Source organism: Aquila chrysaetos, unplaced genomic scaffold, assembly GCF_900496995.4.
Source record: "Aquila chrysaetos chrysaetos unplaced genomic scaffold, bAquChr1.4, whole genome shotgun sequence".
In the NCBI taxonomy this organism is placed as follows: Eukaryota; Metazoa; Chordata; class Aves; order Accipitriformes; family Accipitridae; genus Aquila; species Aquila chrysaetos.
Window position 1 is genome coordinate 9375 of NW_024470388.1, and position 67960 is coordinate 77334.

At 56.9% G+C, this 67960-nt stretch overlaps 5 protein-coding genes, 1 long non-coding RNA gene and 1 pseudogene across 6 annotated transcripts; 4 read left to right on the top strand and 3 right to left on the bottom strand.

Moving 5' to 3' along the window:
- Positions 1-10602: 10602 nt before the first annotated feature.
- On the bottom strand, positions 10603-13130 carry LOC115338116 (RNA-binding protein Nova-1-like). The gene is made up of 2 exons (XM_030006572.2): positions 13036-13130; positions 10603-11754 (listed from the first exon to the last, which is right to left on the bottom strand). The coding sequence occupies exon 2, from the start codon at positions 11751-11753 to the stop codon at positions 10848-10850; it is 906 nt and encodes a 301-aa protein (XP_029862432.1). The 5' UTR covers position 11754; positions 13036-13130; the 3' UTR covers positions 10603-10847.
- Positions 13131-13564: 434 nt separating this feature from the next.
- On the top strand, positions 13565-15749 carry LOC115338115 (interferon regulatory factor 2-binding protein 1-like). Its single transcript, XM_030006571.2, has 2 exons — positions 13565-13671; positions 13927-15749. The coding sequence occupies exon 2, from the start codon at positions 14023-14025 to the stop codon at positions 15202-15204; it is 1182 nt and encodes a 393-aa protein (XP_029862431.1). The 5' UTR covers positions 13565-13671; positions 13927-14022; the 3' UTR covers positions 15205-15749.
- A 587-nt stretch (positions 15750-16336) lies between these two features.
- Positions 16337-28851, top strand: LOC115338105 (annotated as a pseudogene).
- Positions 28852-30559: 1708 nt separating this feature from the next.
- Positions 30560-34435, top strand: LOC115338114 (dystrophia myotonica WD repeat-containing protein-like). The gene is made up of 4 exons (XM_030006570.2): positions 30560-31040; positions 31545-31727; positions 32461-33621; positions 34099-34435. Exons 1-4 carry the CDS (start codon positions 30675-30677, stop codon positions 34144-34146), a joined length of 1758 nt encoding a protein of 585 aa, XP_029862430.1. The 5' UTR covers positions 30560-30674; the 3' UTR covers positions 34147-34435.
- An 821-nt stretch (positions 34436-35256) lies between these two features.
- On the bottom strand, positions 35257-37385 carry LOC121233115 (basic proline-rich protein-like). Its single transcript, XM_041121870.1, has 8 exons — positions 37306-37385; positions 37144-37252; positions 36924-36997; positions 36852-36881; positions 36405-36506; positions 35859-35896; positions 35716-35775; positions 35257-35270 (listed from the first exon to the last, which is right to left on the bottom strand). The coding sequence occupies exons 1-8, from the start codon at positions 37383-37385 to the stop codon at positions 35257-35259; spliced, it is 507 nt and encodes a 168-aa protein (XP_040977804.1).
- Positions 37349-42274, bottom strand: DMPK (DM1 protein kinase). The gene is made up of 10 exons (XM_041121874.1): positions 42061-42274; positions 41173-41264; positions 41020-41103; positions 40584-40679; positions 40129-40277; positions 39579-39672; positions 39023-39223; positions 38545-38844; positions 37863-37949; positions 37349-37668 (listed from the first exon to the last, which is right to left on the bottom strand). Exons 1-10 carry the CDS (start codon positions 42251-42253, stop codon positions 37651-37653), a joined length of 1314 nt encoding a protein of 437 aa, XP_040977808.1. The 5' UTR covers positions 42254-42274; the 3' UTR covers positions 37349-37650.
- A 10087-nt stretch (positions 42275-52361) lies between these two features.
- LOC115338121 lies at positions 52362-54078 on the top strand. The gene is made up of 2 exons (XR_003922335.1): positions 52362-52400; positions 53998-54078. It is a non-coding gene; the product is annotated as an uncharacterized LOC115338121 (long non-coding RNA).
- The last annotated feature ends 13882 nt before the right edge of the window (positions 54079-67960 follow it).

The following is a 67960-nucleotide window of genomic DNA, read 5'->3' on the forward strand; positions in this document are numbered from 1 at the left end:
CGTCTGTGAACCAAGTTTCCCCGTTTTCCATGGGGCTGTCTTTCAGGTCTGGGCGACTGGCGTATGTTGCTTCGATGGTTTCCAAACAGTCATGATGTACCGGTTCTCCTGTGTTCCCGCTGAGAAAAGAAGCTGGGTTGACAATGTTAGTGACTACAATCTCCACATCATCCTGCTCTACCAATATAGCTTGATATCTCAGGAATCTTTGTGGAGAGAGCCAATGTCCACCCTTTGCTTCCAGTACTGCTGATACTGCGTGAGACACCAAAACAGTCATTTTTTGGCCCAGAGTAAACTTTCGGGCTTCCTGTATGTTCAGTATCACGGCTGCAACCGCCCGCAGGCATCCAGGCCAACCTTTTGCAGTCGTGTCTAACTGCTTAGAGAGGTAGGCAACTGCCCGTCGATATGGACCCAGGTTTTGTGCTAACATTCCCAGGGCAATGCCCTGCTTCTCGTGGAGTAAAGAAGAAACGGCTTACTCACATCTGGGAGTCCTAAGGCCGGGGCCGACACCAAAGCCTTTTTCAGTAGCTCAAAGGCTCGTTCGGTCTCCTTGCTCCACTCAAGGTGTTTCTGCTCAGTGGCTGTCAGCGCATACAGTGGTTTAACAAGCAGTCCATAATTATAGATCCACAATCGGCACCACCCCGTCATTCCCAGAAAAGTCCGTAACTCTTTCACTGTCTGAGGTCTCCGAGTTTGGCATATTGCCTCTTACGGGCCTGTCCCAAAGTTCTTTGTCCCGCACTAATTTCATAGCCCAAATAATTCACTTTGCGTTGCATTACCTGTGCCTTTTTCTTGGATACCCGGTACCCCTGGAGTCCCAGGAAATTCAACAGACTCACCGTCCACGTCATACAATCTTTCTCTGTTTGTGTGGCGATCAGGATATCATCCACATACTGCAACAGCTTTCCCTCCTCAGACGGGGCTTCCCAGGATTCTAAGTCTTTCGCAAGCTGATTGCCAAAAATGGTAGGACTATTCTTAAATCCTTGTGGCAACACCGTCCCAAGCGAGCTGGGTCTTTCGACCACTCTTGGGGTTTTCCCATTCAAATGCAATAATTTTTGGCTGGCTTCATGGAGAGGGAGGCAAAAGAAAGCATCCTTCAAATCTAAAACAGTAAACCAAGTCAATTCAGGTGTTAATATACGGTCAACAGGGTATATGGGTTCGCCACTACCGGGTAAAGATCTTCAGTTATCTTATTCACCGCCCGTAAGTCTTGGGCCACCCGATATGACCCATCGGGCTTCCGAACAGGTAATATAGGGGTACTGATTCAGACTCACACTCTTTAATAATCCCAACTGCAAAAATTTTTCTATCACCAGCCGGATTCCCTTCTCTGTCTTCCTTCTTTAGGGGATATTGTTTAATTCTTACCGGCTTTCGGCCCTTCCTTGATCCTAACTTCAACAGGTGGAGCACTTTTCGCTCTTCCAGGTGTATTGGTAGCCCATACCCCTGGGTACACTTGGTTTAAGACGTCCTCGTTAATGCTTCCTTCTAGGGGGAGACTGGTTAAGGTTAGGCTCAATATTTGAATATATTGCTGATCTTTTACCTCCAGAGTAATTCTCCCTTTTCGAATACAATTTTTTGCTCCCAATTGTTCCAACAAGTCCCTTCCCAAAAGTGCCTTTGGGGAGTTGGGCATATATAAAAATTTATGAATGCCCCACTGTTTTTCCTAATTTATATTCTAAAGGTTTACAAAAATATGCCTTTTCACTTTGGCCAGTCGCTCCTTTCACCATGACATAATTATCTCCCAGGGGCATCAAAGCTTGGTTCAGAACCGAGTATGTTGCCCCCGTATCTACCAAAAATTCTACCTCTTGTTGTGTTTTCCCTAGCTTAATTATAACCAGTGGATCCGCTAGGGTAGATTCCCCAGGTTCCCATCAATCTCCCTTCACATGGGCTACCGTTCTTCCTGTTTGAGCCCTCTGATCCTCCTCCTTGTTCTTTGGGCATTCCTTTTGCCAATGACCGAATTTCTTACACAAAGCACATTGATCCTTGCCCAGTCGGGGCAAGTCTCGTCTAGGCCCCTTCCTTCTCTGTCTCCTGGATAACAGCCATTAATTTCCTTTGCCCTTGCCTATATCCTTCCTCTCTGTTACTAAATACTCTCCATGCTTCATCCAACAATATTTCTAAATTCCTACCCTCTGTAGGGCGTAATTTCTGAAGTTTGCGCCTTATATCCCCTGTAGATTGACCCAAAAACAGGGAGACTAATTGTTGTACTCCTACCTCTGACCCAGGATCCAGCGGTGTGCTGCGGCGCATTACATCCCTCAGTCGATGCAGGAATTCAGATGGAGACTCGGAAGGACTCTGACTGCATATAAAGCTGACCAATTTATAGTTTTGGGGATTGCCCTCTCCATTCCTTTTGTAATCCACTCCTGATACCCCTGCAATCTTTCCATATGTGCAGATCTATTAACATCCCACTTTGGGTCTTGGAGAGGGAAATATTCCTTAATGTCCCCTCCTGTGATCTTATAATGATCTTCAGCTAGGTTCTCTGCTGTTTTTAAAATCACCTGTTTCTCTGTCTCGGTCATATATTCCAATAATAGCTGTATATCCTTCCAATCAGGGTTATGCTGTTTTACAATAAATTGGAAATGCTTAGTTACACTTACCAGATCACTCCTATAATCTTTTGCAACCTTTTTCCATTCCCCTAGGTCAGCAGTAGAAAAGGGTACTTTGATTAACATCGTCCCACCATCCGGCCCTCACCGCCTCTCGGAGAGGTGCTTGTAAAGCTGTTGAGGTAGTTTTCTTTCCTAGTACGGGAAGATACAGGGCTGTTCGGGGGGGTCGGAGTTCTATCCGAGTCTGCATCCTGTTCCTGTGGTCGAGGGGGAGGCTTAAACAAATCAGTTAGATCTTGTTCTGGTGCCTGATGGATTTTTATTTGTCTTTGTACATCTTGTCCAATACTACAATGCCGAACAGCACCGCCTCAGTTTACCTCTAGGCTCCTTGTTGTTTTCTCGCTCAAATGCGAGCACCATGGGGTCCTGTGGGGGGACCATTCCACGGTCCCTTTGCCACTCCGGATGGTTTCGGAGGGTGAAAAACATGTGTGCATACGAAACCTCATCCCATTTTCCTTCTCTCCTTAAAAACAGCATTAGTTGTAATAGAGTATTATAATCTATTGACCCATTAAGTGGCCACTTAGCATCACCTTCTAACTTATACAACGGCCACCACTGATTGCAGTATTTAATAAGGTTCTTTTTACTTTCCGTACCTCCGGTCCCAACAATATCTTTCCAAGTGGGCAATTACACAACCCAGAGGACTCTCCTCAATACTCCTCCTTGATTGTTTCCCATTTTAATACTCCTCCTAATGATTCTTAAGTTTGATTTTGGCTTCTCCTTTTAATAAGCTTCCATGCAAATCATTTCTTACACTTCTTTATAGTCTTCCCCCAGTTTTCTTCCCACACGTCCCAAATTTCTGGAATTAAATTTTCCTTCCACACCAACCTCACTATTTCGGATTCTTAGTGAGTTCTTTCCCAATCATAAAAGTGTGGAATTTGGGGAAAACACTCAAAGCAGTCTGGTTTCCGTCTGCTAGATGTCAGTACCACCTCCTCCCACAAGATTTACACTTCAACAAAACCCAAGCTGGATGCTAATTATTTATAGTCCAGTTGCAAGCCACATACAAGCAGGGAATCACCCCTATTAATACGTAAAGACATTCACACATTAACAAACATACATACACCTATAAATTTCAACATATCATTTCCACACACCCACACAAAATCTTTAACATAAACTTCCAAACATTCACATCATACAATCATCGCTCCAGTTGACAACCTTTCAGCAGCTGCAAAAATGTACCAAGCGCAATTGCGAGGGGGTGCGCTTACCCTTCTCCTGCCTCTTATATACCAGTCATGGACAGGTCCGTCCTGGCTCCCGATACCGGGATGCAGCGGTCACCCCGGATTTGCTCGATCTACCCCCAAGATGGCTGGCGGCCGCTCTATCGGTCAGCAAATCCTCCCTTGTTACCATACAGGGTACCCTCCTCCCATACGGGGACTACGCTGCACGCCAGACGTCTCTGCGCGATTTACCAGCTGCCCCGGCCTGTACGATTTACAGGCTCCCTCTGTGACACGTACCGTTCGGATCCGCGGCTTCAGGAGGTCGTTGTCCGCTCCCGCGGTGAGCGGCTGGCAGCGGAGGCTCCTCCGAGGAAAGTGCTCGGGGCGCGCCGAGGGGCGTCCGCTCCGCAGTCGGTCCCGCAGCCGAGCAGAGTCTCCTGGCTGGCTCGCCAAACTGACGTGCGGAAACAGACTCCACAATCGGTGAGATTGTAAAGTAGGTATGTTCATTCAGCGCTGGGCAGCACGGGGGGGTAGTCCCACCAAAGTCGTGCGCGCCCGACTCGGCGGTTCGCTTCAAGTTTATACAGTCAAGTGTTACATATTCACAATATGCCTATACATATGCATGACCTATCCCCGCTTCATATTAAAATTAGCTCCGAGAGGTCACTTCCATGGTTCTCGGGACCAGCTCTTCTTATCAAGGACTGTCTCTCTGCCTCAGCTAATTTCAACAATGTAAGCGCTAAACATCATCTTTCATCCCCCTTTATTATGTCTACTGAGATTCTTTTGACTCCCCTTGTCTCAGACTGGACCCACACTGGACCCAGGACCGGTGAAATCTTTCTCTCTTCCTTTCTCTCTCTCTGTCTTCTTCTCTCTTTCCTTTTCCACAGTCCCTACACCTCATCCCTTTAAGACATAAAACCATTGACCAAGTCTGGGACTGAGTGGATCCAGCCACCCCTGGGCCCTTCTCTGAGGAGGAGTCTGGAAAGCAAGGGGGTCTGCTCGGAACCTCGTGACTCAACGGGAGGGATCTCCTTATTCCCTGAATTGATGTGTATGGTTACCCTGGGTTACACGGTTTACAGAAGTAGTCCTATGCCAATTCCTGTTGTGAGAAACCCTGCCACCTACTACCATGCCTCCCTGGTTCTGTTTGCTTCTATCATGAATAAAATCTTTAACCGATCGTTTGGTGTCGTTTCACCTTAATTTAGCCCGAGGGAATTTCAAATTAAACACGACTCCCCGGTCTGTCCAGTCTGGGTCGTGACAGGGTCTTCTCAGTCTGTGTGTCGTCCCCCCCAGAGACTCACAAGCGGCGTCGAACTCCCCCCTCCACTGGTCGGCAGTGAGGTGAGCCTCCACCTCCACCGCCGAACGGGCGAGGGTCAGCTGGACGGTGTGCCCACCGTGTCAGAAGGCGCAGTCGGCCTGAAGGTACCACGGCTCCCCCATGGTGCTGGGGGGGGATCTGCAGGGTGGAGGGCACCCTTGGGAGCCAGGAGGGCACCCCCAGAAGATGGGAGGGGGTACCCCTGGGAAAGGGGACCCAGGTTCAAGGGGCTTGGGGGGGGATGTGGATTTTAGTGTGGTGGGTGCATGGGGGGAGCGGAATTGCTGGGGGCAGGGGAGCGCAGATTTTGGGGGGATGCTGATGGGGGGGCAGGAGGGGAGGCAACCGGAGGGGACCCCAGGGCATTTGGGGAGCAGGACTTTGGGGGGGGAGGGGCTGTGGGGGCACCTTGAAGGGGTGGAGGGAGCACAGAGGGACACGGGGGGAGCCCAGGGCTGGGGGGGGGACTGCTGGGGGCCGGAGGGCCCCCCCAGCCGGTCACCGGGCGAGGGAGGGACCGGGCCCCGGGGACAGCCCGAGGGACCCAGCCCCAGCCCCAGCCCCAGCCCCAGCCCCAGTCCCGGTCCCGGTCCCTCACCGCCCGCCGCGCTCCTTCGTCGCCTCAGCTGCAGCCCCATCCCCCCAGCAGCCCTGCTACAGCCCCATTGGCAGGCCACGCCTCGCTCCACCGTCTCATTGGCTTCCGCCGCCGCTGCCTGTCACCTTACGTCCCGCCTCCCTGCAGGCGGCCGTTAACCGCTCCGCGCACCCCTTTGCTGCCCTTCAGCCTCCCGCTGCTATTGGCTGTCAGGCGGAGCCCGCCTCCCACCTCCGCTATGCCATTGGTTGCTGCGGCTGTCAGTCATTCCCTCGGGAAGGGGAGGTGCGACCCGTGCCTGTGGCGCCCCCTGCTGGGAAGGAGTGGCGAGTTCGACGCCGGCGCCGGGGAGGCCCCGCCCCCTTTCATTGATCGCGGCGTGGCCCCGCCCCTTCCCATTGATAACTGCGACGCCCCGCTCCATTCATGCCCGCGGCGAGCACGGAAGGGGGGGACGGAAGCAAACATGGAACAGGAGGGAACCCCTGGGGCTGGGGGAGGGGCATGAGGAGGGGGCGGGGGAGGACACGACCGGGGGGGCGGGGCACAGACAAGGTGGGGGGCAACTGAACCTCGAATCAGTTTTATTAACGGGGGGGGGAAGAACCCCATGGCCCCCCCCCCCCAAGCACCCCAATTTGTAAAATATCCCCCTAAAATGGGGGGGGGGAGGGGCAGCCCCAAGGCCCTGAATTCCCCTGGAATGGGGGGGGTTCGGCTCCCCAAAACATGGGGTGGGGGCAAATATAACGCCCCCCCCCGCGCACCCCCAAACTGCCCTGGGGGCTCCCAGCAGCCCTTCTCGGGAGGCACTGTGTCCATGGGGCTGTCCGTGGGTGTTGCAAGGAGCCACCCGGAGACATGAGCCGAGTAACAACTGGACACCGATACAGCTAAGGTTGTTCTCCCTTTATTGCCCAAATAGCGTGCTTATATACTTTATTAAGCTGAGCATCAGCTGTCCACGCGCCATAAGCTAAAACACCACTGGTTAATGTCTTTCTATCACGCTCCCGGCTCATCCTTCTGTTGGCTGCTCAAGCCTCTTCATGGGGCGTCCCGCGGTTGCTTATCTCATTCTTCGGCATCCAGGAGTTGCTTGTCAGGCCCTTCTTATCTTCCTTTTCCCAGTGTACAAGGACACAACGTCCTTGTCCATTTCAGCACTTTGTATGTTTATGCTTCGTTCTCGCTTAGCCAAGAAATCCCCAACACGTGGGTCCATCCATGGGGCTGTGGGTCTGTCTGTGGGGCTGTGGGTCCATCTGTGGGTCTGTCTGTGGGGCTCAGTGCAGCAGGCGCCTGCTGGCAGCGTTGCAGTCGGTGACAGCCTGGGGACCATGGTCCTTGCTGATGGCACCGTGAGCACCCACGGTGGCACCATGGGGACCATCGATGGCACCCTGGGGACCGTGGGCACTGTCAATGGCACTGTGAGCACCTGTGCTGGCACCATGGGGACAGCCAATGGCACCGTGGGGACTGTTGATTGTGCTGTGAGCATCCTTGGTGGCACTGTGGTGGCTGCTGATGGCACGGTGGGGACCGTGGTCCTCGCTGATGGCACTGTGGGCATCCTTGGTGGCACCGTGGGGGCTGTTGATGACACCATGAGCATCCTTGGTGGCACCTGGGGGACCGTTGATGGCACCCTGGGGACCACTGATGATGCTGTGAGCATCCTTGGTGGCACTGTGGGGACCATCGATGACACCGTGGGGACCCTTGGTGGCACTGTGAGGACATGGGGCTTCTCCGGTGGCCCCGTGCCCATCTTCGGTGGCACCCTGGGGACCGTCAATGGCACCCTTGGGTGGTGCTGTGGCCACCCCTGGTGTCCCCATGGCCGTAGCTGGTGTCCCCACTGATGTCCCCATGGGTGTCCCCCCCAATATGGCTAGTGTTGGGGGAGGGGTGACCCCGATGTGGGGCAGTGCTGGGGGGGCAGGGAGCCTTTGGGTGTCTATAGGGGCTATCGCGATAGAGAGGGAGGTATTGCGATAGAGGGGGGGGGATGTCCTGGAGAACGGACTGGGGGGGTGGGATATTGCAATACAAGGAGAGGCTATCGTGGAGGCGGGAGGGCTGGGGGGGATCGCAATAGCTGGCACAACATGGAAGAAGACGCCGAGGCGCGTGGCGGGGGGGGGGAATCCCGGAAGTGAAGGGTTTATCATGAGGAACATGTATATCACAATAGAGCTGGGGGGAGGGGGCAATAAATAGGGAGGGGGGGGGGGGGGCGGAGCACCCCAGGGGTCCCCACGGGGTGATGGGGGGAATTACCCAATGGGGAGTCGTCCCCCCCCTTTGGTGCCCCCCCAAATTGGAGTGGGACAACGACCCTCCCCCTCCAAAAGACCCTGATTTGGGGGAACCCTAAAACCAGCCCTAACTGGCGGGGGGGGCACCCCAAAGAGGGGAGATGGGTTCCCCCCACCCCCCAAATCTTGGGGTCCCCCCTAACCAGAGCCTGAAGCTGCCAGGAATGGGGGGGGGCCCTCCTGCCCCCCCCAAATGGACCTGCCCGTCCCCCCACCACCCCCCAGGGTGGAGCTGCCCCCCCCCATTTTGGGGTGCTCCCCCAATGCACCCTGACTATTGCTTCAGTGGACCCCAATCCCCCCCCTTGGGGGGCACCCAAATATGGGGGGGGGGTCTTGGGGTGGGGGGGGACCCCATATGGGGGGGGCGTTGACCCCCCCCGGGGGGGTTTCCTATTAAACCCCCCCAGATTGGGCAAATATGTACAGAAAGGGGGGAGGGGTGGGGCAGGGGCTCCCCAATGTCCCCAATACCCATCCAGTGCCCCCCAGCACTCCATGTCATGGGGTGCTGCCCCGCCCCCCAAGGGTGTGTCACTGTCCTGGTTTCAGCTGGGATAGAGTTAACTGTCTTCCTAGTAGCTGGTACAGGGCTATGTTTTGAGTTCAGTATGAGAAGAATGTTGATAACACTGATGTTTGCAGTTGTTGCTAAGTAGCGTTTAGACTAAAGTCAAGGATTTTTCAGCTTCTCATGCCCAGCCAGCGAGAAGGCTGGAGGGGCACAAGAAGTTGGCACGGGACACAGCCAGGGCACCTGACCCAAACTGGCCAACGGGGTATTCCATACCATGGGACGTCCCATCTAGTGTAGGAACTGGGAAGTGGGGGCGGGGAATCGCTGCTGGGGGACTTGCTGGGTGTCAGTCGGTGGGTGGTGAGCAATTACACTGCGCATCATTTGTACATTCCAATCCTTTCATTATTGCTGTTGTCATTTTATTAGTGTTATCATTATCATTATTCGTTTCTTCTTTTCTGTTCTATTAAACCGTTCTTATCTCAACCCACGAGTTTTACTTCTTTTCCCCGATTTTCTCCCCCATCCCGCTGGGTGGGGGGGGAGTGAGTGAGCGGCTGCGTGGTGCTTAGTTGCTGCCTGGGGTTAAACCACAACAGTCACCCCCCCCAGGGTCCATCAGATACCTGGGCGATGCCACCCCTGGGGTGATGCTGTGGGGCCACCCAAGGGTGCTGGGGCGATGCCACCGTTCCTGGGGGGGGACATCCTGGGTGACAGGGCCACCCCAGGTCATGGATGCCCATGGGTTCCTGTATTGGCTTTGTGTGGCAAGGTTTTGGTAGCGGGGGGGGTTACAGGGGTGGCTTCTGCGAGAAGCTGCTGGAAGCTTCCCCTGTGTCCGACAGAGCCAATACCAGCCGGCTCTAAGACGGACCCCGCCGCCGGCCAAGGCTGAGCCCATCAGCGATAGTGGTAGCGCCTCTGTGATAACATTTTTAAGGAAAAAAAAAAAAAGTTGCTGGGACACACACAGAAACGGCAGCCGGAGAGCGGAGTGAGAACATGTAAGAAAGAGAAACAGCCCTGCAGACCGCCAGGTCAGTGCAGAAGGAGGGGGAGGAGATGCTCCAGGCGCCGGAGCAGAGATTCCCCTGCAGCCCGTGGGGAAGACCACGGTGAGGCAGGCTGTCCCCCTGCAGCCCGGGGAGGTCCACGGGGGAGCAGATCTCCACCTGCAGCCCGGGGAGGACCCCACGCCGGAGCAGGGGGATGCCCGAAGGAGGCTGTGACCCCGTGGGAAGCCCGCGCCGGAGCAGGCTCCTGGCAGGACCTGCGGATCTGTGGAGAGAGGAGCCCACGTTGGAGCAGGTTTTCTGGCAGGACTTGTGACCCCGTGGGGGACCCACGCTGGAGCAGTGTGCTCCTGAAGGACTGCAGCCCGGGGAAGGGACCCACGCTGGAGCAGTTCGTGAAGAACTGCAGCCCGTGGGAAGGACCCACGTTGGAGAAGTTCGTGGAGGACTGTCTCCCGTGGGAGGGACCCCACGCTGGAGCAGGGAAGAGTGTGATGAGTCCTCCCCCTGAGGAGGATGAAGCGGCAGAAAACAACGTGTGATGAACTGACCGTAAACCCCATTCCCCGTCCCCCTGTGCCGCTGGGGGGGTTGGTAGAGAATCTGGGAGTGAAGTTGTGCCCGGGAAGAAGGGAGGGGTGGAGGGAAGGTGTTCTGAGATTTGGTTTTATTTCTCATTACCCTGCTCTGGTTGATTTGTAATAAAGTGAGTTAATTTTCCCCAAGTTGAGTCTGTTTTGCCCGTGACAGTAAGTGGTGAGTGATATCTCTCCTGTCCTTATCTCGACCCACAAGCTCTTTGTTATATTTTCTCTCCCCTGTCCAGCTGAGGAGGGGGAGTGATAGAACGGCTTTGGTGGGCACCTGGCAACCAGCCAGGGTCAACCCATCACAGTTCCACCCAAAGACACCCCCAGGAGATGCCACCACGCCTGTGAGACACCCTGGGTGCCAAAGCCATGGCTGTTGGCCACCCAAAGGACCTTTGGAGATGCCACCATGCCCATAGGACATGCCAGGTGACACCTCAATGCCACCCTGGGGCCCATCAGTCACACTTGGTGCCAAAGTCATGGCTGTTGGCCACCCAAGGGACCTTTGGAGATGCCACCATGGTCATGGGCCACCCCAGCCACTGGGTGACCAGCCCTAGCCCACTTTGGGCATGTTGGTGGTCCTCATGCCCTGCTCGTAGGTGACGCATTGGCTGATGAGATACTGGGCGGCTTGGGTGGCAGCCGGGGGACCCATGATTGTGACACTGTGGTTGCGGGTGCCGGGGATGGAGTCACCCTTCTTGGAGATCTGGATCCAGGCACCCATCAGTTCCTGGTACTCCACCAAGGTCTTCCCCCCCTTGCCCAGGATGGCGCCCACCAAGTTCTCCGGCACCGCAAGCTCCACCAGCTTCTTGGTGCCCTCAATCAGCTTCTCAGGTGCCAAAAACGAGCCAGTGGCAGTGGCCGCTGGGGCCAAGTAACCGTTGGTGGAGGGCAACGAACCCAAGGCAAAGGTGGTTACCACCAGGCCAGCAACCGCATCATTCACGTAGGAAGCCAAGAGGTTGGCGGCTGCCACTGGGTTCACACTGGCCGCCACCGCCGCTGAACCCAAGCCCAGCCCCACCACCGGGTTGTAACCGTAACTGGCCAAGGTGTTCAAGGCGGTGCCGATAGCCAACAGGTCACTGCTTGTAAAACCGGGAGCGGCGGTGAAGGCACCCAAAGTGCCAGGAGCACCCAAGACGGTGGCACTTGGGTGCAAGGTGTCCGTGGAGCTGGCGTAGGGCGAACCGGTGGGATTGGAGTTGGCCACCAGCCCAGTGACGTTGGTGTAGCTGATGTTGAGGCAACCGTTGTTCTGCGGATCCTCCTGGATCTTGCGGACGATGATGTGGACAGTGGTGTGGAGCTGGGTGGCTTCGCCATTGACTGTCACCACCCGCTCCTGGAGGTTGAGACCCTCCGGCTTCTGGCTGAGCTGCACCCAAGCCCCCGGCTTCTCCATGACGGCCTTCGCCATCGCCCCCCCTTTGCCAATGATGAGCCTCGCCATGCTGTTGGGCACGATCAGCTTGGCCGGGGGGGGGGGGGTTAAGTGGGGGAGTGGGGACTAGGGGGGGCTGGGGGACATGGGGGGCTGAGGGCTATGGAGATGGGACCCCGGTGTCATATGGGGCTGGGGGCTATGGGGCCATGGGGGGCTGGGGGCTATGCGATGAGGATTATGGGGCCATAGGGGGCTGGGGGGGGGTATGGGGATGAGGGCTATGGGGGGCTGGGGCTATAGGGCGATGGGGGGCTATTGGGCCATAGGCGGCTGGAGGCTATGGGGACAGAGGCCATGGGCCATGGGGCTGGGGGCTATGGGGGGCTGGGGAGGGGAACGGGGGGTCCCCGGCGGGACGCGGCCGCGCTGGTTCAGCACCACGGACAGCGGCGGGGGAGCCAGAGCGGGGGCGGGGCGACTAGCGGGGGGGGGAGCCGCGGAGGGGCGGGGCACCCCGCTGGCCCCGCCCCCGCTGGCTCCGCCCCCGCTGCCCCCGCCCCCAGTGCTGACTGCAGTGCCATGGCAATGGCTCCATCACCTGGGTACCACCTCCGTTGCCATGGCAACGACCCCAGCAACGAGGGCGGGGCCCATCCCACGAGGGCGGGGCCATCCTCGCCCCCTATACCTCCAGCCCTTCCAGCCCCTATAGCCCCCATACCCGCCCCCCCATAGCCCCCCAGCCCCTTAGCCCTGATACCCAACCCCCCATAGCCCCCCTGTAGCCCCTATAGCTCCTATTCCCCCAGTTCTCCCAGCCCCTATAGCCCCCCTATAGCCCCTATACCCTCAGCCCTCCCAGCCCATATAGCCGCCGTACCCGCCCCTCCCATAGCCCCCCCAGCCCTTATAGCCCCCATGTCCCCCCATAGTCCCCCTATAGTGCCCCTATAGCCCCCATACCCCCCATAGCCCCCTATAGCCTCCCTGTAGACCCCCCGGGGTACCAGTCCCTGCCCCTGCGCAGCCGCACACCGGCCCCCCCCTCTCCCACTGGAGCCGCAGGCGGGTGCTGCCCCCCCCCCGGCCCAGCAGAGCCCGCCCCCCCCCGGGCACCAGCACCTTCAGGCAGCACCCACCCACCTCTGGGGCACCCCTCAGCCCCCCAGCCCCCAACCCCCCCCCCCAGCACCCCCAAACCCTTCACCCCCACCAGGGGGACGCCAGCCCCCCCCCTCCCAGGCCCCAGGTGGCCGGGGGATCCCCAGGACCCCGGATACTCCCCCCCCATCCCCGGGACCGGCCCCGGAGCCCCCGGGATGGGGGGGATGGTCCTGGGGGTCCTCACCGCCGGTGTGGGAGCCCTTGGTGCTGGAGGTCTCCGGGGGGGTCCCGCTTACGGGAGTCGGAGGGGGGTCCATGGGGCACCGGCAGCGGCGGGGCGGGGACGGAGAAGGGGCGGAGCCAGAGAGGGATGGGACCGCCCCTGCCCGACAGCGCGGGAGGGCGTGGCCTAAGGAGGGGGAGCGCTCCGCTTCGCTGGGCTTCGGGAGGGGGGCGGGGCTTTGCCCAGGGAGGAGTCTGGTGGGCGGGGTCTGTGTCAAAGGGGCGGGGCCGGAGGGGATCCAGGATGGGGCGGGGGGAGATCTGGGCGGGGCGAGGATCCAGGATCCCTCGCGCGGGCGCTGCCGCTCACGTGGGCTCTGCCCCTGCTACACGCGGCCGGCGGCCACGCCCACGGCTGGCGGCCACGCCCCTACACGTTCCCGCGGCCACGCCCTCCTCCCCCGCCCCGCGCTGTCAGCCCTGCGTGCATGCGTACCTTCTCCCCCCATCCCGTCCACCGGCGCAGGCTCCCTCCCCGCCCCTTGCGCAGGCGCAATGGCCGCCCGTCGTCCTGCGCAGGCGCAGTGGCCGCTCCTCTTCCCGGTCCCTCCCGCCTTCCCGCCGCGCTCTGGTGGCCCCTTTAAGGCGCGCGCAGCCGGTATGTAATGGGGGGTGGATACGATCCTGGGGGGGTGGGCTGTGAGAGGTCTTTGCTGGGGGGGGGATTCTGAGGGGACCTTCTGGAGGGACCCTGTGAGGGGGCTGTGGTGAGGGGGGGGGAGACTCTGAGGTGACCTTCTGGGGGGGGTGAGCTGAGGGGGGACCCTGTGAGGGGACTCTGGGGTGTCTTTGCTGGGGGGGGGACTCTGAGAGGGGACCCACCGAGGGGCCCCTCTGAGGGGTCTCTGCACAGAGGGCCCCACCCAGAGGTCCCCCCCGAGGAGCACGTACTGAGAGAGACCCCCGCGGGAGGGGCCTGTGCCGAGGAAGGGGTCCCGGTGGCCCTGCCATGTCGTGGCAGCGGCAGCGGTGTTACCTGTGCGACCTGCCCAAAATGCCCTGGGCCGTGGTGTGGGACTTCAGCGAGGCTGTTTGCCGTGGCTGCGTCAACTTTGAAGGCACCAACCGTATCGAACCACTGTTGGAAGCCGCCCGTCGCCTCAGGCACAGCCATGCTGAAAGCCAGCACCGCGATGCCCTGCCAATACCACACTTGCCCGAGGGGCTAAACCACTCCGAGGAAACGACAGCCAAGTGCCATGGGCCATCGTTGCCGGTGCCATGCCGCCCACGCGGTGTTGAGTGTTTGGTGGAGTTGAGCGAAGCCATGCGCAGTCACGCCGAGGACTGGCTGGGAAAGCCGCCGGCAGTGCGGGAACGCTTGGCCACCCTCGCCAGCTGCACTCCCTTCAACGTCCGCTTCCGTAAAGACCACGCGTTGGTGGGACGAGTCTTCGCCTTCGATGCCACGCCCCGGCCTGGCTTTGAGTTTGAGTTGAAGCTCTTTGCCGAATACCCCTGCGGTTCCGGAAGCATCTACGCCAGCATGCTGGGCCTGGCAAAGCAGATGTTCCAGGATTGCCTCCAGGTGCCCGGCAAAGCCATTTCCTCCGGCTACAAGTACCTGGAATACGAGAAGCGGCAGGGCAGCGGCGATTGGCGTCTGCTGGGCGAACTCTTCACCGAAGCAGTCCGCTTCTTCCGCCACCCGCCAGCACCCGAAGCCTTGCCGCAGCAGCACCCACTGCCCCCGATGCTTCCGCCACGTCACCATCGCAAAGCTTCACCGGAACTGGATGAACCGCCACCACACCGGCAGCACCTGCCGGGTGAAACTTCACCTGATGAACCACCCAGCGTTCGTCACCTGGTGGAGGATTCAACATCACTGATGTTGTGTTGTGGTTTGTGCCGGCAACGGTTGGAGGACACCCATTTCGTGCAGTGCCCCTCGGTGCTGGCGCATCGGTTCTGTTTCCCCTGCGCCCGTCGTGCCATCCGGGCACGGGGTGCTGGCGGGGAGGTGCACTGTCCCAGTGGGGGCCAATGTCCGCTGGCCGGATCCGGCCTCCCCTGGGCCTTCATGCAGGGCGAGATTGCCGCCATTTTGGCTGGGGACATCTGTATCAAGAGGGAGAGGGACCCCCCAAAGGGACCCAGGACACCCCCAAGGGACCCCCACCTCCCCTGAGGGACCCCAATCCTGCTGAGGGACCTGGGACCCCCCTGAGGGGCCCCCAACCCTGCTGAGGGACCCCTGCCCCCCCGAGGGGCCCCTGCTTCCCCCCCAAGGGACCCCCCAACTCTGTTGAGGGACCCCCAACCCCACCAAGGGACCTGGGACCCCCCCAGGGGACCCCTGCCCACCTCCCCCCGAGGGACCCCCGACCCTGCTGAGGGACCTGGAACCCCCCCAAGGTACACTTAACCCCCCCGAGGGACCCCTGATCCTGCTGAAGGACCCAGGACCCCCCCCCAAGTGGACCCCCAACCCTGTTGAGGGTCCCCCACCCCCCCCGAGTGCCCCCCAACCCTGCTGAGGGACCCAGGACCCCCCCGCAGAGGGCCCACACACACACACCGTGCCTCAGTTTCCCCCAGGTGTTGTTTTGGGAGGCCCTACCATAACCCCCCACCCCCGGGTAGGGGGGTGACAAGTGCCTGTCCCCTGGGGGGTGGGGGGGGTCCCCAAAGCTCTGTTGGGTTTTTTTTGGGTTAATAAAGCAATGTTTGTTTTGGGGGGGGTTTGGTTAAGCCGACTTGGCTGTTTTTTTGGGGGGGGGGATGGGGCGGGGCAAGTGGGGAACTGGGGGAGGGCCCCCCGTCCTCGCTCCCCACGTGCGCAGAGACACCCCCCCCACCTCCCGCGCGCGTGTCACCCGGACACGCCCCATCCCGCGCAGCGCCCCTCCCCCCGCGAGGAGGTGGAGCCTGGGGAAGGGGGCGTGGCCGAGGGATGCTCCGCCCCTCCGCCTACAGCTCCCGGCGGGAACCCTCCCCACGGTAACGTCACAGCCGGGGCGGGGCTGCGCGGGCGCAGGAGCACGCGCGTGGCGGTGAGGGGCCTGGGCGGGGTTCTATAGGGGCCTGGGTCGTGTGTAGGGGACGGGCGGGGTTCAGGGGCTCTATAGGGGGTAGAGGCCCCTATAGAGGAGTCTGGGGGGCGGGGGGGAGAAGGGGGCTCTATAGGGCCCTGGGGAGTGTGTGGGGGCGGGGTGCTCCGGGAGGGAGGGGGACGTGGGGTGTGAGGGGAATTGGGGGCGGGGCGGGGGGGGGGGGGCAGGGGGTTATAGGCGCCTATAGGGGTGGGGGGAGGTGTGGGAGGGGGCTCTATAAGGGCCTGGGCGGTGTGTCAGTACTATGGGGTGTATATGGGCACGGGGTGTGAAAATGAGGCACTATAGGGGGGTGGGGGCACTATAGGGGTGGGGGCTATAGGGCCCTGGGCAGCGTGTGGGGGTGGGAAGGGTTGTAGGCCTCAGGGTTGTGGGGGAAATGGGGCTCTATAGGAGGTGGGAGGATGTATGGAGGGAGGGCTTTCTATAGGGTCCTGTGCTGGGGTGGGGGGAGCTCTGTAGGGACTGGGACTGCGTGGGAATGGGGTTCTATAGGGTGTGTGTGATAGCAGGTGCTGCATAGGGGCCTGGGTTAGCACTGACTTGGGGGGGCATATGGGACATGCCAGGGGGCTGTACAGGGCACTATAGGGGCAGCTGGAGTATCCTAGGGGCCATATAGGGGGTCCCAGGGGCTGTATGGTGCATCTCTGGGCCATATAGAGCATCCTCAGGCTATATAGGGTATCCAATTGGCTGCATGGGGTGTCTCTGGGCTGTATAGAGCATCCTTGGGCCATATAGGGTACCCTAGGGGCTATCTCTGGGCCCTATAGAGCACTGGGGGCCGTGGGGGGGGGGGCATTTGGGACAACCCAGGGGCCATATGGGGCACCTGGGGGCTGTATAGCGCCTGGCAGGGCCGTATAGGGTGTGATGTGGTTGTACCCCCCAGGACGGGGCCATGGCAGGGCTGGGGGGGGCTGAGGGCCCCAGCCCCTGCATGAGTGTGGCCTCCCAGTTCTTCAGCAAGGAAGAGTGCGGCAGTGATGGTGTGAACACTTCCGAGCGGGTGGGGCCTGGATCTGCTGGGGGGGAGCTGGGATTGGGGAAGGGGGGAGATCCAGGATCCACTGGGGGGGGGGGCTGGGATTGGGGAAGGGGGGGGAGATCCAGGATCCACTGGGGGGTGTCCCTGGGATCGGGGAAGATCCAGGATCTGCTGGGGGGGTCCCTGGGACTGGGGGGGGGCAGCAGGATCCCCGGGATCCTGTGGGGTGGAGGAGCAAGATCCCTGGGATCTGGGGTGGGGTGGGGGCGGAGGACAAGGTCCTGGGGATCCCGGGGATGGCGGGGGGGACAGGGTGTCTGGGATCTAGGGAAGCATGGGTGAATCCCTGGGGGGTGGAGGATTCCCCCTGCCAGGGATCTGGTTGTTGTCACCTCCAAGGGGATGCTGTGGCTTTGGCCAAGGGGGGGGCAGATCCAGTGGTGGCTCTATGGGGGGGGGGCACGACACCCCCTCCCTGGTGTCATCCCCCCCCCCCCCCCCCCCCCCGGGACTGAGTTGGGCTCTGCAGGTGGTGGATCTCCTCAACCAGGAAGCTTTGATCACCAACGATTCCAAGATCAACATCCTCAAGCAGGTGAGCTGGCAGCTGCATCCTGCACCCACTGGGGGCGGGGTGCCCCCCCCCCCCCCGCCATGTCCCCACATCCCCACCGTGTCCCTCTGTCCCCAGGTGCAGGAGCTGATCCATCAACAAGGACCTGACGCTGCTGGACAGCTTCTTGGATGTGAGCGGGGATGGATCTGGTGCAGGGTGGGGGGGGCTGGGACAGATCCAGAGGGGTGCGGGATGGATCCAGCCCGGTGCTGAGGCCCCCCCCCCAGGAGATCATCACCTTCCAGGCTGACAAGTCCATCAAGGTGCGGAAGTTTGTGGTGGGCTTCATCGAGGAGGCCTGGTAAGGGGGGGCTAAGCACCCACTTTTTGGGGGGGGGTGCTGAGCACCTGCTCTCAGGCCCTGGGGACAGATGTGCCCCATCCTGGCTTTTGGGGATGCAGGCAGGAGGAGATATGGGTGCTGATCACCCACCTTCTCCTGGGGTGCCATCTTGTGGGTGGGGGAGCACCCATTTGTGTCGTGTCATCATCCCCCCCCCCCCCCCCCCCAGAAAACGGGACATCGAGCTGCTGCTGAAGCTCATCGCCAACCTCAACATGCTGCTCAAGGATGAGAACATCAACGTGGTGAAGGCGGCCATCCTCACCATGACCCAACCCTACAAGGTGGCTTTGCAGGTGAGAGACCCCTTGGGTGCTGGGAAGTGGCACCCATGGGTGCTGGGGGATCAACCAGTGAGATTTAACCCCTCCCTGCCCGCAGTGGATGGTGAAATCGAAGGTGATCAGCGAGTTACAGGAAGCTTGCTGGGAGATGACGGCAGCTATGGCCAGCGACATCATCCTTCTCCTCGACTCAGATAACGACAGCATCCGCACCCACGCCATCGAGTTCGTGGAGGGACTCATCATCACCCTGTCACCCCACATGGCCGACTCTGATGTCCCCAAACGTCACGAGAATGACATCAGCCTCGAGCGCATCCCCAAAGACCACCCTTATATCAAATACAGTGAGGCTGGCTGGCACGGGGTGGTGGGGTCCCTTCCAAGAGGTGGAGGGGGACGGGGACGACATGGGGACGGTGACACCCAGCTGAGTGTCCCCTCTCCATCCCCGCAGATGTGCTGTGGGAGGAAGGTAAAGCCGCCCTGGAGCAGCTCCTCAAGTTCATGGTGCACCCGGCAATCTCCAGCATCAACCTGACGGCCGCGCTGGGTTCCCTGGCCACTATTGCCCGCCAGCGGCCCATGTTCATGGCCGAGGTCATCCAAGCCTACGAGACCCTTCAAGGTAAATGTCACCTCACCAGGTGTCACCGTCACCTGTGGGAATGGAGAGTTTTCAGGTGCTGTCCAGTCCCCATAGCGCTCACAGGATGTGGAGTGGGGGGGGGGGGGGTGTCTGGGCTTGTCCTGCTCCTCTGGGGGGTTCTGGATCTTTAGGGTCCCCATGGCCACCTCCCATGGGGCTGGGGACCCCAATGTCCTTGGTCCTGGTTCCCAAGCACCCACTTTCCATCCCGACCGAGGACCCAGGCTCACCCGCACCCTCTTGCAGGCAGCGGACCCTGATGCCACCCAAACCATGGTGTCCCACGTCCCCACGGACCTGGGTGTCCCCGACGCCACCCAAACCACAGTGTCCCACGTCCCCGCGGACCTGGGTGTCCTGTGTCCTCAGGTGTCCCTGACGCCACCCAAATCAGTGTCCCATGTCCCTGCAGACCTGGGTGTCCCGTGTCCCTGACACCACCCAAACCACGGTGTCCCCAGGTGTCCCTAACACAGTGTTCCCCCCCCCCCCCCCCCAACTTTGCAGCCAACCTGCACCCTACCCTGGCCAAGTCGCAGGTGAGCAGTGTCTGTAAGAACCTGAAGCTGCACCTCCTCAGCGTCCTGCGGCGCCCATCCTCGGGGGACTTCCAGCCCCAGATCACCACCCTCCTCGTCGACCTGGGCACCCAACAGGCCGAGATCGCCTGCAGCATGCCCAGCCCCTGCGACGCCTGCAAACGACCCCACGACGAGCCCGACACCACCCTCAAGAAGATGAAGATCGGTGAGAGCCAGGCTGTCGTTGTTGTCCCCTCCCTGGTGGCACTGCGCACCCTCAGAGGCCCTTCCACCACCCTCTGGGGCATTAAATGCCCCTCAGGGTCCTTCCAGTCCTTCCTGGGGTCCTCCCAGTCCTCTCCTGGTCACACTGGGGGTGAGTGGTGGCACAGCACACCCTCAGGGTCCTCCCAGTGCCCTCCTGGGGACATTGGGGATGGGTGGTGGCATTAAATGCCCCTCAGTGTCTTCCCAGTGCCCCTCAGGGTTCTCCCAGTCCCTTCCTGGTCACACTGGGGGTGGGTGGTGACATTAAATGCCCCTAAGGTCCTCCCAGTGCCCCTCAGGGTCCTCCCAGTGCTCTCCTGGGGACCATCGGTGGCACAACAGCCCCCCCTTCCCCGAATCCTCCCACTCCCTCTCTGGGATCCCCACTTCCCAGTGGTGACCGATCAACTCCCCCCATCCTGGCAGAACCCCCCCGGGCAAGGATGATGAGGACAAATACCTGGAGCCGACGACAGTGACGGCACCCAAAGCGACCGGCCAGACCAACGTCCCCTCGGACATGGACATCACCGCCGAGTTCCTGCAGCTGCTTCTCACCCCAGAAAACGTCACCAACCTGGTCAGGGAACGCGACGACAATGGAGAAGGGGGGGGAATTTGGTGCTTTGAGGTGTGGGGGGGGCTCTAACCGAGTGTCCCCCCCATTTTTTACAGGTGCTGATCAGCATGGCGTACCTCCCTAAGGCCATGCCCGCGTCCTTCCAGGCCACCTACACCCCTGTGGAGTCAGCTGGCACCGAGGCGCAGATCAAACACCTCTCCTGGCTTATGGCCACCCAGATGACGGCGGCGGGACTTGGCCCTGGTGAGTGGGGACCGGCGGGTGGGTGCGCATGTCCCCTTTTGGTTTTTTCCTCCCATGGCACAGCAACTTTTTGGGGTGCTTGCCCACCCGCCCTTCCTCTTTTGTCATGGATGAGCGGAACACGCCTCACTCAAAAGGGAGATTTATTGAAGTACAGTAAGAATTTGAGGGAGTTGGGTGGAATTTAACGACGTTTAACAGAGGTTTGGCACAGTTTGATGGAGAGGTTTGCCTTATTAATTACTGTACGGAAGAAACACGATGGAAAACTTAAGAGTCGGGTCAGAATTAAGTAGTTGGCTGCTAGTCAGTAGTATATGAAAGAGAGATTTATTGAGGTACAGTAAGAATTTGAGAGAATTGGGTGGAATTTAATGACGTTTAACGATGGTTTGGCAAGGCTTGTTACGTTTGATGGCGAGGTTCGCCTTATTAATTACCACATGGAAGAAACACACAACGGAAAACTGAGTTAAGAGTCGAGTTAGAATTTAGTAGTTGGCTGCTAGTTAGTAGTATAGACAAGATAATCTTTGGTTTAGCTCTGGTATCTTGTTTTTTATTTTGGTTATCTTGCATTTTTGGGTTTCAAAACCACCTTTTGAAATATTTTTTGACACCTTTGACATGCGAGCCGGGGTGTTTCCAGCTCGCAAGTTCACCCCGAGGCCAGGAAGTTGTTCCTTAACCCGAACCAATGTATGGCGAGGAGTCAATATCCCTCACACTGTTTCAGGTGTGGAGCAGACGAAACACCTGAAGGAGTGTTGTGGAACATTTTTAGCTAATGATCACAAGAGCATTCCAGACGCCTTCAGAAGGCCTTGAACAGAATAAACAGAAGACAAAAATAAGAAAGATACCAATTAGAAAAACACAGGTGCGCATTCCACGATAAAGAGAACTTGGCACAAACAACCTCAATTCGGCAGTTTATCTTGACCAATTAGACTGAGACAAGTCTTGTATGTTTTAGTTAGTATAACCAATTATGTTTTATGTTTATGCGCGTGTACAGTGTTGATATAACCAATCATTAAGTGTAACTGGGCGCATGGACAGTGCGTGAATAATGTGTGCAACCAATAGTAAAATAGCTAAACGCATGTACAGATGTAACTAATGTATAAAATGATGTCTGATGCTCTAGTAAAGTGGACTTCACCTGATCACATTGGTCTGTGTGTGCTGTCCTGTGCCTCCGCAATTGGCGCCCGAACAGGGACCCTCGGATCGGTGTTGAATTCTTCAACGAGAGCCGACGGAGAGAGGGAGCGGAGAAGCCGGCCGAAATTATCCCTGCTGCCCCGGCAGGATGACCAGCTGAGCTGGGGCTGACAAAGACCGCGCGCGCGGCGGAATAGGGGAATCTTACCCTGGTGGATCTCGCCCTAATCAGGTGAGCAGTCGGAGAAGGAGATGGGGTTGGACAAAGAGCAAGAAGCGGTCCTAAACCTCCTTCAACATATTCTCTCTACGAGAGGGTTGAAATGTGATAACTCCATTATAAAGGAGTTACTTTTATGGGCTCGGGAGAGAGAACTTATTCCGAGTATAAATGTTGCATTTGAAGTAGTGACTTGGGACGATGTAGGCAAGGCGCTGTGGGACACTATTAGCGCCGGGGGAGATAAGACAAAGGAAGCAATCAAATACGCAACGCACTGGAAGGTAGTTCGGGATGTGCTGCAGGCAATGAGGGTGGAACGGCAGGCAGCCGCTGCTGTCTGCGCGGCCGTGACCCCTTCTGATGCCTCCATGTCAGCCGCGTCAGCCTATCCCACTGCAGTTAGAGGAAGATTTTCTACGCAGCTGTCTCTACCCCCCCGAGCATCCATTTCTGCTAGTGCTGAGACGTCTGTACAGACACAGCCTTTGCCTATACCCAGCCGGGTCGCTGGCGCTGAAAGTATCCCCCTGCCTGTTACTCCACGAGAGACGGAGGAGTTAGGGGGGGCCGTTTCTCATCCGATTGATTCGGACGAGGCAGACTCGGAAGTGATTAATGTGGATAGACAGATTGTAGAAGCTATCGGAACCTCCCTATGGGATGAAATTAGTGACAGGTCTAAAGAAGTTAAAGGTCTTGCAACTTTATGGAAATTAATTAAGACAACTCTACAAGAAATGAAAGCAGATCGTAAAGCGTCTGCATCTGCTTTTGCTGCGCTCTCTTCAACCACAAGCGAAGGGGAAACGCGGGGAGAAAAACATAATGCAGCGGGAGAAACTTTTGGCTTTCCCGGAGCTTGTCTGCCTGCTCCTGTGCCCTTGAATTCTGCTCCACTCCCTGGGACTGCTGATATTAATCAGCCATCTGACAGTTCCCAAGCCTCCCTAACCGTACACTTAAAGGAAATCCTACAGAATCAGGAAGCGAGTAAAAATCTGCCTAGGAAAAAACAGCCCCCAGATATCGCCGCTCAACATGAACAAATTATACCTAGCATATACCCTCCGTTGCCTTCGTCTACGCCCGGGTCACCTCAAGAGCACGAAGAGGGGCCGGAGCTCACTTCGCAGCAGTTGCAGTCAGTAATAGAAAAGCTGGCACAGCTGGAGCCTGCTGTGAAGCAAGAAAAACCACCAGCCGTATCCTTTGATGCACCCCTTTTACCTGCGCGGGGAATTATTCGCGATGCCTTAATTGAGGGAGAAATCATAGCAGCTCCCACAGCATTTCTGATTATTGCTGGGGCTGGGGGTAGACCTAATCAATGGGTTCTATTTGATTGGAAAATCATAAAAGAAACAAAAGTTACAATTGCTCAGTATGGTTTAAAATCTCCTTTTACACAGGCAGTTTTGTCCCATACATTTTCTGGGTCAACTTTAACTCCACATGACTCGCGAATGCTTGCTAAAACCTTGTTGTCGACATGGAAATTCATTTATACTATGCTGGTGCATTTACAGCTGGCAGAGAAAATCATATCAATACAACCTGATACTGCTTTTGAGGAGGCAGTTTGTAAGCAGACCGTTAACGAGCAGGATTCTGATTCCGATAATAATTCTTTTGCATCAGGCAGGGTGGACTCTGAAAAAGAGCCGCATTTATATCCCTCATTACCTCCACCGCTGCCTGCCACGGCCGTCCCGCCGCTGCCTCCCGCGGCCTCTGCGCGGCCGGGACCGCTGCCGTGCCGCCGCCGTCCCCCACCCCCCCACCCCAATCGCCTGGTACTCCCTCTCCAGGGTTTGCCGAACTTAAAACAGAACCTAACTTTACTACACTACCTGTATCTCCTTTTCCTACTAACCCCTCTAACTCTATGCCTCTGTCTAATCCGTGACGATTCACTTAATGATTTGGGAAAAAATACACATAGTTTGATGCAACGCTGTCGAGGAAAAGCTCTACAGCAAGGAGATACCATGTTTACTTTTCCTGTTGTATGCACACCTGCCTCAAGAAATGCAAGAACCTCAAGAGTTAGAGTTCTTAGGATCAGTCATCATGAATGCCTGTGTGATGTTTAATTACATCTATAACACCACTCGAAAGGGTCAGAATGTAAATGCTATTTTGCCTGTATATAGAAATGCTACAGCTTGGTGTAACTATATCTATTCCAGAATATCACACTCTTTTTTTCTATTCCAGCTGCTTTACCTGCGGGGATATTTTTAATTTGTGGAAATAAAGCGTGGGAGAGGAATTCCATTGAAACTTAACGGGAGGCCATGTAGCCTTGGACGACTTGCGTTACTAACACCCGATATCAATATGATTCACAGTAAAAGGCTCACGATAACTGACACAGGTTTAACTGGATGGCTGACAAGTTTGAGAATTACGGGATGGTTGAAAGATTTGCTTATACATAACTTAGTTATTTTAATTGTAATATTAGCAGTTGTAATGATTGTACCACGTATCATAAAATAGTTGAACGTATGATTGCAAAAGCATTTCATGTAACTTGGCTTGCATAAAAATAATTTAAAAAAAAAAAAAAAGAGAGAGAGGAAGAGACAGGAAAAAAAAAAAATTAATGAAAACAAACGGCTGGAGAGGGGGAAGAGAGATGCGGTTGCGGAACACACAGACATGGCAGCTGAAGAGTGAGAACATCTAAGAGAAATAACCCTGCAGACACCAAGGTCAGTGCAGAAGGAGGGGGAGGAGATGCTCCAGGCGCCAGAGCAGAGATTCCCCTGCAGCCCGTGGGGAAGACCGTGGTGAGACGGGTCGTTCCCCTGCGGTCTATGGAGGTCCACGCTGGAGCAGTGTGCTCCTGAAGGACTGCACGCCGTGGAGGGGACACATGCTGAAGATCTTCGTGGAGGACTGTCTCCCGTGGGAGAGATCCCACGCTGGAACAGGGGAAGAGTGCGATGAGTGCTGCCACTGAGGAGGATGAAGTGACAGAGATAATGTGTGATGAACTAACAGCAAAACCTCATTTCCCATTCCCCTGTCCAGCTGTGGAGGAGAGAGTGATAGGATAGCTATGGTAGGTGACTGGTGTTCAGCCAGGATCAACCCATCACATAGACAAAATGCATTATAAAATAGAATGAAATTACATTGCAATTGGGAATTTCAAAAACAAGGGCTCTGTGTAACTCCTTTACAAGGGAGTGAAAGTGTATATATGAAATTAGCAGAATAAGGTGTTTTTCAAAGAATTGTCTAATATTGTTGAATGCTTAAATCCAAAAATATGATTTGAAGGTTTAAATTTGTGTATCTGAATTTATATTGCTATTGGAGAATTATTAATCATTTGTGTGTTTGCAGCAATCAGAATCACCTGAGGAGCAGTACGAGGATTGCGTCAGTTCGAAGCTAGAGTCCTCGCTGCCTTCCTCGTGAATCTGATGTTCCTAAACAAAAAAGGGGGAGATGTGGGAGCAGCTCGGAACACCTGGCATTTGTTTTCAAGAGTGACCGTTAGAATTTGTTGTGCTGCATGTTTGCCAAGCCTTTGAAGAACTAGTTTCACAAGGTCAGGTTGGAGGATGGCCTTGTGTAGGCCTGGGAAGATGTGGCTGAAGACAGTCACGAGTATGTGTATGGAATGTTTTTATCTTTAACTGTTCTGGGGACTGGCAAACATCCCAGCTGGGCCAGATATGCCCTCCTGTGTTGGTAGTATTGGCTGTATGCTGTTAGTTCTTTCTAGACCTTTGTTGAAACATATATAAGTTTGATCTTTTAGTGAAATAAAGGGAATCTTGCACAGAGAGCTTGAGCGCTTGATTGAGTCACCGCAACCCCGGTAGAGCTGGACCTACCTAGGCATGTCCATGCTGCGTGACCTCATCTTCAAGCGGCCGTTGCGGCAATTCCAGTACCTCCACGTCCTGATGGACCTCAGCTCCCACGAGAAGGACAAGGTATGGGCACGGGGCTCGGTGCCCCAGGGGAGGGGACACCCCCATCCCCGTGCTGGTGACATGTGGCCACCCCCCCCCCGTAGGTACGCCAGCAGGCCCTCCTCTTCATCAAGCGCATGTACGAGAAGGACCAACTGTGGGAGTACGTGGAGAAGTTCGCCCTCAACTACCTGCAGCTCTTGGTGCACCCCAACCCACCCTCTGTCCTCTTCGGGGCCGACAAAGACTGGTGAGTTTTGGGGAGGGGGGGTGGCACCCGTCAGTCCCCGGGGCTCCAGTGACATTGTGCGTGACGCAGAGGTGGCGGTGCCATGGACGGAGGAGATCATCAAGCAATGCCTCTACCTCTACCTGGTGTTGCTGCCCCACAACCACAAGCTCATCCATGAGTTGGCTTCCGTCTACATCGAGGCCATCGCCGACATCAAGCGCACCATCCTGTGGGTCGTCAAGCAGCCGGTGAGGCTCACGGCGGACAGGGGTGGCATTGAGGGGACACAGGACAGTGGATGTGGTGGCCTGGTGACACCGGTGGTGGCTCTCCCGTAGATCCGTGGGATGGGGATGAATTCGCCCGAGCTGCTGCTGCTGGTGGAGAACTGTCCCAAGGGAGCCGAGATGCTGGTGATGTGCTGCCTGCACAGCCTGACGAACAAAGATAGGGGACGGAGGGGATGCAGCGGGGTGGCATGTGCCTGGCAGTGACGTGCCACCTCCTCCTGGCAGTGCCTCCCTTGCCCGAGCTGGTGAAGAGGGTCTGCGACCTCTATCACAAGCGGCTGCCGGATGTGAGGTTCCTCATCCCCGCCCTCAACGGGCTGGAGAAGGTCAGAGCGTCCCCTTCTCCCCTTGTGTCCCCTCCCCTCGTGTCCCCTCCCCTGATGTCCTCCCGCTGCCGTTTTGGGTGCAGAAAGAGGTGATCCAGGCACTGCCCAAACTCATCAAGCTCAACCCCATCGTGGTCAAGGAGGTCTTCAACCATCTGCTGGGGATGCAGCACAGTAGGGGACAGGGACAGCCCCAGGACATGTGGCAGCCCCAGGGTTGGACACAGAGCTTGGCACCTCCCTGGGGACAGTGCCAGTGCCCACTGTGGGGACATGGGACCTTCTGGAGGTGGAACATGGGACCTCCTAGGGGTGGGACATAGGACATCCCCATGGTGGGACACCACGGGACATTCCTGGGGACAGTGCCAGTGCCCACTGTGGGGACATGGGGCCATCCTGGGGTGGGACGATGGAACATGGCACATCCCTGGGAAGAGCTGCAGGAACACAAGGTGACCCCAGGGACAAGCCCTCACCTCTGGGGCCACCACAGGACGGGCCACTGGCCCTGCCACCTGAACCCCATCCCCACCCTGACTACCCAAGGACACCTGGTAATGTCCCCTCGCAGGTGACAGTGCCTCAGCCGTGTCCCCACTGAACCCGGGAGAGCTGCTCATCGCCCTGCACATCATCAACTCCTCCAAGTGTGACATGAAGTCCATCATCAAGGGTACGATGCGGACAAAGAGGGGGGGTTTGGGGACACAGCAAAGGGGAGGTGACGCGTTTGTCCCTTTTTGGTGCAGCCACCAACCTGTGCTTCGCCGAGTGGAACATGTACACCTCAGAGGCGCTGGCAGTGGTGATGCAGCAGCTGATGGAGCAGAACCCATTGCCCATGTTGTTGATGTGAACCATCATCCAGGCCCTCACCATGTACCCCCGCCTGGGTGGCTTCGTCATGAACATCCTCTCCCGGCTCATCATGAAGCAGGTCTGTTTGTCTGTCTGGGTGTTGCCACCTAGAGGGGGTTGGTGGTCCTGGGGTTGGGTCGTTGGGGGTGAGGGGTTGTTCTGGTTCTGGGGGTGGGAGGTTGGGTGGTTGGTTATGGAGGGGGGGTGGGTTTGGTTATGCTGTCCGTCTGTCCTGTCCTGCTGTTCCTGGGTGTCTGTCCTGTCCAGCCATCCCTGGGTGTCTCGGAGTGGGTATCTGTCCCTCTGGGTGTCTGTCTGTCCTGTCCTACTGTTCCTGGGTGCCTGTCCTGTCCTACTGTTCCTGGGTCTCTGTCTGTCCTGTCCCTGGGTGTCTCAGTGGGTGTCTGTCCCTGTTGGGTGTCTGTCTGTCCATCCCATCCTGCTGTCCCTGGGTGTCACAGCCTGGTTGTCTGTCCCTCCTCTCCCTCTGTCCCTGAGTGTCCGTCCATCCTGTCCCACTGTCCCTGAGTGTCTGTCCCTCCTGTCCCTCCATCCCTTGGTGTCCCCATGTGTCTGTCTCCATGTCCCCCCACCCTCCATCCCCGGGTGCTCACAGACAACCGCTCCTACCCCCTGCCCCCCCCGAGGGGACCCCCCAGGCCCCCCCCCCAACCCCCCCATGTCCGTCCCCCCCCAGGTGTGGAAGTACCCCAAAGTCTGGGAAGGTTTCATGAAGTGTTGCCAGCGCATGAAGCCCCAGTCCTTCCAGGTGGTGCTGCAGCTGCCCCCCCTAGTTGGCCACCATCTTCAACAAGTGCCCCAAACTGTGCAAGCCTCTCCTCAGCCACATCTGGGCCCTCACCCCCCCACCAGGTGACACCCCCCACCCCACCCCAGGGTGGGGGGGGGGATACAACACCCCCCAGCATGCACTGGGGTGGGGGTTAGTGTAACCCCCCAGTGAGGAGGACACACCCCACACACACCCCCACATTCTTGGTGTGACTCCCAGCATGCCTGGGGAGGGGTTGGTGTGACTCCCAGCATACACAGGGGTGGGGGGGGGTGCCTGTGTGTGTGTCCCCTGCCCTGCTGACCCTGGGCCCCACACCCCCCAGCAAGCCCACATCCCACTCTCCACCATGGCCATCCTGGAGGCCTCTACCCACCATGAGCCTGACTCCCAGGAGGGGCCGCCCAGAGAGGTGAGGGCGCAGACTGGGGGGGGGGGTGTCAGGGTGCCCCCAGTCCATACCCCCAGTCTCAGGGCCCCCCCCCTCACCCTCTCTGTCGTGTTGTCGTCGTCGTCGTCCCCGACCCCCAGGAGAAGCCCCTGAAGCAGCCGAGCGAGGAGGAGGCAAAGGGGAAGGCTATGCCCTCAGCCCCGGGGGGGGGGTCCCAGCATGGGGCCCCCCCTCCGAGGCACCCTCCGACCTGGGAGGGGCCGACCTCGAGCCCCCCCCATCTTCATCATCAGCGTTCCCGAGGATGAGGAGAGCTTGGGGGGGGCTGCGTCCCCCCCCCCCGATGCCACCCTTGACACCCCTATGGCCCCCCCCAAGGTATGCAGCCCCCCCAGTGTTACCGAAAAGCTCGGAATGAAGAACTTATCAACACCAATTTAGTGTAGATAAGCAGACACTTCTTTATTGACGGCCGGGTGCGCGGGCGAGTCCTCTCACGAACCACGCACACCTGTCACCAAAACAATACACCTTATATTAGGACTTATCGATGCATATTCATTAGATTTCCAAGAAAAGTTATACATATTCATTAAACTTCCGGGAAATCATTAGCATATGTAAATGTCCTTTACGCAGGCGCAGTGAAGGTCTCTCCGAGGCGTGGTAGGTCTTGGAGGCGGGTAGCTTTTGACCAGGAGGTGTGTTTTGGTATTATAATGAAGCAAAGTTCGTCTAGAGTTTATGATTTCTTCATCGATGTTATGGCAACAGGTGCAATCCATCCTTTTTGACAGTAGCTATGCAGTTATCTCTAACGGCTCTAGCCAGGGACCTTCCAGGAGCTTTGTACTGCACATTCTATCTTTGGGGATCGGCCGCTGCGTTCCAAACAGGCCGTTGTCAGGTAACGTACTGACAACTCTTACACCACCCCGTTGTCAGGTATTTCTTTATCCTGTTCTCTAAGTTCTAAATGTTCCTACTAGATGATTTTAGCCAATTTCTCTGGCCTTGATACGGGGCTATACAGGGGATTTCACAGCAGACACTGGTTGGTGGTTAAATATATAAAATACAACATACATATGATTTTGCTAAAATATTAAAACTAAATATGATTAATTCTAACTAATAACAAATTAATGACAAATCAGTAACACCAGCACACTGTGTGCCTCCTCTTGGGGGGGGGGGGCCATCTCTAACCACCCCCTTTTTCTCTCCAGGACCCCCCCACTGGCACAGAGCCCCCCCCCAGTTGAGGCAGCCCCCAGCAGCCCCCCCTCCTCGGAGCCGCCCCCCCCCAGGCACCCAGAGCCCCCGAAGTGCCCCCGGGGGGGCCCCCGATCCCCCCCCGGGGCTGGCAGAGGGCTGGGGGGGAGGTGGGGGGGGGTGCCTCCCCCTACCCCCTGGGGTGCTGTGCTTAATAAAGGCGTGGGAACAGCTCTGGGGCTGTGTCTGCTTGGGGGGGGGGAGGAACCCTGGACACACACCCCTCCCCCCCCCGGGGAGGGGCCGCCTCCTGCCCCCTCCTCCCGGCACCCTGAGGCTCTCGGGGTGCCCTGCAGGGAGTGCGGTCCCAGTCTGGGTGGGCGTGGCCGGGGCGGGGCATGAGTGGTGGCTGAGCGCTCGGGGCGCGCCCGGGGCGGGGCTTCACCGCCTGGGGGCGGGGCTTGAGTGGCGGCCGAGCTCTTGGGGTCGGAGCCTGGTCCCCAAGGGGTGGTACCGAGGGGCCGTGGCTACGCGTGACTCAGCGCGTTGCCATGACAGCGGCGGCAGCGGGCGGGGGGTATTTCCGGCGGGCGGTGACACCCTTCCGGCGGGAAGATGGCGGCGGTGGTCTCGGGGGCGGCCGAGGGCCTCGCGGCGCTCCCGGCTCAGCCCCTGGAGCTCAAGAGCCAGTTCCGCACCCGTGAAGGCTCCTACCGGCTGCTGGGCCCCGAGTCCCGGCCCCGCGCCGGCCCCGCCGCCGCCCCCCCCGGGCCTTCTCCGCCCACCGCCGGATCGGGCCCAGCCGCCGCCGCCCTGGGCCCGGCCGCGCTGCCGCCGGTGCGATTGTCCATGGTGCGGTTGGCTCTGCCACCCGCTGAGGAACCGGGGGGCCCGGCGGAGCGCAGCCGGGTTTGCTTCAACTTGGGCCGAGAGCTTTATTTCTACGGCGGGGCCGGCTCCGGTGGTCGCGGCAGCCGTCGGGTAACGGGGGAACAGGGGCCTTGGGGCGGGGGGGACACACCGGGGAGCTGGACCTGGGGGAGGAGGGAGCCGGTCGCTAACGGGGATGCTGGGGACAGCGGGGCTGGCAGGGGGCCGGTGGGTGCCCATGGGTGACAGTGACAGTGGGGCCGTTAAAGGGGATGACGTAGGGCTGGTACTGGGGGTTGGGTCTAGCGAGCGGGGATGGGGATACCGGGGCTGGTAACGGTGACCCCAGGCCCCCCAGGAGTCACTGGCTAATGGGGATGGTGACACCAGGGCCAGTAACGGTGACCCAGGATGCACAGGGATGGTGGTGACACCGGGGCCCAGCCCGGGGGGGGGGGGTGGTGGTGGTTGGCCCAGGCCAGGCAGCAGTGTGATGGTGACAAGGACCCTCCTGGGAGCAGCAGGGTGGGCACGGAGGTGTGTGTGTGTCCCCTCAGTGACGCATCCCCTCAGTGACGCATCCCCCCATGGTGACGTCCCTGTCCCCCCCCACAGTCGCTGGACCTGCACAAGCCCATCGACAAACGCATTTACAAGGGGACGCAGCCAACCTGCCACGACTTCAACCAGTTCACCGCTGCTGCTGACACCATCGGTCTCCTGGTGGGCTTCTCGGCCGGGCAGGTCCAGTACCTCGACCTTGTTAAGAAGGACACCAGCAAGCTCTTTAATGAGGAGGTGAGCCCCGCCTGTGTTGGGGAGAGGGGGCGCAAAGGGAGCCCACCCCCCCGCCTCAGGAGCTTCTGCTGCCACCACGCCTACGGTCAGGCACGGGGAGATGCCGGAAGGGCTGAGGTTCCCCCCCGAGAGATGGTGGCTTTACCGGGGTGGCGATCGTTAGGGGCCAGCTTCGTTAGGGGTCTGCAATGGCCGCGCTGTCGACGAGAGTCAGGGGCTGTGCCGTGACACCGATTCGGGTCCCTAAATGTGACGGTTTTGGTTTTGCCCTCGGCAGCACCCCAGGGTTGTGCCACAGCACTCGGTCGTGTCCCCAGACGTGCTGCTTTGGGCTTTGCCCTCAGTGACACCCTGGGGCTGCACCATGACGTGGATTTGGGTCCCCAAATGCCGTTTCCAGCTTTGCCCTCAGCGAGACACCAGGGCTGCGCTGTGACACAGATTTGGGTCCCCAAATGCCCCTTTTTTTTGGATTTGCCCTTAGTGACACCCCAGGGTTGTGCCTCAGCCCTCAGTTGTGTCCCCAAACATGCCGCTTTGGGCTTTGCCCTCAGTGACACCCCAGAGTTGTGCCACAGCATGCACTTCTGTCCCCAAACGTGCTGGTTCAGGCTCTGCCCTCAGCGACACTCCGGGGATGCACCATGCTGCCGATCTGTGTCCCCAAACGTGCCCAGGGGCCCAATCCCACCCCCCTGACCCCCCCCCCCCCCTTTTTCCCCCTGCCCCGTAGCGCCTGATCGACAAGACGAAGGTGACTTTTGTCAAATGGCTGCCGGAGACAGAACGGCTCTTCCTGGCCTCCCACGCCAGCGGCCACCTGTACCTGTACGATGCCGAGCAGCCCTGCGGGGCCACGGCCCCCCAGTACAATCTCCTGACGCAAGGCGAGGGCTTCAGCGTCTTCGCCTGTAAGAGCAAGACCCCCCGAAACCCCCTCCTCAAATGGGCAGTGGGCGAGGGGGCCCTTAACGAATTTGCCTTCTCACCGGATGGGCGCTCGCTGGCCTGTGTCAGCCAGGATGGCTGCCTGCGCGTCTTCCATTTCGACTCCATGCTGCTGCAGGGGATGATGAAGAGTTATTTCGGGGGGTTGCTCTGTGTCTGTTGGAGCCCCGATGGGCGTTATGTGGTGACAGGGGGTGAGGACGACCTGGTGACCGTCTGGTCCTTTGCTGAGGGGCGGGTGGTGGCTCGAGGTCACGGTCACAAGTCTTGGGTCAATGCCGTGGCCTTCGATCCCTTCACTGGGGCGGCCCAGCCCCCTGAGCTGAGTGGGGGCGAGGAGGACGAGCCCCCCAATCCCCTCGTCCGCCGCTCCCCTGCTGTCACCTACCGCTTTGGCTCGGCCGGCCAGGACACCCAGTTCTGCCTGTGGGACCTGACCGAGGACGTCCTCTACCCTCGGCCTCCCCTCTCCTGTGCCCGTACCCTCACCAGATTGGGGGATGCCAGCATTCCCGTGCCAGGGCTACCCCGCTCACTCTCCCGCTCCAACAGCCTCCCGCAGCCAGCGGGGACAGGCTCGGCCCGCGGCCCCCCACCCGATGTCCCCCTGGCCCTTGGCATCGGTCGCTTTGCCACGTTGACGTTGCAGGAACATAAGGGACCCTCCAACGCTGAAAAAGAGCACAAACGTTACCACAGTTTGGGTAACATCAGCCGGAGTGGGGAGAAACCTCCTGGTGGTGCCAGGTCCCGGGGACGGCTGGATACGGCCAAGGTGCTGGGGACGGCGCTGTGCCCCCGGATTCATGAGGTGCCGCTGCTGGAACCCCTCATCTGCAAGAAGATTGCCCACGAACGGTTGACGGTGCTGCTCTTCTTGGAGGATTGTATTGTCACTGCCTGCCAGGAGGGACTCATCTGCACCTGGGCCCGGCCTGGCAAGGCTGTGAGTGTGCTGGGGCGGGGCAGAGAGGGGTTTTGGGGGGCACAGAGGAGGACTTGAGGGGTCCTGTTGGCAGCCTGGGGGGTCAAAGAGGGGTTTGGAGGGAGCTGGGGGGGACTTGAGGGGTCCCGTCAGCAGCCTGGGGGGTCCTGTTGGCACCCTGAGGGGGCAGAGAGGGGTTTTGGGGGGGGGGGACGGGACTCAAGGGGTCCTGTCAGCAGCCTGGAAGGTCCTATTGGCAGCCTGGGGGGGGCTGGGGGGGTCCTGCTGGCAGCCTGGGGGGGGGGCTGGGTGGCCACTGGGGTCCCTTTGCCTGCAGGTACCCTCCTCTGTCCCCTCTGCCCCCCCCCCCCCGGGGTGTCACCTGCCTCTGTGGGGGCTTTGTCCCCACACAGTGCCACATCGCCAGCAGCAAGGGGGTGTCCTAGTGTCCGTGTGTGTCCCCCCACCCCTGGTGACTGCTGTCCCCTTCCCTCGCAGGGACTGTCCTCGCAGAACGGCGGCTCCCCCAGTGGCACTGTGGTATAGCCGTCACCGTCATCCAGCTGCATCACCATCACCCAGTGGCATCACCGTCACCCATACATACCCCCATGGGTGCCACCGCCCTGCTCAAGGATACAGCTTTATCCCCGTACTACTGAGCCCCCCCCCGGGTGGGTGGGCACCCTGCTGTCCCCGCGGCCCCCCACTGTCCCCCGGTGGGGCGGTGGCACTGTGGTGCTGTGCTGGTGGGACGCCCTGTGCCTTCATCACTTTACGTCCCTGCCGTGCCATGGGGCCACCAGGCTCTGCCCCTTATTTATACTAAAGAGACTCTTTTCGCACTTGGGGTGGCCCTGATGTGTCCAGGGACAGAGATGAGGGGTGCCGCATGGGGATGGGTGGGGGACACGCTGGGTGCCAGGTGGGGATGCAGGGATGTGCCGGCACTGGGGACATGATGGGTGAGATGGGGACACACGGATGGACTGGGGACATGATGGGTGGCACAGGGGGATGTGGGGATGGCTTGGGGACACAGCACACAGCGCTGTTGTCCCCACATCCCCAGGCCTTGGGGTGGGGAGGGTAGGGGGAGAGGACATGATTGCCCCCCCCCCCCGGGCCATTTTGGGGTCCCCATGTGTGTCCCCCAGCACAGAGGTCGGTTGCAGAAACACAACTTTATTCTCATCTCCTCCCGGGGGAGGGGGGGGGGGGCTATAAATAACGGGGGGGCTTAGTGCAAATGTGGGGCATCCCTACAAATAAATTACTAAGCGGGGGGGGGGGGGGGGGGTGTTGGGTCCTGCTGCCCCTTGTTGCCAGTCATGGGGGCAATGGTGTGACCCCCTCCCTGGGGTGGGGGGGAGCCTGGATGCCTGGGGTCTGTTCCCCCCCCCCCCCGTGCCTAGTGGTTGGGGGGGGGGGCTATGTATGGGGGGGGTGTTGGGGGGGGTCGTTGTGTGTCCCACCCCCCCTGCTGTGGGGAAGGGGGGGGGTCAAGTGCAAGAAGAGGGGGTGCTGGTGAGCCTGGGTGCCTGGATCCCCCCCCTTGCTGGACGCCTGGGTCCCCTCTCGGGGGGGGGGGGGGTCCCCGGGGGGGTGGTGGGGCACAGGCTGGTGGCACAGAGCAGCAGGCAGTCCTTGGTGGCACTAGGATGGGGGACCTGGGGACAGGGAGGGGGTCAGGGTGTGTGGCGGTGGCCCTGTCAACCCCCCGAGTCCCCTGTGGCTGGTGCACACATACACCCTCCCATTGGGGACCCCCTGATTTGGGGGTGGCCCTGGGGGGTGGGGGTGCAGGGATGGGGGGGGGGGAACATGGCCTTGGGTGACAAATGGCAGTGAGTGGGGTGACACAGCCTGGGGGGGGGGTGACAGTGTCAGAGGTGGCACTTCCCTGGGGGGGGGGGTTGGCAGTGCGGTGGAGGTGACAGCTGGGGGGGATGGCAGTGGTGGCCGTGGTGGTCCCCTCCCTGGGCTAGTGGCCATGCCCAGGGGGTGGGGGGGGTGTCCCAGCCTGGAGGGGGTGGCCATGCCCAGGGCGGGAGTGGCAGTGTTGGGGGGGGGGGTGACAGTGAAGGTGACAGCAGCCTGCGCAGCCCCACGTACCTGGGCCCAGAGCAGGAGGTGCCAGGACAGGGGCACCCCCGGGGGGGGGCCACTGCTGGGCTGTGGAGAGAGCAGAGAGTGTCAGCAGCCCCCCAAACCCTCACCCCCCCCCCCCCAAGTCTTATGTCCGCTGAGGGCTCCACGGGGGGGGCCGTGATGGTGGGGGGCTACCCCATGCCTCCTGCAAGGGAAATGGGGGGGCAGAATCAGCCCCCCCCAATACCCTTTCTGGGGTGCGTTTCCTCCCCATTTTGAGAAGAGGGTGAGGCCCTGATCCCACCTTTTTGCGACCCCCCCCCCATTTTAGGGAGGGACAAGGTCCTGGGTCCTCTCCCAATACCCTTTTTTGGGGTGTCCTCCCCATTTTGGGGTGCAGATGAAGTCCTGCCTCCCCCAATACTCTTGCCCCCCCCCATTTTAGGGAGGGGGTGAGGCCCCTGATTCCCACCCCCCAGACACATCCTGGGGAGGGTTTCAGGGCTACCCAAGGGATTTGGGGGAGCTCGGGGCGGGCACAAAGGGATTTGGGGGGGGTCAAGCTCTGCCAAGGGACTTTGGGGGGCCCTGGGGAGGGGGGCAAGTGATTTGGGGGTGGGTCTGAGGGGTGTTGGGGGCACCCAAGCCATTTAAAGGGGGCTAGAGAGGGTCCCTGGGGCAATATCAGGGAGGGGTCGGGGGGGGGGCCTTGCCTTCCTGCGGGGGGGGGCCCTGGCCCCGGGGGGGGGGGGCTTTGCAGCCGCTGCAGCTTTGCTTCCAGTTCCAGGTTGTGGCTCTCGGCCTCCTGCAGGCGCCTGGAGGGTGGGGGGGGGGGGGGGGGGGGGGGGGGGGGGGGGGGTGTCAGGTGGAGACATGTGGGGACACCCACACCCCCCCCCGTCGGTCCCCGATGTCCCTACCCTATAGCACAGTGTCACCCCTGTGGTACCCGGGGTCCCTGGTGTCACACACACACACCCCCCCCCCCCGGTACTGGTTGTCACCCAGGTATCACTGCCCCGGTACCCAGTGTCACCAACCCCCCCACCCCCGTACTGTCTGTCTCCCAGGTGTCACCCCCCAACCACCACTACCCGCTGTCACCCCGGTCCCGCTGTCCCCGTGTCCCCCCCCCTCCTCCCCGGTGCCCCCCCCCGTACCGGGCCAGCCCCTGCCCCGCCGCCCGCAGCAGCCCCAGCTCCCGCTCCAGCGCCGCCCGCAGCTCCGCGTCCTGCGCCACCGGCCCCGCCTCCGCCGCTACAGGCCACGCCTCCTCGGGGGGCTCCGTGGCCGCCGCCGCCGGCTCCTGCGGGAACCGCGTCTGCATGGGAACCCCCGCCCCGGACACTGACCTCCCCCAGCCCGGGGCGCCGGGACCCCCGGGGATCGGGACCTTCCCCCCCGGGGCACCAACCCCCCCCCCGCTTCCAGCACCGGGACACCCCCACATACCGGCTCCTCGGGGGGTGTCCGGGGGGGGGGGTCTCCGTGCCCGGGGGGGCTGCACAGCCAGGGGGTGGTGTCTGCGGGGGGGGGGGCCTCCCGTGTCTGGGGAGGGGCCCTGGGATAGGGGGGGGCTCGTGGATGGAGGGGGCCCTTTTGGGGGTGGGGCACCCATGGGTGGGAGGGGCTCCGTGGGTGGGGGGTGGGGGTTTTGTGGGGGAGGGGGGCTCTTTTTTTGGGGGTGCTCCCATAGGTGGGGGTGCCCCTGAAGGTGGGAGGGGCTCTTTTTGGGGGGGTCTGTGGGTTCAGGGGTCCCCACGGGTGGGGGGGGTCCCCTGGGACAGAGGGACCCCTGTAGCTGGGGGGGGGGCTGTTGTTGAGGGGCACCCAATGGTTGGGGGGGTCCCTATGGCCGGGGAGGTCCCCACAGGTGGGGGAGTCCCCATCTCCGGGGGGGTCCCCCAGTCCCCCTCCAGCTCCATGGCCATGTCCTGGTCCCACTCCTCATCTTCCTCTTCATCCTCCTCCTCCTTCCTAGGGTGGGGGGGGACACACACAAATGGGGGAGGTCACCTGGGGCCCCCCACAGGGACCCCACCAGGTGACACCCAGGGGTTATCCCAGCCCCCCCCCATTTCCCCAGTGCCCCCAGTTCCCCCCCCCGTTTTGTATGTCCCCCCAACACTTTTACCCCTAGCCCCCCCCCCGTCGTTCCCCCCCGTGCTCACTTGGGGTCTCCACGGGCGTACGAGTACCCCACAAACGGGAGGTGCAGCCCCAGTTCGGGGGGGGTCCCACGGCTCCCCCAGGGGTTCCTGGGGGGAGGGGGATGTTAGACGTGGGGGGCAGAGCGGGGGGGGGGGGGGTGTTTGGGAGTCCCAGTAGGGGCCAATGGGGGTCCCTGGGGGGATTGGGGGAGGTCCCAGGTGAGGCCAATGGGGGGGGGGGTCCGGGGTGAGGGGGTCCCATGGGGGGGTGGTCATGGGGGGGGGGGGCTGAGAGGGGCTCGTGGGTGGGGGGGGTGTCCCAAGGAGGGACTTCCATGGGAGGGATGTGTCAAGTGATGGGGGGTCCCATGGGGGGGGAGTCCTGGGGGCGGGCGTTCCCCGGGGGGGGTTCAACGGATGGGGAGGGGTCCCGGAGTGCACAGGTCCCATGAGGGGGGGGGGGTCCGGGATGGGGTCCCGGGATGGGGGGGGGGGGTGTCCCATGGGCGGGGGTCCCATGAGGGGGGTTCCCGGAGGGGGGATCAACGGATGGGGGGGGGGTCCCATGAGGGGTCCCCCGGGGGACGGACGAAGGACGGTCCCATGAGGGGGGGGTCCCGGGGGGGGTGTTGTTGCCACGAGGGGTTCCCCCCGGGGCGGGGGCTGGGGGGGAGGTCGCTGCCGGTGCCTTCCCCCCCCGCACCGTCTGGCTGAGGCAGTCGTCGAGCACGTCGAAGTTGGAGGTGTCGGCGGCGCCGGCGGGGGCGAAGGGGGGGGGCGGCGCGGCCCAGCGCAGCCCCGCGAACAGCGGCAGCCGCCGGAAGTCGCGCGCCCCGCCCCGCCCCAGGCGCGCCTCCCGCGCGCACAGCAGGCCCCGCACCAGCGCCCGCGCCGCCGCCGGCACCCGCGGGCACGCCCCCGCCGCCGAGGCCACGCCCCCTTCGTCCGCGGCCGCGCCCCCTCCCGCCGCCGGGGGCGGGTCGTCCGGCAGGTGCAGGTGGTCCTGGGGGCGGGGCCGGCGTCAACCCCCGGTAACCCCCAGTAATGTCCCAGTAACCTTCCAGTGCCCCCCAGTAGTCCCCGTGCTTCCCAGTAACCTCCCAGTGCCTCCCAGTAACCTCCCAGTGCCCTCCCAGTACCTCCCAGTACCTCCCAGTTCCCTCCCAGTGCCCCCCCTGCACCTGGAAGTGGAGGATCTTGGAGTAGGTCTCGGGCAGGGACTCAGCGAAGAAGGGCGGCTGCCCGAAGAACATCTCGTAGGCCAGTACTCCCAGCGCCCACCAGTCACACTCGGGGCCGTAGGAGCGGGTGGGGTCCTCCACTGCCAGCAGTATCTCGGGGGACAAGTAGTCGGGGGTCCCCACAGCCACCGAGGAGCGCACCTGGGGTGGGGAGACACGGGGACAGAGCAGGGGGCATTGGATGGTGTGGGGTGTTGGGACATGAGGGAGATGGGACATGAGGACATGAGGACTGGAGAGATGGGACATGGGGACACAGGGAGATTGGAACTGGGGACATAACACAGGGATGGGGGAGATGGGATATGGGGACATGAGGATTGGGGACATGGGGACATGGGACATGGGGACAGGGGGGGTGTTGGATGGGGGACGTGGGGTAGGGGAGGTGGAATGTGGGGACACAGGGACATTGGAACTGGGGACGTGGGGATGGGGGATTCTCTGGGTCCTCATAGCAGGGTTGAGCTCCAGGTCACCCCCCGTCCCCACTCACGGTGCCATCAGGCCCCAGCTTTAGGCAGGAGCCGAAGTCCCCGAGCCGGACGTGGCCCCAGCGGTCCAGGAGGATGTTGTTGGGTTTGATGTCCCTTCGGGGGGGAGACAGGTGGCCTCTGTCACCCCGTGTGTGTGTGTCCCCCACCATGGCCCCTGGTCCCCCAGTCCTCCCCATGTCCCACATGTTGCTTGTGTGCCCCCCCGTCCCTCCATGCCCCCTTTTGTCCCTTCATGTCCCCACGTCCTCATGTGCCCCCATGTCTTTCCTGTGTCCCCATGCTCCTCCTTTGTCCCCTCCATGTCCCTCAAGTCCTCACCCATGTCCCCATCAGCTCCTCCTTGTGTCCCCAATCACCCCCATGTCCCCATACCCTGGTGTCCCCACCCCCTGTGCCATGTCCCCCCCATGTGTCCCCGGCCCCATGTCATGTCCCCCCGTATGTCCCCTGCATGTCCCCATCCCCATGCCATGTCCCCCCACCCATGTCCCCCCAGCCCCATGCTATGTCCCCATGTGTCCCCCCATGTGTCCCCAGCCCCATGCCCACCGGTGGACGTAGCCCAGGCGGTGGATGGAGTCAATGGCCATCACCAGCTCGGCCAGGTAGAAGCGCGCCATGGCAAGAGGCAACCGGTCCCCAAATTTGCTGAGCAGGGTCAGGAGGTCCCCCCCCACGTAGTACTCCATGACCAGGTACTGCGGGGGGGGACACACAGGGGACAGGTGGGGCATGGGGACACGGGCATGGCACAGGGGGATGGGGACATGGGATACAGGTATGGCATGGGGACACGGGGATGTGGGGATGGGGACACAGGGATGGGATGGGGACAGGAGACACAACCATGGCGTGGGGACACAGCGGTGGTGCAGGGATGGGGACACGGGGGTGGCATGGGGACACGGGGCCATGGGGGCTCCCTGGGGGCACCCTGGGGTGCTGGGGGCTGTTCTCTGGGGACCACCAGGGCTGTCCCTGGGCGGGGGGGGGTGTCCCCTCACCAGGCACTGGGGGTCCTGGAAGGCGAAGTGGAGGCGGGTGATCCAGCGCTGGTCCCCCCGCGCCAGCACCTCCCTCTCCTCCCGGAAACAGGACACCTGGGGACACGGACACGGGTGGCATTAGAGTCACCTCCCCCTCCCCCAGGGTCACCCCCAGGCACTGAGGTCACCTGCAAGGTCACCCCCCCTGTCTCAACCCCAGGCATTGGGGGGGTCAGGGTCAGCCCTAGGGACCCTGTGTCACCCCTGTCCCTGCGTCACTCCCCCCTCCCAGTGCCACCCCTGTCCCCAACATTCCACATCCCCTCTGGGTCCCCAGGACTCCCTTGTCCCCCTCCTTCTGTGTCCCCATTCCACACACCCCACCATGTCCCTGTGCCTCCCCCCACACCCCCCCCCCCACCACCCCTGTGTCCCCCGCCCTGTGTCCCCTCACCTCTCCACGCCGCAGCATGTCCCACTTGTTCATGATCTTCATGGCGTAGATCTGCCCCGACTCCTTCATCCGCACCACAGCCACCTGCGGGACCACCCACAGTGTCACCCGTGGTGTCACCCATGTCACTCCCCTCTTCGGCCCCCCCCCCACCTCGCTGAAGGCCCCGCGCCCGATCACCTTCAAGATCTCAAAGTCACTTCGTTGCAACTGCAGCTCCTGCACCTGGGCAGCCACCGGCTCCACTGGGGAGGACACCCATGGGTGGGGGTGGTGTCAGCACCCGGGGGGGTGGATTTTGGGGAGAAGCTCAGGTTTGGAGGTGCAATGGGGGAGCACAACCCCAATACGAGCCAGTGGAGAATCCACTGCAGGGAGAGCTGGGGCATTGGGGGGGGTTTGGGGGGAGTATTGGGGTACGGGGGGGTCGTGCTCAGGGTGGGGGGGGTGCTTGGGGGTTTTGTGGGTGTCGCTGGATCGGGGGGTGGGGCTGTTTTTTTGGGGGGGGCTCTGGGGTTTTGGGGTGGCCTGTGGTCATGGGGGGGGCTGATGGGATTTGGGGATACCCTGGGGGAAGGGGAGTCCCGGGGGGGGTCGGGAGCGGAGTTAAGGAGGGGGGGCTCTGGGATTTGGAGGGTCCCAGGGAATTTGGGGGGGGCCCTGGGGTGGGGGGGTGTCGGGGGGGGGACGACAGTGGGGTTTGGGGAGGGAGGGGGAAGCCAGTGGGGGAAGTGACAGGTCCCGGCGGAGGGTGGCAGTCCCGGGGGGGTGGTGACACCCTCGGTGCCCCGGGGCGGGGGGGGGCGGCCGCGCACCCGCAGCCCATTTATGGCCGCGCAGCGATCGGCGTCCGCGGGGGGGGGGGGGGGGGGGGGGCCGGGCCCGACGTGCCCAGAAAAGGAGCGGCGCCATCGGCCCCCCCCCAAAGGGACCCAGGCGTCAAGGGACCCGCCCCCCCCCCCGGTCCCACCGTCTCCCGTTGCCGGACCCGCCCAGTCCCGTACCCCCCCCCCATCCCGTCCCCGTTCCCTCCCCTCTCACCCCAGCTCAGAAAATCCCGGACGTGTCTCTCGCTCTCGCTCCCGTTCCCGTTGTTCCCGGTGTCCCGGTACCGGTACCGGTGCCGTAGCCCCCCCGCCAGTCCCACCAGCAGATCCAGTAACGTCTCCAGTCCCAGTAACCCCCCCCGCCGCAGCGCCCGCAGCCGCTCCCGCCGCCCCGGGGGCGCCGCCATCGCCTCGGGCCCGTCCGCCCACCGGGAGGGGCGGGGGGGGGGTGGTCACGGCCGGAGGAGCACCTACGGGGACGGGCGGTAAGTGGGAGCGTACCGGAGGGGGCTCACCACCCTGCCCCGGGGCCCCTTGAGCTAAATACGGGATACCCCCCCCCGGGGCACCAGGACATCGGTACCAGGGGACACCGCCCCCCCCCCGGGGGACCGGGAACCCACCCAACACCTCGTTACCAAGCCCCCCCCCCGCACTCCAGGGACTCAGGACACTTCCCGGGACTCCCCCCCAGTACAGCCCCCCCCCCAGGACACCAGGACCGACCCCCACCCCCCCCCAGACACCCTGTTACTGACCCCCAGGTCACTGCTCCCAGGGGACACTGATTCCCCCCCCAGCCCCTATGGCCCTGTATGTCCTGTACCCCCTACCCCTATACCCGCCCCATCCTATACCTCCCAGCCCCATAGAGCCCCTCTATAGCCCCTGTACATTCCTATAGGTTCTCTATCCCCCTGCCCCGTAGCTCCACTATCCCTAATGGCTCCCTATAGCACCCACACACCTATGGCACACCATACTCCTTATACCCCCTCTATAGCGCCCATACCTCCTGTGGCTTCCAAGCCCTACAGCTCCCTATAGCAGCCCCACCCTTACAGGCCCTATAGTGCCTGTACCCCTTGTGAGAGACTGAAAGAGTTAATGCCTCAAACATTGTGGTGGGGCAAGTTCTGCTGAAAGACAAACCCTGCACAGCAAGGAACCCAGGTGAAAAGCCCATCAGCTCAGACATCAGCGACAGGAGGGGGAGGGCGTGCCGGAGGCTGCGCAGCTCCCTCTTCTGATAAGCTGTTCTGATACAAAGATCGAACAATGGCCGTGTCTGCAGGGAAGGAGAAGTTACTCCACAAACGACCCCCAAGCCCAAAGGCTCACAAGCTGCTCATTAACCTGACGAGTTCGGGTGCCTGCCCGAAGGAGGGGCAAGGATGATAAAAGGACACAAACTGAAGCCCCGGGTGCGCAAGCCCATCGGGACTGGACCCCTCGGCTGACTTGACGGTGCAGAAACAGACTCCACAATCGGTGAGACTGTAAAGTAGGTATGTTCATTCAGCGCTGGGCAGCACTGGTGGGACTACCCCCCAAGTCGTGCGCACCCGACTCGGCGGTTCACCTCAAGTTTATACAGTCAAGTGTTACATATTCACAATATGCCTATACATATGCATGACCTATCCCTGCTTCTTATTAAAATTAGCTCCGAGAGGTCATTTCCATAGTCTCCTCTCAACTGCGCTTGCGCAGTGCCTCTTTATGGTGGTCGTCTGGTGGTCGCAGAGATGAAGATAGACGACTCCTCTTCGTCACCGCTAGTAACCTCTTTTCTTGCGCAGGCTCAGTGGTTTCTTGGTATTCACCCAAGCCGCAAGACCAGTCTTGGCTGGCTCTTGGAGCCTGCTCCTGCTTCTTATCAGGAACTGTCTCTGCCTCATTGGCTGGTTCTTGGGGCCAGCTCTTCTTATCAAGGACTGTCTCTGCCTCAGCTAATTTCAACAATGTAAGCACTAAACATCATCTTTCATCCCCCTTTATTATGTCTACTGAGATTCTTTTGACTCCCCTTGTCTCAGTCCCCCCTTTTCTAGAAAATAGTAAATTCTTTTACTATATCCAACTCTAGTACTTCTAATACATTGTTTCCCTATCTAGCATTCTCTCAAAATATTTGTTGGCACAAACAGTTGTTTTAGCCATGTTAAATTTGGCAACCAGGAAGTTAGTTTTTCCCACACCTCAGAAAATCCCCATGAAGTATCATCTTGTGAGTTGAACAAACACGTTCCCATCCCATGCTATGCTCCTTGTCCCCACGGTTGCCCATATTACCGCAAAAAAACTAAGCGTCCATCGGGTTTTGTGGTGACTTTCCATGGAGTTTTGGGTGTCTTTTTCACTCTGGTGTGATGAATCCAGGCGCTCTGTTCCTTGATCCTAATCGCGGTGAAGGAGGTAAGTAATACTTGAAATGGTCCTTCCCACTGCAGCTCCAGAGTTTTTCTGTAAGAGACTTTATATACACATAATCTCCTGGTTGTATATTATGTACAGGCCCATCCAAACCTCTCCCTCGAGTCCCTACCACATGCTTCCTGATTTTATTAAGTTGCTTACCTAATGCTACCATGTAAGAAGTCATAATTTCATCCCCCGCTTGCACAGACACCCCTCTCTGTATCCCATAGGGTCGTCCATAGAGGATTTCAAAGGGGCTCAGTCCTTCTTTCGCCCTTGGTCTTGTTCGTATATGCAGAAGGGCTAAAGGGAGAGACTGAGGCCATGTCAAATTTGCTTCTTGTCCCAATTTCGCAATTTGCTGTTTGATTAAGTGGTTCATTTTTTCCACTTGACCACTCGACTGGGGGTGATATGGAGTATGAAGCTGCCAATCTATACCCAAATGGCGGCTAATTTGTTGTACTATTTTTGAGACAAAATGTGGTCCTCTGTCAGAGGACATGGTTGCTGGAACCCCAAAACGTGGTATTATCTCTTGTACCAGTATTTTAGTTACCTCCCGAGCTTTAGCCGTTCTTGTTGGGAATGCTCTGGCCAACCTGAAAAGGTATCAGTTAATACCCGTAAATATCGATACCCCCCTTTTCTTGGAAGTTCTGTAAAATGAATTTGCCATTGTTGTCCAGGCCCATTGCCTTTTCCAATCTGGCCCATTTCTGGCTTGGGGGTATTCTTAGGATTAGTCTGAAGGCAAAGATCACACTGTTGAGTCACCTGTCTCACCGTGGTATATAAATTTCTAGCCACAATTTCTCTTATCAAATGATTATACAGAGCCTCTGTTCCCCAATGTCTTTTCCTATGTTCCTCCCGTATCAAATGCCATAATAAGCAAGAGGGAACGATTAGCTTTCCCTGTGGGGTATGAGCCCACCCCTCTTCATTATATGACCCTTCTAAATCTGTAATGAGCTTCTGATCTTCCTTGGTGTATTCTGGCTTACCTTTTAGGGAGATTTGTCTATCAGGAATTAAGGCCCCTTCTTTTTTTACCTGTGTTTTGGCCACTTGTTTTGCCTCTCTGTTTCCCAGCTCATTCCCTTTTTCCAAATCTGAGCTCACTTTCTGGTGTGCCTTAATATGCATAATTGCCACTTTCTCAGGGAGCTGGACAGCTTCCAGTAACTTCAGAATTTCTTCTGCGTGTTTGATATTTTTCCCTTGAGAACTCAGTAGTCCTCTCTCCTTCCAAATTGCTCCATGTGCGTGTACAACTCCAAAGGCATATTTTGAGTCTGTATAAATGTTCACAACTTTGCCCTGGGCCAATTCCAGGGCGCGGGTTAGAGCAATTATTTCTGCCTTCTGTGCGGAGGTGTTCATGGGCAAAGCCCCCGATTCTATTACCTCTTGGCTGGTGGTGATGGTGTATCCCGCGTGTCGATTACCATTTAGGACGTAACTGCTTCCGTCTGTGAACCAAGTTTCCCCCGTTTTCCATGGGGCTGTCTTTCAGGTCTGGGCGACTGGCGTATGTTGCTTCGATGGTTTCCAAACAGTCATGATGTACCGGTTCTCCTGTGTTCCCGCTGAGAAAAGAAGCTGGGTTGACAATGTTAGTGACTACAATCTCCACATCATCCTGCTCTACCAATATAGCTTGATATCTCAGGAATCTTTGTGGAGAGAGCCAATGTCCACCCTTTGCTTCCAGTACTGCTGATACTGCGTGAGACACCAAAACAGTCATTTTTTGGCCCAGAGTAAACTTTCGGGCTTCCTGTATGTTCAGTATCACGGCTGCAACCGCCCGCAGGCATCCAGGCCAACCTTTTGCAGTCGTGTCTAACTGCTTAGAGAGGTAGGCAACTGCCCGTCGATATGGACCCAGGTTTTGTGCTAACATTCCCAGGGCAATGCCCTGCTTCTCGTGGGAGTAAAGAAGAAACGGCTTACTCACATCTGGGAGTCCTAAGGCCGGGGCCGACACCAAAGCCTTTTTCAGTAGCTCAAAGGCTCGTTCGGTCTCCTTGCTCCACTCAAGGTGTTTCTGCTCAGTGGCTGTCAGCGCATACAGTGGTTTAACAAGCAGTCCATAATTATAGATCCACAATCGGCACCACCCCGTCATTCCCAGAAAAGTCCGTAACTCTTTCACTGTCTGAGGTCTCCGAGTTTGGCATATTGCCTCTTTACGGGCCTGTCCCAAAGTTCTTTGTCCCGCACTAATTTCATAGCCCAAATAATTCACTTTGCGTTGCATTACCTGTGCCTTTTTCTTGGATACCCGGTACCCCTGGAGTCCCAGGAAATTCAACAGACTCACCGTCCACGTCATACAATCTTTCTCTGTTTTGGTGGCGATCAGGATATCATCCACATACTGCAACAGCTTTCCCTCCTCAGACGGGGCTTCCCAGGATTCTAAGTCTTTCGCAAGCTGATTGCCAAAAATGGTAGGACTATTCTTAAATCCTTGTGGCAACACCGTCCAAGCGAGCTGGGTCTTTCGACCACTCTTGGGGTTTTCCCATTCAAATGCAAATAATTTTTGGCTGGCTTCATGGAGAGGGAGGCAAAAGAAAGCATCCTTCAAATCTAAAACAGTAAACCAAGTCAATTCAGGTGTTAATACGGTCAACAGGGGTATATGGGTTCGCCACTACCGGGTAAAGATCTTCAGTTATCTTATTCACCGCCCGTAAGTCTTGGGCCACCCGATATGACCCATCGGGCTTCCGAACAGGTAATATAGGGGTACTGAATTCAGACTCACACTCTTTTAATAATCCCAACTGCAAAAATTTTTCTATCACCAGCCGGATTCCTTCTCTGTCTTCCTTCTTTAGGGGATATTGTTTAATTCTTACCGGCTTTCGGCCTTCCTTGATCCTAACTTCAACAGGTGGAGCACTTTTCGCTCTTCCAGGTGTATTGGTAGCCCATACCCCTGGGTACACTTGGTTTAAGACGTCCTCGTTAATGCTTCCTTCTAGGGGGAGACTGGTTAAGGTTAGGCTCAATATTTGAATATATTGCTGATCTTTTACCTCCAGAGTAATTTCTCCCTTTTCGAATACAATTTTTGCTCCCAATTGTTCCAACAAGTCCCTTCCCAAAAGTGCCTTTGGGGAGTTGGGCATATATAAAAATTTATGAATGCCCCACTGTTTTCCTAATTTATATTCTAAAGGTTTACAAAAATATGCCTTTTCACTTTGGCCAGTCGCTCCTTTCACCATGACATAATTATCTCCCAGGGGCATCAAAGCTTGGTTCAGAACCGAGTATGTTGCCCCCGTATCTACCAAAAATTCTACCTCTTGTTGTGTTTTCCCTAGCTTAATTATAACCAGTGGATCCGCTAGGGTAGATTCCCCAGGTTCCCATCAATCTCCCTTCACATGGGCTACCGTTCTTCCTGTTTGAGCCCTCTGATCCTCCTCCTTGTTCTTTGGGCATTCCTTTTGCCAATGACCGAATTTCTTACACAAAGCACATTGATCCTTGCCCAGTCGGGGCAAGTCTCGTCTAGGCCCTCTTCCTCTTTCTTCCTGGATAACAGCCATTAATTTCCTTTGCCCTTGCCTATATCCTTCCTCTCTGTTACTAAATACTCTCCATGCTTCATCCAACAATATTTCTAAATTCCTACCCTCTGTAGGGCGTAATTTCTGAAGTTTGCGCCTTATATCCCCTGTAGATTGACCCAAAAACAGGGAGACTAATTGTTGTACTCCTACCTCTGACCCAGGATCCAGCGGTGTGCTGCGGCGCATTACATCCCTCAGTCGATGCAGGAATTCAGATGGAGACTCGGAAGGACTCTGACTGCATATAAAGCTGACCAATTTATAGTTTTGGGGATTGCCCTCTCCATTCCTTTTGTAATCCACTCCTGATACCCCTGCAATCTTTCCATATGTGCAGATCTATTAACATCCCACTTTGGGTCTTGGAGAGGGAAATATTCCTTAATGTCCCCTCCTGTGATCTTATAATGATCTTCAGCTAGGTTCTCTGCTGTTTTTAAAATCACCTGTTTCTCTGTCTCGGTCATATATTCCAATAATAGCTGTATATCCTTCCAATCAGGGTTATGCTGTTTTACAATAAATTGGAAATGCTTAGTTACACTTACCAGATCACTCCTATAATCTTTTGCAACCTTTTTCCATTCCCCTAGGTCAGCAGTAGAAAAGGGTACTTTGATTAACATCGTCCCACCATCCGGCCTCACCGCCTCTCGGAGAGGTGCTTGTAAAGCTGTTGAGGTAGTTTTCTTCCTAGTACGGGAAGATACAGGGCTGTTCGGGGGGGTCGGAGTTCTATCCGAGTCTGCATCCTGTTCCTGTGGTCGAGGGGGAGGCTTAAACAAATCAGTTAGATCTTGTTCTGGTGCCTGATGGATTTTATTTGTCTTTGTACATCTTTGTCCAATACTACATGCCGAACAGCACCGCCTCAGTTTACCTCTAGGCTCCTTGTTGTTTTCTCGCTCAAATGCGAGCACCATGGGGTCCTGTGGGGGGACCATTCCACGGTCCCTTTGCCACTCCGGATGGTTTCGGAGGGTGAAAAACATGTGTGCATACGAAACCTCATCCCATTTTCCTTCTCTCCTTAAAAACAGCATTAGTTGTAATAGAGTATTATAATCTATTGACCCATTAAGTGGCCACTTAGCATCACCTTCTAACTTATACAACGGCCACCACTGATTGCAGTATTTAATAAGGTTCTTTTTACTTTCCGTACCTCCGGTCCCAACAATATCTTTCCAGTGGGCAATTACACAACCCAGAGGACTCTTCCTCAATACTCCTCCTTGATTGTTTCCCATTTTAATACTCCTCCTAATGATTCTTAAGTTTGATTTTGGCTTCTCCTTTTAATAAGCTTCCATGCAAATCATTTCTTACACTTCTTTATAGTCTTCCCCCAGTTTTCTTCCCACACGTCCCAAATTTCTGGAATTAAATTTTCCTTCCACACCAACCTCACTATTTCGGATTCTTAGTGAGTTCTTTCCCAATCATAAAAGTGTGGAATTTGGGGAAAACACTCAAAGCAGTCTGGTTTCCGTCTGCTAGATGTACAGTACCACCTCCTCCCACAAGATTTACACTTCAACAAAACCCAAGCTGGATGCTAATTATTATATAGTCCAGTTGCAAGCCCACATACAAAGCAGGGAATCACCCCTATTAATACGTAAAGACATTCACACATTAACAAACATACATACACCTATAAATTTCAACATATCATTTCCACACACCCACACAAAATCTTTAACATAAACTTCCAAACATTCACATCATACAATCATCGCTCCAGTTGACAACCTTTCAGCAGCTGCAAAAATGTACCAAGCGCAATTGCGAGGGGGTGCGCTTACCCTTCTCCTGCCTCTTATATACCAGTCATGGACAGGTCCGTCCTGGCTCCCGATACCGGGATGCAGCGGTCACCCCGGATTTGCTCGATCTACCCCCAAGATGGCTGGCGGCCGCTCTATCGGTCAGCAAATCCTCCCTTGTTACCATACAGGGTACCCTCCTCCCATACGGGGACTACGCTGCACGCCAGACGTCTCTGCGCGATTTACCAGCTGCCCCGGCCTGTACGATTTACAGGCTCCCTCTGTGACACGTACCGTTCGGTCCGCGGCTTCAGGAGGTCGTTGTCCGCTCCCGCGGTGAGCGGCTGGCAGCGGAGGCTCCTCCGAGGAAAGTGCTCGGGGCGCGCCGAGGGGCGTCCGCTCCGCAGTCGGTCCCGCAGCCGAGCAGAGTCTCCTGGCTGGCTCGCCAAACTGACGTGCGGAAACAGACTCCACAATCGGTGAGATTGTAAAGTAGGTATGTTCATTCAGCGCTGGGCAGCACGGGGGGTAGTCCCACCAAAGTCGTGCGCGCCCGACTCGGCGGTTCGCTTCAAGTTTATACAGTCAAGTGTTACATATTCACAATATGCCTATACATATGCATGACCTATCCCCGCTTCATATTAAAATTAGCTCCGAGAGGTCACTTCCATGGTTCTCGGGACCAGCTCTTCTTATCAAGGACTGTCTCTGCCTCAGCTAATTTCAACAATGTAAGCGCTAAACATCATCTTTCATCCCCCTTTATTATGTCTACTGAGATTCTTTTGACTCCCCTTGTCTCACTCTCAGTCGGTAGAGCAGAATTGGGCTTCAGTGCGGTGTGACGAGCAGGTGACATTGGTCGCAGCAGGAGGATGGTGTGCACCGTTGGATTGTTGCATGCCGGAGTCAGTTCTGGTTCCATCACTACTGCGCTTTGCTCAGTTTTATCACAGTTCTTTCTTGCTTGATCTAAGTGATTCTTACTATAGTACTATGGATATAGCATATAACAATTACAGTAATGATAACATACAGTAGCAGGGTTATATAGCAACTAATATCATACAGGTTAATTCGGGCTATTCTCACCTAAAATTAAATCCCCTTGAGGCACGCATCGGACTTCCCCATCTTTTCGCATCACCCACCAAGTGCACCCAGGCCCTTGAGCAAAAGCAATCCCACGAATGGGTTTACCTTTGCCTGAGGCAGGAGTAACCCAGACTGTCTTCCCCAACATATTTTTTTATGTGCACTACAGGGACTTTATCCCCTTCTACAGTACGTAAAAATTCTGACTGGACAGGGCCACCCCGATTGGCAGATCCTCTGGTGTTGACTAACCAGGTGGCTTTTGCTAAATGTGTATCCCAATGTTTGAAAGTTCCACCCCCCATTGCTCTCAATGTAGTTTTCAGCAGTCCATTGTATCGTTCGATTTTTCCGGAGGCTGGTGCGTGATAAGGGATGTGATACACCCACTCAATGCCACGCTCTTTGGCCCAGGTGTCTATGAGGTTGTTTCGGAAATGAGTCCCGTTGTCTGACTCAATTCTCTCTGGGGTGCCATGTCGCCACAAGACCTGCTTTTCAAGGCCCAGGATAGCGTTCCGGGCGGTGGCATGGGGTACAGAATATGTTTCCAGCCACCCGGTGGTTGCTTCCACCATTGTGAGCACATAGCGCTTGCCTTGGCGAGTTTGTGGGAGTGTGATATAGTCAATCTGCCAGGCTTCCCCATATTTATATTTCAGCCATCGCCCTCCATACCACAGGGGCTTTAACCGCTTGGCTTGCTTAATTGCAGCACATGTTTCACATTCATGGATAACCTGTGCGATAGTGTCCATGGTCAAGTCCACCCCTCGGTCACGAGCCCATCTATATGTTGCATCTCTTCCCTGATGGCCTGAAGCATCATGGGCCCACCAAGACATAAATAGCTCACCCCTATGTTGCCAGTCCAGGTCCACCTGAGCCACTTCAATCTTGGCAGCCTGATCCACCTGTTGGGTATTTTGATGTTCTTCAGTGGCCCGACTCTTGGGTACGTGAGCATCTACATGACGTACTTTTACAACCAGATTCTCTAGCCGGGACGCAATATCTTGCCACAGTGCGGCAGCCCAAATGGGTTTACCTCTGCGCTGCCAGTTGCTCTGCTTCCATTGCTGTAACCACCCCCACAGGGCATTTGCCACCATCCATGAGTCAGCATAGAGATAGAGCACTGGCCACTTTTCTCTTTCAGCAATGTCTAACGCTAGCTGGATGGCTTTCACCTCTGCAAACTGGCTCGATTCACCTTCTCCTTCAGCAGCTTCTGCAATTTGTCGTGTAGGACTCCATACAGCAGCCTTCCACCTCCGATGCTTTCCCACAATGCGACAGGACCCGTCAGTGAACAGGGCATATTGCCTCTCATTTTCTGGCAGTTTATTATACAGCGGGGCTTCTTCAGCCCACGTCACCTCCTCCTCTGGCGACATTCCAAAATCTTTGCCTTCTGGCCAGTCCGTGATCACTTCTAAAATTCCTGGGTGACTGGGGTTTCCTATGCGAGCCCGTTGTGTGATCAGTGCAATCCACTTGAAAATGGGAAAATTAGACACCAAAGGTAGAGAGGTTAAAGAGACAGGTGAGGGCAAAGAGGGAAACCAGGGAAAAGAGAGAGGTGAGGGAAGAGACAGGTGACAGGAAAAGAGCGAGTGGATTGAAAAGAGGGAAACCAGGGAAAAGAGACAGGTGAGGGGAAAGAGGTAAAGGAGACAGGCAAGGGAGAAGAGTGAAGAGAGTTCATGGAAAAGAGGTGAAAGAGACAGGCGAGGGGGGGAAAGGGAAACGAAACAGTTGATGGAAAATCAGGGAAAAGAGGCAGCGTGAAAAGAGGTAACAGAGAGAGTTCATGGAAAAGAGGGAAACGAGACAGGCAAGGGCAAAAAGGAAAACCAGGAAAAAGAGACAGGCAAGGGGAAAATAGGTAAAAGAAACAAGCAAGGGAAAAGAGGTAAAAGACAGGCAAGGGGAAAAAAGGGAAAAGAGAGAGTTCATGGAAAAGAGGAAAACAAGGGAAAAGAGAAAGGTGAGGGAAAACCAGGGAAAAGAGACAGGCAAGGGAAAAAGAGAGAGTTGAGGGGAAAGAGAGAAAAGCGGTTTAGAGAGAGAGGCGATGGAAAAGAGACAAAGTGTAAGAGAGACAGGCGAGGGGAAAAGAGGAAAAAGAGAGAGTTAGTGGAAAAGAGGGAAACCAGGAAAAAGAGGCAGGTGAGGGAAAAGAGGGAAGAGAGAGAAAAGGGAGAGTTGAGGGGAAAAGAGGGAGGCGAGTGTAAGTGGGAAAAATTAGACACCAAGGGAAGAGACGTTACAGAGACAGGCGAGGGCAAAGAGGGAAACCAGGGAAAAGAGACAGGCGAGGGGAAAAGAGGGAAAAGAGAGAGGCGAGGGAAAAGAGGGAAAAGAGGGAGGCGAGTGAAAGTGGGAAAATTGGACACCAAGGGACAAGAGGTGAAAGAGAAAGGCGAGGGCAAAGAGGGAAACCAGGGAAAAGAGAGAGGAGAGGGAAAATAGGGAAAAGAGAGAGTTGATGGAAAAGAGGGAGAAGAGGTAACAGAGGCAGGACAGGGAAAGAGGGGAAAGGGAGAGTTCATGGAAAAGAGGGAAACCAGGGGAAAGAGAGAGGAGAGGGAAAAGTGACAGGCGAGGGAAAAGAGGGAAAAGAGAGAGTTAGTGGAAAAGAGGGAAACCAGGGAAAAGAGGCAGGTGAGGGAAAAGGGAGAGTTGAGGGAAAAGAAGGAGGCGAGTGAAAGTGGGAAAATTAGACACTGAGGGAAGAGAGGTAAAAGAGACAGGCAAGGGGAAAATAGGTAAAAGAAACAAGCGAGGGAAAAAGAGGGAAAAGAGGGAGTTCATGGAAAAGAGGGAAGCCAGTGAAAAGAGACAAAGCGAGGGGAAAAGAGGGAAAAGAGACAGGGGAGGAAAAAAGACAGTTCGTGGAAAAGAGGGAAACCAGGAAAAAGACAGAGGAGAGAGAAAAGAGGGAAAAGAGAGAGTTGAGGAAAAAGAGGGAAACCAGGAAAGAGGCAGGTGAGGAAATAAATAGAGGGAAAAGAGAGCATTGAGGGAAAAGAGGGAAACCAGGGGAAAGAGGCAGGTGAGGTACAAGAGGGGAAAAGAGGGAAAAGTGGGAGGCGAGTGTAAGTGGGAAAAATTAGACACCAAGGGAAGAGACGTTAAAGAGACAGGCGAGGGCAAAGAGGGAAACCAGGGAAAAGAGACAGGCGAGGGGAAAAGATGGAAAAGAGACAGTTGATGGAAAAAACGGGGAAAGAGACAGGCAAGGGCAGAAACGAAAAGCAGGGAAAAGAGAGAGTCGAGGGGAAAGAAGGGAAAGAGAGAGTTCATGGAAAAGAGGGAAGCCATGGAAAAGAGACAGGCGAGGGGGAAAGAGCTAAAAGAGAGAGTTAATGCAGAAGAGGGAAAGCAGGGAAAAGAGGGGAGGTGAAAAGAGCTAAAAGAGTCAAGCGAGGAAATGAAGGGAAAGAGACAGGCAAGGGCAAAGGGGGAAACCAGGGAAAAGAGACAGGCAAGGGGAAAAGAGCTAAAAGAGAGAGTTAATGCAGAAGAGGAAAAGACGGTAAAAGAGACAGTCGAGGGAAAGCAGGGAAAAGAGACAGGCGAGGAGAAAAGAAGGGAAAGAGAGAGTTCATGGAAAAGAAGGAAACTAGGGAAAAGAGACAGGCGAAGGGGAAAGAGGCAAGAGAGTCAAGCAATGGAAAAGAGGGAAAAGAGACAGGCGAGGGCAAAGAGGAAAACCAGGGGAAAGAGACCGCTGAGGGGAAAGAAGGGGAAGAGAGAGTTCATGGAAAAGAGGGAAGTGAGGGAAAAGAGACAGGCGAGGGGAAAAGAGATAAAAGAGAGACTTAATGCAGAAGGGGGAAGCCAGGAAAAAAGAGATATTTGAGGGGAAAGAAGGGGAAGAGAGAGTTCGTGGAAAAAAGAAAACCAGGGAAAAGAGAGAGTCGAGGGAAAAGAAGGGGAAGAGAGAGTTCATGGGAAAGAGGGAAACCAGGGAAAAGAGACAGGCAAGGGGGAAAGAGGTAAGAGAGTCAAGCGATGGAAAAGAGGGAAAAGAGACAGGCGAGGGTAAAGAGGAAAACCAGGAAAAAGAGACCGCTGAGGGGAAAGAAGGGGAAGAGAGAGTTCATGGAAAAGAGGGAAGCCAGTGAAAAGAGAGAGGTGAAGGAAATAGAGCTTAAAAAAGAGAGTTAATGCCCAAGAGGGAAACCAGGGAAAAGAGACAGGCCTGGGGGAAAGAAGGGATAAAGAGAGTTCGTGGAAAAAAGAAAACCAGGGAAAAGACACAGTCGAGGGAAAAGAAGGGGAAGAGAGACTTCATGGGAAAGAGGGAAGCCAGGGAAAAGAGTCACGCAAGGGGAAAAGAAGAGAAAGAGAGAGTTCATTGAAAAGAGGGTAACGGGGGGGGGGGGGGGGCCAAGAACTAAAAGAGAGAGTTAATGCAGAAGAGGGAAACCAGGGAAAAGAGGTGGGCAAAGGAAAAGAAGGGGAAGAGAGAGTTCATGGAAAAGATGGAAACCAGGGAAAAGAGACAGTCAAGGGAAAAGAAGTAAAAGAGACAAGCGACAGAAAAGAGGGAAAAGAGACAGGCGAGGGGGAAAGAGCTAAAAGAGAGAGTTACGCAGAAGAGGGAAACCAGGTGTGGCAGTACATCCCGCCCCCCATCCTGCCAGCAGGAAACGAAACTTCTCCAGGCAGGGAGAAGGGGAAGGAAACCCTGGAGGCCGCAGGTTGAAATTTGAACTGGCCAATCGAGACGCGCCAGGTACACCGAGGTGACCCTCCTGGCCGATAGAATTAAATGACCACAGGTCAGATTCGACAGGGGTATAAACGGGGTCCCGCCGAGGACACGTCGGCAGTCGGGGACTCCCCCTCGGGTCGGGCCGGGGCACCGCCCGAGGTAACTCCTCGAGGGAGAGAGTGATACGCGCGTTTTGAGTCATCACTTTAAATCTTGGGGATTCTTAAGTCGGCCGTGTAGTATTAATTCTCTTTACATCATTGAGCCTGTGGTTTTATAAAATGTTACCGGACTTCTAACTAACTTTTGCTGAAGAATAAATCCGAGCTTTAACACCTGTTGGATTTGGTTAGTCGTGCATCCGTAACATTTTCAATTGGCGTAGTCGGTAGGATGGTGTTAATGGAGGAATTATTACGGAGGCACGGCTGCAGTCCTTCTCCCCCAGGTCTGGACTGGGCGAAGGAGAAGTGGTCCGACCCGGCAGCGGTCGTGGAGAGAGTAGAACTGTGCCGCGGAAGTAGTCCGCAGGACAGCAAAGGCAGCGTGTGGGCCCTCCTGGACGCCTGCTTGATTCAAGCACAGAAGAGTGATTCTGCTAAAAGGCAAGGGGAAATAGATTATCTGAAGGTGGAATTGGAGGAAAGGGACATGCGGCCCCTTATTGAAACAGAAGGGCACGCGGGTCCGCACGGTGGGAGCCCCTGGAGCGCTGTTTGCACGGCCCCTCGGTCGGGACCCGAACTCGGCGAGTTGCAAGCTAAGTTTTCGTGCAAGCCGGGCAAAACCGAAACTGAGTATTTGTGGAGAGTTTCTCTAACGGGGGAGGATCGGATACTGTTGAGTGATGATGAAGCAAGAAATTACTGGGGACCGGGAGTATTTCTGAATGATGGACCACCGGGGAATCGGTCAATAACGTCCCGAGTAGCTTACTGGGCTGGGGGTGTGGACCCCAAGGAGAGAGGAGAATCTGTGTTACTATCCGGGCAAAGGGACTGTCGGAGTTAACGGAGGGCAGCAGGAAGGTCCGCCCAGCCGGTTGTAAACCCCGCCCCGAGCGGTCTCGAACTCGCTGTCGGTCGGGTCGGAACTGCGATCCCGGAAGGGACGCTCTCTGGCGGAAGGCACCGGCACTGGGGGCAGCCCGAGCCGTGCTGCACGGGCAGTCCGCCGGCGGCGTCCGGGAGTGAGATTGCTGGAGGGGAAAGCTGGAGACCAAAGGGAAGCGCCAGCAACCCTGCCCCCTCGGGAAGAGGAACGGGACCCTTTCGCGGCACTGCGAGAGGAACTGGAAGGGCTAAAAAACTAGGAGCTGCGGTTTGGGGTTCAGGCCGCCCAATCTGCATAGTGAATACCTGCCAATGGTCTGCTGATAAAGAGCCTTATATACACATTCCTGTGGGCCCAAAACAGATAAGTTTGGAATTCTTAATCGATACAGGAGCCCAAATTAGTGTTTTAAATGATCTACAAGCTAGTGAGCTGGGAATTAGGCCATCAAGAAAGGCTATTGTATTGGGTCTGGCTGAGATGGAGTTAATTCTCCCCATAGCAGCCCTCATAGAGCTGTGCTCTGCATCAGTAGCTAGAAAGGTGTCGATAACACACCAGTGTTTTGGCTACTGCTGAGCAGCGCTGGCACAGCACCAAGGCTGTCTCCCCAACATTTTTGCCCCCCTCAATGGCAGGCTGGGGCTGGGCAAGATCTTGGGAGGGGACATAACCAGGACAGCTGACCTAAACTAACCAAACAGATATTCCATACCATATGACGTCAGCTCAGATTAAAAAAAAGCTAAGTAAAGGGAGACGGAAGGGGGGCATTTTTGTCTTCCGGAGCAACCACTGTGTGTACCGAAGCCCTGCTTCCCAGGAAGTGGCTAGACATCGCCTGCCGATGGGAAGTAGAGAATAATATCATTTGTTTTTCTTTGCTTTCGCGCGCGACCTTTGCTTTCACTTTATTAAACTGTCCTTATCTTGACCCACGAGCCTTTTGTTATATTTTCTCCCCCCTGTCCAGCTGAGAAGGGGGAGTGATAGAGCGGCTTTGGTGGGCACCTGGCACCCAGCCAGGGTCAACCCACCACACCCCTAACCCTACCCCTAACACCTAACCATACGGTTCCCCGGAGCTAGGGTTCTGCTGGGGCTAGGGTTCCCCCGGCGCTAGGGTCACAGCACATTAGGGGTCCCCAACGCTAGGGTTAGGGGTGTTTAGGGCTGTGGTTAGGGGTCCTCAGGATTAGGGTTAGGGCAGGCTAGGGTTCCCCGAGGTTAGAGTTTGGGTGGGCTAGGGTTCCCTGGGGCTAGGCGACCTTGGGGCTAGGGTTAGGGCAGGCTAGGGTTCCCCGAGGTTAGAGTTTGGGTGGGCTAGGGTTCCCTGGGGCTAGGCGACCTTGGGGCTAGGGTTAGGGCGGGCTAGAGTTCCTCAGCATTAGGGTTAGGGCAGGCTAGTTTTCCCAGGGGCTAGGTTTAGGGCCAGCTAGTGCTCCCTGGAGCTAGGATTCCTTGGGGTTAGAGTGGGCTAGGGTTCCCCGGGCCTAGGTGTTCTCAGGGTTAGATTTAGGGCAGGCTAGGTTTCCCCGGGGCTAGGGGTCCTACGGGCTGGGGTTAGGGCGGGCTAGGTTTCCCCGGGGCTAGGGGTCTTTGGCATTAGGGTTAGGGTGGGCTAGGGTTCTCCAGGCCTAGGGGTCCTTGGGGCAAGGTTTAGGGTGGCCTAGGTTCCCTGGTGCTAGGGTCTTCAGGGTTTGGGTTAGGATGGGCTAGGCTTCCCCAGAGCTAGGGGTCCCCGGGGTGAGGGTTAGGGCGGGCTAGGTTTCCCTGGAGCTAGAGGTCCCTGTGGTTAGGGTTAGGGCAGGCTACGGTTCCCCGTGCCTTGACGTCCTCGGGGTTAAGGATAGGGCGGGCTAGGGTTCCCCAGGGCTAGGGTTCCTCGGGCTTAGGTATAGGGCGGGCTAGGGGTCCTCGGGGTTAGGGTGGGCTAGGGTTCCCCGGGGCTGGGTTTAGGGCAGGCTAGGGTTCCCTGGCTGGGGCTCAGGGTCCTCGGGGTTAGTGTTAGGGCAGGCTAGAGTTTCCCGGGCCTAGGTGTCATTGGGGCTGGGGTTATGGCAGGCTAGGGTTCCTCAGCGTTAGGGTTAGGGCGGGCTAGGTTTCCCCAGGGCTAGGTTTATGGTGGGCTAGTGTTCCCTGGAGCTAGGATTCCTTGGGTTTGGGGTTAGGGCAGGCTTGCGTTCCCCAGGGCTAGGGGTCCTCGGGGCTAGTGTTAGGGTGGGCTAGGGTTCCCCGGGCCTAGGCATCCTCGGGGCTAGGGTTTGGGTGGGTTAGGGTTCCTCGGCATTAGGGTTAGGACTGGCCAGGTTTCCCCAGGGCTAAGTGTCCCCAGGGCTAGTGCCAGGGAAGGCTATGTTTCCCTGCAGCTAGGGATCCTCGGTGTTAGGGTTAGTGCAGGATAGGGTTCCCTGGGGCTAGGGGTGTTCGGGGTTAGGTTTAAGGCGGGCTAGGTTTCCCCGGGGCTAGGGGTCCTCAGGGTTAGCGCTAGGGTTCCCTGGGGCTAGGGGTCCTCGGGGCTAGGGTTAGGGTGGGGCTATGGTTCCCTAGGCCTCGACGTCCTTAGGGTTAAGGCTAGGGTTCCTCAGGGCTAGGTTTAGGGTAGGCTGGGGTTCCCTGGTTCTAGGGGTCCTCGTGGTAAGGGTTAGGGCAGGCTAGGTTTCCCCGGGGCTAGGGGTCCTTGGGGCTAGGGATCTTTGGCGTTAGGGTTTGGGCAGGTTAGGGGTCCTTCAGGCTAGATTTAGGGCAGGCTAGTTTTCCCCGGTGCTAGGGTCAAGGCAGGCTGGGGTTCCCTGGGCCTAGGTTTCCTCGGGGCTAGGGTTAGGGTGGGCTACGGTTCTCCGGGCTACAGTTCCCCGGGGCTCAGGTTCCCCGGGGCTAGGGGTCCTTGACATTAGGGTTATGGTGGGCTAGAGTTCCCTGGGGCTAGGCGTCCTTGGTGTTAGGGTTAGGGTGGGCTAGGGTTCCCCAGGGCTAAGGGCCCTTGGGGCTAGGGGTCCCCGGGGCTAGGGTTAAGGCAGGTTAGGGTTCCCCAGGTCTAGGGTTAGGGCAGGCTATGGTTCCCTGGGCCTCGTCGTCCTCGGGGTTAAGGTTAGGGCAGGCTAGGGGTCTCCAGGGCTAGGCATCCTCAGGGTCAGGTTTAGGGCAGGCTAGATTTCCCCGGGGCTAGGGGTCCTCAGGGTTAGCTTTAGGGTAGGCTAGGGTTCCCTGGGGCTAGGGGTCCTCGGGGCTAGGGTTTGGGCGGGCTAGGTTTCCCCAGGGCTAAGTTTAGGGCAGGCTAGGGTTCCTCCATGTTACGGTTAGGGCTGGCTAGGATTCCCTGGGGGCTAGTGGTCTTCAGGGCAGGGTTTCCCGAGCCTAGGGTTCCTTGGGGCTATGTTTAGGGTGGGCTATGTTTCACTGGGTCTAGGGGTCCTCTGGGCTAGGGGTCCTCAGGGTTAGGGTGGGCTAGGTTTCCTTGGGCCTAGGGGTCCTCGGGGCTAGGGTTCTCCAGGGCTAGGGGTCCTCAGCGTTAGGTTTAGGGTGGGCTAGTATTCCCCAAGGCTAACGGTCCTCCAGGCTAGGATTAGGGAAGGCTAGGTTTTCCCGGGGCTAGCAGTCTTTGGGGTTATGTTTCCCCCGGCCTAGAGATCCTTGGGGCTAGGGTTAGGGCAGTCTAGGGATCCACGGGGCCAGGGGTCCTCTGGCTATGGTTCAGATGGGCTACGTTTCCCTGGGGCTACCGGTCTTCGGGGTTAGGTTTCCCCAGGCTTAGGTTTCCTCGGGGCTAGTGTTATGGCAGGCTAGGGTTCCCTGGGGCTAGGCGTCCTTGGCGTTAGGGGTTATGGCGGGCTAGGGTTCCCTGGGGCTAGGCGTCCTTGGTGTTAGGGTTAGGGTGGGCTAGGGTTCCCTGGGGCTAGCTGTCTTCGGGGCTAGGTTTCCCCGGGCCTAGGGTTCCTTGGGGCTAGGGTTATGGTGGGCTATATTTCGCTGGGGCTAGGGGTCCTCGTGGTAAGGGTTAGGTCGGGCTAGTTTTCCCTGGGCCTAGGGTTAGGGCAGGCCAGCGTTCCCCGGGGCTAGGGGTCCTCGGGGCTAGGGATCTTTGGTGTTAGGGTTTGGGCAGGCTAGGGGTCCCTTCGGGCTAGGTTTAGGATGGGCTAGTTTTCCCCGGTGCTAGGGTCAAGGCGGGCTAGGGTTCCCTGGGGCTAGGCTTCCTCAGGGTTAGGGTTAGGGTGGGCTATGGTTCCCCAGGCCTCAACGTCCTTGGGGTTAATTTTAGGGCGGGTTAGGGGTCCCCGGGGCTAGGGTTAAGGCAGGCTAGGTTTCCCCAGGTCTAGGGTTAGGGCGGGCTAAGGTTTCCTGGGCCTAGGGTTCCTCGGCATTAGGATGAGGGCGGGCTTGGATTCCCAAGGGCTAAGGGTCATTGGGGTTAGGGTTAGGGGCGGGCTAGGTTTCCCCACAGCTACATTTAGGGCAGGCTAGTGTTCCCTGGAGCTAGGATTCCTCGGCCTTAGGATGAGGGTGGGCTAGGGTTCCCCGCGCCTAGGGGTTCTCAGGGTTAGGGTTAGGGCGGGCTAGTATTCCATGGAGCTAGGATTCCTTGGGTTTAGGGTTAGTGTAGGCTAGGGTTCCCTGGGGCTAGGGGTTCTCTGGTTTAGGGATAGGGCAGGCTATGTTTTGCTTGGGCTAGGGGGCCTATGAGCTAGGATTAGGGCAGGCTAGGGTTCCCCGGGCCTGGGGTCCTCGGGGCTAGGATTAGGGCGGGCTAGCGGTCTTCGGTGTTAGGGTTAGCGTGGGCTAAGGTTCCCCGGACCTCGAAATCCTTGTGGTTAAGATTAGTGTGGTCTAGGGTTCCCCAGGGCTAGGGTTCCTCGGCCTTAGGATGAGGGCAGGCTAGGTTTCCCCAGGGCTTGATTTAGGGCAGGCTAGTGTTCCCTGGTGCTAGAGGTCCTCAGTGTTACAGTTAGGGCTGGCTATGCTTACTCGGGGTTAGGGTTAGGGTGGGCTAGGGTTCTCTGGACCTAGGTGTTGTCAGGGCTAGGGTTAGGGCGGGCTAGGTTTCCCCAGGTCTAGGGGTCTTCGGCATTAGGGTTAGGGTGGGCTAGGGTTCCCCGGGCTAGGTTTAGCACGGGCTAGGTTTCTCCATGGCTAGGGGTTCTCCAGGCTAGGGTTAGGGCGGGCTATGGTTTCCCACGCCTTGAAGTCCTCAGGTAAGGGTTAGGGCGGGCTAGGGGTCAGCGGGTTAGGAGTCATATTGGTTGTGGTTAGGGCAGGCTAGGCTTAGGGGTCCATAATGAGTGTGTAGGGTGGGTGTAGCAGTGCTACATATCAAGGTGCTGCGATTAGATCACTGGTCGGCCCGGACCAGGGAAGAGACAGATAACACACATGGTGTGAGTGCCAACTCCGTCTTTTATTGCGCAGTTAATTCCTTTTATACTAACAACGGTAGGTGGGATTACTGATATGTCATAGGGAGGCGACGACTAGCCTTCTACCTTTCCGTGACATCGCGAGATCTTCCGAACGCTGTACCCTACATTTCCCCCTCCTCATGTCCAACTAGCTCCTATTGGTTACATACACTATTCACACATTATTCATGCACTGTCCACGCGTCCAGTTGCACTTAATGATCGGTTGTATCAACACTGTACACGCGCATAAACATAAGACATAATTGGCTAGACTAACTAAAACATACAAGACTTGTTTCAGTCTAATTGGTCAAGATAAACTGCCGAATCGAGGTTGGTTGTGCCAAGTTCTCTTTATCGTGGAATATGCACCTGTGTTTTTCTAATTGGTATCTTTCTTATTTTTGTCTTCTTGTTTATTCTGTTCAAGGCCTTCTAAAGGCGTCTGGAATGCTCTTGTGACCGTTAGCTAAATATGTTCCCACAACAATTCCCCCTCCCTTTTTCTATTAGAAGAGCATTAACAGATTTAGTCACCACCATCCGCGAACTCAGCCCAGCAATCGGTAGGTGCCAGCTTTACGTGGGCGTCCCCACAGAGGCAACGATGGCCTTGCCGTACACCAGCCCGATGCTCTTCGGAAAATCCTGGCATTTGTACATTTGCAGAGGAACAGATTTTAGCACGCGTGGTCAGTGGGTGCCAAAATTCGCCTCAGTTGAAACATAGGGAGCCTATGGCACATGCGGTCGCTGGCCAGGCGTGCCGCACAAGTCATAGCCATCCTGTCTATTGGTTCACGGGCTTAGTGATGTGGTTGCAGTGCACAGAGAATCTTGACCTGTTATGTTGGCTAAGGTGACCTACAAGATCTATGAACACAATTAATTAAACACAGTAAAAGCAACATTATACCTAATAAAACACACAAGAATAAAAGAAACCCCGATTTTTAACAAAGATACAAACCAACTCCTAAGTCCCCATCCCGCAGCTAAATGCTCCAAGCCGAAATGACAGTTTTCTTAATTGCTATAAAGGTCTTGCAGCTGCTTCTTGCTTCTGCAGTTCTGTTATCTTGTTTATTAATTGCTCCAGCGTCAGAAATTCGTAGCAGATACCCAAGACGTCACAAGCCAGGAAAGGATAACAGCAATCTGTAAAGAAAAACACTCAAACACTACGAGGTTAGGGCAGGACGAACCATACGACTAGGGACCCATTTCAGTAGCCCTTCAGGCGTCTGTACACAGGCGTACCCCCGCCCGAGGCAACGCAGCTCAAACGGTCCGTCCCATTGGCGTGTCTGGGGATCACGCACAGGGACCAACGGGTAGGGGCCTTTCTCTTCCGTAGTCGTAAAATGTCGTTGCGCCGCCGTCTGGTCCAGGTCCCCCCGAATTGTCTGATTTAATGAAGTTAACGCAGTTAACAGGAGACGCTGTGTACGGAGAACAGGTGAGTTATCCCGTAACCAGGAGGGCTCCGCCTGGTCCCCCTCCCTAAGCCGATCTAGCAGGGTCTTTAAGGTTCAATGTGCTCGTTCTACAATGGCCTGGCAGGTGCTGTTATAAGGAATGCCATGTACAAGGTCAATACCCCAGGTTGCACAAAATCGCTTCACCTTTTCCGCAGTATAAGCTGCACCATTATCCGTCTTGATCTGTTGTGGAATCCCCAGTTGGGCTATGCAAGCACGCCAGTGTTGTACAACCGCCAAGCTATTCTGCTTCCTGTGCGCTGTAGCGAGAATATATTTACTATAGGTGTCTACGGTAACATGCAAATACTGTAGTGGCTTAAAGGGAGCGTACTCCGGTCCACTCATGTTGACTGCGGGCTACTTATGCTAACTCTAAATAATCAGGCTCAAAGAAATGTTCCCCCATTTTCTATGAAATCTCCCACAATTTCCCCTTTTCTTTTTCTTTTTTTTTTTTTTTTTTTTTTTGCAAGATTCCCTTTGTTTCACAAAAGAATCCAACTTATATATGTTTCAACAAAGATCCAGAAAGTACTAACGGCTCACAGCCAATACTACTAGCACAGGAGGGCATATCTGGCCCAGCTGGGATGTTTGCCAGTCCCCAGAACAGTTAAAGATAAAAACATTCCATACACATACTCGTGACTGTCTTCAGCCACATCTTCCCAGGCCTACACAAGGCCATCCTCCAACCTGACCTTGTGAAACTAGTTCTTCAAAGGCTTGGCAAACATGCAGCACAACAAATTCTAACGGTCACTCTTGAAAACAAATGCCAGGTGTTCCGAGCTGCTCCCACATCTCCCCCTTTTTTGTTTAGGAACATCAGATTCATGAGGAGGCAGCGAGGACTCTAGCTTCGAACTGACGCAATCCTCGTACTGCTCCTCAGGTGATTCTGATTGCTGCAAACACACAAATGATTAATAATTCTCCAATAGCAATATAAATTCAGATACACAAATTTAAACCTTCAAATCATATTTTTGGATTTAAGCATTCAACAATATTAGACAATTCTTTGAAAAACACCTTATTCTGCTAATTCATATATACACTTTCACTCCCTTGTAAAGGAGTTACACAGAGCCCTTGTTTTTGAAATTCCCAATTGCAATGTAATTTCATTCTATTTTATAATGCATTTTTGTCTATGTGATGGGTTGATCCTGGCTGAACACCAGTCACCTACCATAGCTATCCTATCACTCTCTCCTCTCACAGCTGGACAGGGGAATGGGAAATGAGGTTTTTGCTGTTAGTTCATCACACATTATCTCTGTCACTTCATCCTCCTCAGTGGCAGCACTCATCGCACTCTTCCCCTGTTCCAGCGTGGGATCTCTCCCACGGGAGACAGTCCTCCACGAAGATCTTCAGCATGTGTCCCCTCCACGGCGTGCAGTCCTTCAGGAGCACACTGCTCCAGCGTGGACCTCCATAGACCGCAGGGGAACGACCCGTCTCACCACGGTCTTCCCCACGGGCTGCAGGGGAATCTCTGCTCTGGCGCCTGGAGCATCTCCTCCCCCTCCTTCTGCACTGACCTTGGTGTCTGCAGGGTTATTTCTCTTAGATGTTCTCACTCTTCAGCTGCCATGTCTGTGTGTTCCGCAAACCGCATCTCTCTTCCCCCCTCTCCAGCCGTTTGTTTCATTAATTTTTTTTTTTCCTGTCTCTTCCTCTCTCTCTTTTTTTTTTTTTTAAATTATTTTTATGCAAGCCAAGTTACATGAAATGCTTTTGCATCATACGTTCAACTATTTTATGATACGTGGTACAATCATTACAACTGCTAATATTACAATTAAAATAACTAAGTTATGTATAAGCAAATCTTTCAACCATCCCGTAATTCTCAAACTTGTCAGCCATCCAGTTAAACCTGTGTCAGTTATCGTGAGCCTTTTACTGTGAATCATATTGATATCGGGTGTTAGTAACGCAAGTCGTCCAAGGCTACATGGCCTCCCGTTAAGTTTCAATGGAATTCCTCTCCCACGCTTTATTTCCACAAATTAAAAATATCCCCGCAGGTAAAGCAGCTGGAATAGAAAAAAAGAGTGTGATATTCTGGAATAGATTATAGTTACACCAAGCTGTAGCATTTCTATATACAGGCAAAATAGCATTTACATTCTGACCCTTTCGAGTGGTGTTATAGGTGTAATTAAACATCACACAGGCATTCATGATGACTGATCCTAAGAACTCTAACTCTTGAGGTTCTTGCATTTCTTGAGGCAGGTGTGCATACAACAGGAAAAGTAAACATGGTATCTCCTTGCTGTAGAGCTTTTCCTCGACAGCGTTGCATCAAACTATGTGTATTTTTTCCCAAATCATTAAGTGAATCGTCACGGATTAGACAGAGGCATAGAGTTAGAGGGGTTAGTAGGAAAAGGAGATACAGGTAGTGTAGTAAAGTTAGGTTCTGTTTTAAGTTCGGCAAACCCTGGAGAGGGAGTACCAGGCGATTGGGGTGGGGGGGTGGGGGACGGCGGCGGCACGGCAGCGGTCCCGGCCGCGCAGAGGCCGTGGGAGGCAGCGGCGGGACGGCCGTGGCAGGCAGCGGTGGAGGTAATGAGGGATATAAATGCGGCTCTTTTTCAGAGTCCACCCTGCCTGATACAAAAGAATTATTATCGGAATCAGAATCCTGCTCATTAGCGGCCTGCTTACAGACTGCCTCCTCAAAAGCAGTATCAGGCTGTACCCGCCTGCAAAACTCGTTGCAAGGCCGCCACTATCGGACGCGCTTCCCGGTGTTGCTCTCTCTCCAGTGCCTGGCGTATCATGTTACCTAGGGACGAACCCGCTGGCAAATGAGAGACAAGCGCTGCGCTCTGTGGGTTAGCTTGAGCCTTAGCACATTCAACCACAATCGCTTCTTTAGCCGCCTCCGGAAGGTTTGCCGCCTGCACAGCAAGCTGAAGCCGATCTAAAAAGGCAGTAAACCTCTCGGCAATCCCCTGCGGAACTTTCACGCAAGGGGGGTCCGCTCTATCCATGGCCGCGACACGCCCAAGTGCGGCCAAGGCAGTTGTTGCAACTGACCGTAAAGTCACGCCCCGCGTATGCCCTGTGCCTGTGCCTGAGTCGTTGCAAACCGTCCCTCCCCACGAGCTGCCGAACCACCCCGCCGCAACTCCTCTCGTGGATACTGGGGGGGGGCGCATCAGGTCCCCGCTGGTGCCGCCTCTGCAGGAAAAACCTCCGTCTCCGCCGCACCCTCCGTGCCCATGTCCGCGATCAAAGACGGCCCACTCTGCGAGCCCCGCTCCACGGCCGCCCGCTCCGTCTGAGTCCGACCCGCTGTCCCCGAGGGCGCTGTCCCCGCTGTCCCCGAGGGCGCTGTCCCCCGCTGCTCCCGAGGCGACGCTGCACCCGCAGACCGCAGCAGCTCGCGCCGCCAGCAGCACGCCTCAGCCTCCCGTCCCCGCCGCGACCACCTGCTCCACCTTCCCCCAACTCTGCGATCGTTCAGCAGCTCCGCGCTCGGATCGGAGCAAGGACTCCCGAACTCTCTCCCCAATTTGGGGGGCTCAAAACTTATCTAGGAGACTCAATGTCCCCCCGGCGCAGCATCCATTGGATGCATTCGCCCATGGGGCCCCTCCTAATCGAACCGCGGGCACCCACCTCATCAGCTAACACCTTTAATACCTTAATCGCTTGCGCAAGCTCCATCGTCCGCCTGTGCGGCCGATCACGTCGGGGTCACCACTATGTAAGCGTTGCCTACATATCAAGGTGCCGCGATTAGATCACTGGTCGGCCCGGACCAGGGAAGAGACAGATAACACACATGGTGTGAGTGCCAACTCCGTCCTTTATTGCGCAGTTAATTCCTTTTATACTAACAACGGTAGGTGGGATTACTGATATGTCATAGGGAGGCGACGACTAGCCTTCTACCTTTCCGTGACATCGCGAGATCTTCCAAACGGTGTTCCCTACAGGTGGGTATCTATTATATGTATAAATAAACATATAAAGAGTCTAGTGCAGAAATAGAAAATGGCTTCATCCACATCAGTAATTTTTTTTATTTGTTTATTGATTTTATTTTAAATTGAAATAGTTACTCTGATGGATTGTGCCTGTATTGGGTCTGGCTGAGATGGAGTTAATTCTCCCCATAGCAGCCCTCATAGTGCTGTGCTCTGCATTGGTAGCTACAAAGGTGTCAATAACACACCAGTGTTTTGGCTACTGCTGAGCAGCGCTGGCACAGCACCAAGGCTGTCTCTCCAACATTTTTGCCCCCCTCAATGGCAGGCTGGGGCTGGGCAAGATCTTGGGAGGGGACATAACCAGGGACAGCTGACCTAAACTAACCAAACAGATATTCCATACCATATGACGTCAGCTCAGATTTAAAAGCTAAGTAAAGGGAGACGGAAGGGGGGCATTTTCTCTTCTGGATCAACCACTATGCGTACTGAAGCCCTGCTTTCCAGGAAGTGGCTCGACATCACCTGCTGATGGGAAGTAGAGAATAACATAATTTGCGGCGACTGAATCAAGCACTCAAGCTCTCTGTGCAAGATTCCCTTTATTTC

Bases quoted from the DNA above. Each gene is read 5' to 3' on its own strand.
- LOC115338114 (XM_030006570.2), top strand. From the start codon at position 30,675: ATGGCGGCGGTGGTCTCGGGGGCGGCCGAGGGCCTCGCGGCGCTCCCG. The intron at 31,041-31,544 runs GTAACGGGGGAA...CCCCCCCCACAG, and splicing joins GTGGTCGCGGCAGCCGTCGG to TCGCTGGACCTGCACAAGCC. The intron at 31,728-32,460 runs GTGAGCCCCGCC...CCTGCCCCGTAG, and splicing joins GCAAGCTCTTTAATGAGGAG to CGCCTGATCGACAAGACGAA.
- LOC121233115 (XM_041121870.1), bottom strand. From the start codon at position 37,385: ATGGGAGCACCCCCAAAAAAAGAGCCCCCCTCCCCCACAAAACCCCCA. The intron at 36,507-36,851 runs GTACGGGGGGGG...CCCACCCTCCAG, and splicing joins GCGGGGCAGGGGCTGGCCCG to GCGCCTGCAGGAGGCCGAGA. The intron at 35,776-35,858 runs GTGGAGCCCTCA...CTCTCTCCACAG, and splicing joins CCACCATCACGGCCCCCCCC to CCCAGCAGTGGCCCCCCCCC.
- DMPK (XM_041121874.1), bottom strand. From the start codon at position 42,253: ATGGCGGCGCCCCCGGGGCGGCGGGAGCGGCTGCGGGCGCTGCGGCGG. The intron at 40,680-41,019 runs GTGAGGGGACAC...CCGTGTCCCCAG, and splicing joins ACATGCTGCGGCGTGGAGAG to GTGTCCTGTTTCCGGGAGGA. The intron at 37,950-38,544 runs GTGCGGGGGGGG...CCCTCCCCCCAG, and splicing joins ACGACTGCCTCAGCCAGACG to GAACCCCTGGGGGAGCCGTG.
- LOC115338116 (XM_030006572.2), bottom strand. From the start codon at position 11,753: ATGGCGAGGCTCATCATTGGCAAAGGGGGGGCGATGGCGAAGGCCGTC.
- LOC115338115 (XM_030006571.2), top strand. From the start codon at position 14,023: ATGTCGTGGCAGCGGCAGCGGTGTTACCTGTGCGACCTGCCCAAAATG.